This window comes from Neltuma alba, unplaced genomic scaffold (genome assembly GCF_004799145.2).
Source record: "Neltuma alba isolate B1F8T4 unplaced genomic scaffold, ASM479914v2 tig00011648_pilon, whole genome shotgun sequence".
In the NCBI taxonomy this organism is placed as follows: domain Eukaryota; kingdom Viridiplantae; phylum Streptophyta; class Magnoliopsida; order Fabales; family Fabaceae; genus Neltuma; species Neltuma alba.
The window spans coordinates 371,873-441,595 of NW_021636296.1; the positions used below are offsets into that span (position 1 = coordinate 371,873).

At 36.1% G+C, this 69,723-nt stretch overlaps 8 protein-coding genes and 1 non-coding gene across 18 annotated transcripts; 4 read left to right on the plus strand and 5 right to left on the minus strand.

Annotated features, from left to right (window-relative positions):
- The first annotated feature begins 2,738 nt into the window (after window positions 1-2,738).
- LOC114716239 (probable NOT transcription complex subunit VIP2) lies at window positions 2,739-10,204 on the plus strand. 5 transcript variants are annotated; one of them, XM_028901219.1, is made up of 15 exons: window positions 2,739-2,917; window positions 3,865-4,002; window positions 4,801-4,909; window positions 4,983-5,161; window positions 5,299-5,347; window positions 5,462-5,680; window positions 6,562-6,771; window positions 6,848-6,949; window positions 7,433-7,521; window positions 7,632-7,817; window positions 8,023-8,448; window positions 8,537-8,589; window positions 8,681-8,722; window positions 9,670-9,814; window positions 9,910-10,204. In XM_028901219.1, exons 2-15 carry the CDS (start codon window positions 3,985-3,987, stop codon window positions 9,967-9,969), a joined length of 1,887 nt encoding a protein of 628 aa, XP_028757052.1. In that variant the 5' UTR covers window positions 2,739-2,917; window positions 3,865-3,984; the 3' UTR covers window positions 9,970-10,204. The 5 variants fall into 5 exon arrangements, with proteins under 5 accessions (XP_028757052.1, XP_028757048.1, XP_028757050.1 ...); XM_028901215.1 differs by having other exon boundaries at window positions 5,299-5,680; XM_028901217.1 differs by having other exon boundaries at window positions 4,801-4,879; window positions 5,299-5,680.
- On the minus strand, window positions 4,829-4,909 carry LOC114716278 (small nucleolar RNA snoR35). The gene has a single exon (XR_003737614.1). It is a non-coding gene; the product is annotated as a small nucleolar RNA snoR35 (small nucleolar RNA).
- An 893-nt stretch (window positions 10,205-11,097) lies between the features above and the next one.
- On the minus strand, window positions 11,098-14,595 carry LOC114716257 (ankyrin repeat-containing protein At5g02620). 3 transcript variants are annotated; one of them, XM_028901238.1, is made up of 5 exons: window positions 14,253-14,595; window positions 13,989-14,019; window positions 13,428-13,901; window positions 12,928-13,337; window positions 11,098-12,123 (listed from the first exon to the last, which is right to left on the minus strand). In XM_028901238.1, the coding sequence occupies exons 3-5, from the start codon at window positions 13,774-13,776 to the stop codon at window positions 11,242-11,244; spliced, it is 1,641 nt and encodes a 546-aa protein (XP_028757071.1). In that variant the 5' UTR covers window positions 13,777-13,901; window positions 13,989-14,019; window positions 14,253-14,595; the 3' UTR covers window positions 11,098-11,241. The 3 variants fall into 3 exon arrangements, with proteins under 3 accessions (XP_028757071.1, XP_028757073.1, XP_028757070.1); XM_028901240.1 differs by having other exon boundaries at window positions 11,098-12,126; window positions 12,931-13,337; window positions 13,428-14,019; XM_028901237.1 differs by having other exon boundaries at window positions 13,428-14,019.
- Window positions 14,596-17,969: 3,374 nt separating this feature from the next.
- LOC114716265 (exocyst complex component EXO70H1-like) lies at window positions 17,970-38,135 on the minus strand. The gene is made up of 2 exons (XM_028901247.1): window positions 35,949-38,135; window positions 17,970-17,980 (listed from the first exon to the last, which is right to left on the minus strand). Exon 1 carries the CDS (start codon window positions 38,026-38,028, stop codon window positions 36,118-36,120), a length of 1,911 nt encoding a protein of 636 aa, XP_028757080.1. The 5' UTR covers window positions 38,029-38,135; the 3' UTR covers window positions 17,970-17,980; window positions 35,949-36,117.
- LOC114716266 (3-ketoacyl-CoA synthase 12-like) lies at window positions 26,298-28,152 on the minus strand. Its single transcript, XM_028901248.1, has one exon. The coding sequence runs from the start codon at window positions 28,031-28,033 to the stop codon at window positions 26,627-26,629; it is 1,407 nt and encodes a 468-aa protein (XP_028757081.1). The 5' UTR covers window positions 28,034-28,152; the 3' UTR covers window positions 26,298-26,626.
- Window positions 38,136-48,359: 10,224 nt separating the features above from the next.
- On the plus strand, window positions 48,360-50,198 carry LOC114716191 (protein SODIUM POTASSIUM ROOT DEFECTIVE 3-like). Its single transcript, XM_028901147.1, has 3 exons — window positions 48,360-48,984; window positions 49,100-49,175; window positions 49,264-50,198. Exons 1-3 carry the CDS (start codon window positions 48,613-48,615, stop codon window positions 49,416-49,418), a joined length of 603 nt encoding a protein of 200 aa, XP_028756980.1. The 5' UTR covers window positions 48,360-48,612; the 3' UTR covers window positions 49,419-50,198.
- A 2,588-nt stretch (window positions 50,199-52,786) lies between these two features.
- On the plus strand, window positions 52,787-65,034 carry LOC114716189 (nodulin homeobox). Of its 4 annotated transcripts, none has more exons than XM_028901145.1 (19): window positions 52,787-52,926; window positions 56,609-56,669; window positions 56,898-56,973; window positions 57,072-57,197; window positions 57,276-57,431; window positions 57,927-58,010; window positions 58,089-58,217; window positions 58,601-58,819; window positions 59,438-59,563; window positions 59,660-59,755; window positions 60,495-60,650; window positions 60,851-61,142; window positions 61,257-61,382; window positions 61,465-61,534; window positions 62,707-62,770; window positions 62,914-62,970; window positions 63,505-64,041; window positions 64,129-64,163; window positions 64,299-65,034. In XM_028901145.1, exons 3-19 carry the CDS (start codon window positions 56,932-56,934, stop codon window positions 64,816-64,818), a joined length of 2,835 nt encoding a protein of 944 aa, XP_028756978.1. In that variant the 5' UTR covers window positions 52,787-52,926; window positions 56,609-56,669; window positions 56,898-56,931; the 3' UTR covers window positions 64,819-65,034. The 4 variants fall into 4 exon arrangements, with proteins under 4 accessions (XP_028756978.1, XP_028756979.1, XP_028756976.1 ...); XM_028901146.1 differs by having other exon boundaries at window positions 56,609-56,655; XM_028901143.1 differs by lacking the exon at window positions 56,609-56,669.
- A 1,479-nt stretch (window positions 65,035-66,513) lies between these two features.
- On the plus strand, window positions 66,514-68,557 carry LOC114716192 (60S ribosomal protein L23A). The gene is made up of 4 exons (XM_028901148.1): window positions 66,514-66,639; window positions 66,726-66,783; window positions 67,568-67,931; window positions 68,264-68,557. Exons 2-4 carry the CDS (start codon window positions 66,771-66,773, stop codon window positions 68,346-68,348), a joined length of 462 nt encoding a protein of 153 aa, XP_028756981.1. The 5' UTR covers window positions 66,514-66,639; window positions 66,726-66,770; the 3' UTR covers window positions 68,349-68,557.
- Window positions 68,558-68,947: 390 nt separating this feature from the next.
- LOC114716199 (putative RING-H2 finger protein ATL53) lies at window positions 68,948-69,469 on the minus strand. Its single transcript, XM_028901156.1, has one exon. The coding sequence runs from the start codon at window positions 69,467-69,469 to the stop codon at window positions 68,948-68,950; it is 522 nt and encodes a 173-aa protein (XP_028756989.1).
- Between the last annotated feature and the right edge of the window lie 254 nt (window positions 69,470-69,723).

The following is a 69,723-nucleotide window of genomic DNA, read 5'->3' on the forward strand; positions in this document are numbered from 1 at the left end:
TGCATTTATCAATATCATTAAAGTTGTGGCAATTCCCACCAATCTTTAATACAAAAAAGATGGTGACTCATCATTAATGCCAGTTGATGACTTTCAACTTTTATTTCCATATATGTTTTTCATATAGTGTTGTTCGATTGTCGAGAATATTGTCTTCTTTTTGTTTACTTGTATTTGGGAATCGATAATCTCCTCATTTGATTCAGAGTTGCTGGTTACTGTCAAAACACCTCTGGTTTTTTGTTATTTGATTTACTATTGTTGTAATTTTATTTAGTAGTGTTGTAACTGCAAATTGGTTAGTTTGGTCACAGTAACATGATATGACAATATGAAAATGTTGTATTTTGTTTATGGGCAGAACAAATGTTAACATTTAGTATTTATAGTTGTAAATGGTATCAATGTAGATCCATTTAATGTTCTAAAATTCATGACAAGGTCCTCATAGACTTATAATTTTACTTATCACAATTGTCATTTAGCTTTCCACTCTTGTCAATTAATTTTCATAATTTGTTATTCGCCTTACTCAACTTATCATAAATTACATATCAGAACTTGTCATTTGCAAAATAAATATGAAAATTCTATCATTTGAAAATAGAAAATTAAATTTGTATGAATTGTTTATTAGGAGCTGTCATTTACCTTACTAAACTTGTTATTCATCTCATTCAACCTATCATTCGTCAAGCAATTCATATTCAATTTGTACAATTCCTTAACGAATGACTATTTTAGTAAAGCAAATGACAACTTCTGATAAGCATTTCATACTAATTTAATTTTTTCTTTTCAAATGACAATTTCTAGATTTATTTAGTAGATAAAGAGTTCTGATAAACAATTTACGATAAGTTTAGTTAGGCAAATAACAATTTTAGTAAGGCAAATGACAACTTCTGATAAGCATTTCATACGAATTTAATTTTCTTTGTTCAAATGACAAAATTTTCAGATTTTTGTAGTAGGTGACAAGTTCAGTAAGGCAAATGATAGAATTTTTGTGTTTCTATCGCTGCATTTCTGTCACCACATTTCTAATTAAGTGGACAACGTTAAATAACTCTATATTGTTACAATATAAAACTGATTAACAAAAAATGTTAACATTCCTCTGCACAATATAAAAAGATCATAATTATCAGATTGTCATGCGTTACTATCACTGCATTGTTGTCATAATAGTTAAAAGTCTGCATTAACAGCACTAGCAAGCAAAATTACAATAATGGTGATTGTTACATTTCCTCCCATATATTTAACTTCCCATTCATCACTTGCTTCAAAATATCCACCAACGTGGACGTAACGTAACAAATTCTGTGTTTCTGTCACTGCATTTCTTTCATCATAAGATAATTGTTTTTTACTTTAGAAAATCACAACTTAAGTATAATGTATGACAAGTTAAGTATATCCAATTATAACTTTGTTTATTTACAGATTTTTTTGGTGAATGACAAGTTTAGTAAAGCGAATAACAATTTCTGATAAGCAATTCATAAAAATTTAACTTTCCCTTTTCAAATGATAGAATTTTCATATTTCTTTAGTAGATGACAAATTCTGATATGTAATTTATGACAAGTTGAGTAAGGTGAATAACAAGTTATGAAAATCAACTGACAAGAGTGGAAAGCTAAATAACAATTGTGATAAGTGAAATTATAAATTTGTGAGGAGGTTTGTCATGAATTTCAGAACATTAAATAAAGCTACATTGATACCATTTACAACTATAAATACTAAATTTTAACATTACTCTGCCCACAAACAAAATACCAATATTTTCAAATTGTCATGCCATGTTGTTGTGACCAAACTAACTAATCTGCAGTTACAACGCTATTAAATAAAATTACAACAATAATAAGTCAAATAACAAAAAACCAGAGGTGTTCGACAGCAACCAGCAACTTTGAATCAAATGAGGAGATTATCGATTCCTAAATACAAGTAAACAAAAAAAGACAGTATTCTCGACAATCGAACAATACTATATCAAAAACATATCTAGAAATGAAAGTCGAAAGTCATCAACTAGCATTAATGATGGGTCACCGTATTTTTTGTAATAAAGATCGGTAGAAATGACCATAACCTTAATCATATTGATAAATGCATAGGCGAGAAATGAATGCTTTTGAGAGGGAGAGGAATAGAAGGAAGAAGAGAGGGAGGGAGATGAAGAGGGAGAAAAGGACAAAGACGAAGAGAAAGAAAAGAAGGAAAGAGAAAGAGATGGGATGATGGAAGAAAAAGAATAAGGGCATTTTTGTCTTTCTAGCCTGATTTTATAATTACAATTTGAAATCGTGTCTTTCTTGGCAATTTGACTTATTCAGGTGACCTCCTCGTAATTTCGATAATTTAGGGTTTTTTTTTGTTATTTTCCCTCATTTTTATAAAAACATTTTAGAAATTTAATTTACTGTCTTTCAAATATACTATTTTAATTTGAAAAAATGATTAAAAAAATAAAAATTACTAAATTTTAAATTAGGTTTGATAACAACCTTTTATTTGATATGGACAATATTAAATTAAATTTATAAATAGAAATAAATTTTATTGATATTTTTTGTTTGATATTTAGTAATTTAAAAAAAAATTTTTGTCATTTTTTCTTTTAATTTTACTTTTTAATTTTCTACTTCCTGTGATCTTCAGACCCCGGCCTAAAACAAAAAAGTCTCGTCGTCCCAAAAAGTTTGCAGCAGATTAACCCTATCGATTTCTCTTCATCCAGTGCCATCTTAACCCGGTTTAGGGCACTCGAACTCGCTCTTTGACTCAGGCTCTTGGTTCTTCCTACATCGCTGATCTGTTCTTCAATTACTCATTCCTCCCTTTGTCGTTCTTCTATCTAATCGAGACCGACTTGATCCCGCCCCTTCCCAAGTTCGATCTAGTATGCTTCCGACTTCATTATTGTCTTCTTTTAGATCCTCGTTTTTTATCACTAGTTAGTTTTTATGGTTTCTCAGAGGGACTCTATTAAGAGATTCTATTTTTTAGAGGTGAAACTTCAGGGCCTAAAGGAAGAATGTGTGCATATGATGTATGGGCTCTTAAGCTCTGATGACCAAGCACGCAAATTTAAGTATCATGTATATTTGGTGCTTAGTATTCGCTGAAGTGAAACTTCTCTATACCAACAGTATTGTGTCTTTGTTTTATCCTTGAAAATTCTGAAAGAAATACCCGATTGGATGATCATATCTCTGCAGATGTTAAGTAATAAAAGACAGTAAAGAAATAGTTTAGTATCAGATCAAAAATATATCCTTTCGGATGTTGAATTTCTATCGACAGTCTGTCTCCACTACATGTTATGCTTTAGAAATGAGCTTCTTTTTCTAATTATCTTGTCGGGCTTGTGAAAAAATGACCTATAATTGCTAGTTAGATTACAGTATCGTTTGAATTTTGCGTATCCGTCTTCCAGCTTCGAGGTGTCCATAATACGTTCGAATTTGACACCAAGAAGAAGTGTTCAGAATGCAAGATTATATGATATTGTGATGCCGCAAATGCGCAGACTTGTATCTCTGTCACCTGCTTGTCTTGAACCTCTGCGTTTTTTCTCACTCAATTTACACAGGCAAATGCTTTTTCCTTACTGAGTTATATGCTTTGGTTTCAAAGGATTGAGTAAGATAACCTTCGTGGATCTCAGCTTCCTAGTATCGTCAACATTATGAAATTCTTTTTAGGGGAATTTTTCTACTTAAAACTTCACTTTATGTCCATATTTCTGCTGCTCGCTACATTTTGGTTTGCTTTGCTTTGCTTTAGAGGGATGCTTGGCTTACAAGTGTATCATATGGTGTCTGGTGTTGTCTCACAATTTGTCAGGCTCGGGTAGTTGCGAGGAAAGGATCTTCCGTTTGGTCTTCCATCAGTTGATATTTACTATAAGAAGAGTTGTGTTCAGCAAGGGGATGACTTCTTGCATGACATTTTGAAATTTATGCAATGTCAGGCCTATTAAATGTATTCCCTTATGTCCTTCTAAACTTTTTAGTCTTGTTTTTTTTTTCCTTGTTTTAATTTCTGCATTTAGGGACTGTTTGCATGGTGCATTAGATGGCCTATATTGGGATACTGTTTAGTCCTCAATAATAAGTTTTAGAGTTCATTATATTTTTGTTCCCCCCCCCCGGGGAAATTTCTGTTTATAGATCTGTTTGGTATATAAATAATGTGCCTTTTTATGGGATTCTTGGGGTTCATATATGAGGGCGCAATTATTGGATGCTTCCTAAACGTTGTGGTAACATATTTTGGGTATCTGTTTTATATGTGGGAAACTATCTAATAAGAAGGCAGCACCAATGCACATAGTGTTTGTCCAGATGGAGTTAAATTGTTCACTTGGGAAGAGAGGAAGTAACGATTGCCTACACTTGATATACTTTATTTTTGTGTTATCCATGGGATCTCAATTCTTGTTCATTTTAAAGGTGTTTTCATTCTGAGTTCTTAGATTCTTTGGTACTCATTTTTGTCTCTTCTTAATAAATAAATAAATATCTTTGATTGTCATTTTATAGATGCCTGTGTTTGCTATTTCCATAAACCCTGTTAAAATGTAATTTTACTCTGTTGGTGAAGATTTCTTACACCTGCATGTTTTGTACATTACATAGAATGGGTGTAAGTCTTTGTAACCTCATTTATCAGTTTTAAATCATATAAGATTTCGGTTTTCTCCTCTACTGGTTGTCAATCTTTCTAGCGAATCTTGAGTCTCAACCATCAATGTAAAATGTAACAGACTTCTGTTTGCAGTCTTCCTTGAACGGATCTGCTTCAAATCTTCCTGATGGTGCTGGTAGGTCGTTTGCTACATCATTCTCTGGTCAGTCTGGTGCGGCTTCCCCTGTTTTTCATCACACTGGTGGGCATATTTTGCTGGATTTAGTGAGTCCCCAGCCCCATTTAGTTGTATAATCGCTAGCTTCTCTCTGCAGGTCCTATTCAGGGGTTGCACAATATTCATGGGAGCTTTAATGTTCCCAACATGACAGGCACACTTGCGTCAAGAAACTCGACAATAAATAGTGTTCCATCTGGTGGGGTTCAACAACCTGCAGGAAACCTTTCTAGTGGAAGATTTGGGTCCAATAATCTTCCTGTGGCCCTATCTCAGGTATTTCTGCTCATGCATTTATGTTGTAACAAGACTACGCAAGATTACTCTTTTAAACTCTAATGTGTTCTCTCTTTCATTTATCTCCCTTGTTACATCATGTGCAATTTTTTCATAGTTCTTAATCATTTTTGCAGCTATCTCATGGCAGCTCCCATGGACATTCAGGAGTCACCAATAGAGGAGGTATAAGTGTTGTAGGAAATCCTGGATTTAGTAGTAGCACAAATGGAGTTGGAGGTTCTATTCCTGGGATTCTTTCAACATCTGCTCCAATTGGTAACCGAAATGCTGTTCCAGGATTGGGAGTATCCCCAATTTTGGGAAATGCAGGTGCTCGAATTACAAGTTCAATGGGAAACATGGTTGGTGGGGGGAACATTGGCAGGAGTATAAGCTCTGCTGGGGGGCTGTCTGTACCTGGACTTGCTTCTCGACTAAATTTAAGTGTGAACAGTGGATCTGGGGGTTTAAATGTGCAAGGACAGAACAGATTGATGAGCGGTGTTCTTCCTCAAGGTATTCATTTTGTCTCTTTAACGACTGAATCGAAGTGTCTTGAATGTATATTTTCTTTATAGGATGATTCTTATTCTTTTAGGTTATCTTCCACATTTTGAGTCAAATCCTTTGAATATCAAAATGATATAAAAAGTTAGTTGCAATCCTGGCAGAGTGTAAGTCTAAGCAAGATTGGTTACTAGTTACAATTCTGGAAAACAGAAGAGAAAATACACCAGCACATCAGCACGCGGGCTCCTTGCAAATTCAAGAGGTGCTAGGCTTACCACACATACTATTTTTTAAACCCATCGCTTGAACCACTACCTCACATGATTTCCCCACCATCAGCCTTCTATATCTCATGCACACCTCACGCTAATCATGTGACTAAGCTTCGGCCCATTAGATAGGGGTCCATCATTTGTTAAGGGATATTGAATATCGTGGGACTGATTTACTCCTCAGTAAGCCTTCAATATTCTTTTTTGGCCCCAGTATAAGGATCGTGAAATTTTTTATGTAATGGAAGCAGTGAACTACTGTCGTCAACTCAAGATGAACATCTGCAATTACTTGGACCATTTTACACTTGATCAGTGTATTCCTCTCCTATGATATAGTCTTAGATTGTGTGTAAGCATGCCGTTTGTATTTAGTTATTGCTTCTCTCTGTGCTCCCAACTTACTGTCTTGTAGTTACCACGACATCATTTTGTTTTCAAATGACCCAAAAAATTTCCCGTTGCTGTGAGTGAATGTCGTGTTACAATGGGTGGTTAAATGTACCTGAAGTGCCAGATAAAAACCTACTTGTTTGAGACTTAGATGTTATAGTTATCATGAACTCAATAATATTGGGCAAGACAGCCTTGTGTTTACAAGAATTCTTTATTCAGGATCGCCTCAGGTAATATCAATGCTAGGAAATTCTTATCCCAGTGGTGGAGGTCCACTTTCTCAGAGCCATGTTCAAGCAGTAAATAATTTGAACTCGCTAGGGATGTTGAATGATGTAAATTCCAATGACGGGTCCCCTTTTGACATCAATGACTTCCCTCAATTGACTAGCCGTCCAAGTTCTGCTGGAGGGCCTCAAGGACAATTGGGTATGTTTATTGAAATGTTCTTTCACTTACTATGTCCAAATTCTGCAATAAAAATGATGTGAAGCAAAAATTTCAGGTTCCTTACGAAAGCAGGGTCTTGGTGTTAGTCCTATTGTCCAACAAAACCAAGAATTCAGCATTCAAAATGAAGATTTTCCAGCTTTGCCTGGATTCAAAGGTGTCGTACCTTATTTGTCTCCGATATATGATTGAATTGTTTTAGGTTTTAGCTGCTTTATTCTAGTGTAGAATGCATGGTACCTGTTCTCAAGGTTGGTGTGTTTTGGCTTCGTGCTTGTAGATGTTAAGCACTTATCAAAGCTATATACTCTTTCAGAAGGGCTTTTGGGAGTTCATTTCTGTTTATTTTCTTGATTTGGATTCGTTGCCTTTTGTGCTTTTATTCAATTTAATATCATATGCGTCATTTTTCTGCCCCCATAGATGGCTTTGATCGGTTATGATAGGTGAGATGGCTACAGGTTTCTGTATCATCTTCTATTCATATGCCCTGGTATGTGCTTATTAATGATGCTTTATTGACTCTTAAAACTGCAGAGTCATCCTGTCTTCGGTTTGCTCAAGAAATTCCGCTTGTGCTGTGTAGAGAAATTGTTTAGTTGCTTCAGAATTTACTTTTGATCATGTTGGGTTTGTTCAGGTGGTAATGCAGATTATGGTATGGATATGCACCAGAAAGAACAACTTCATGACAATTCTGTGTCAATGATGCAATCTCAGCATTTCTCCGTGAGTCAAATACTCAAATGATATTATAGACAAAAAACTCTTGCGTGTGCACGCACACATGTTCATGGATAGAATTATGTAATCATTGTTCTGTGCCTTTCAATATGCAGATGGGAAGGTCTGCTGGTTTCAGCTTGGGTGGATCATATTCTTCACATCGCCCGCAGCAGCAGCAGCAGCATGCTCCTTCGGTCAGTAGCGGAGGTGCCTCCTTCTCATCTGTAAACAATCAGGACCTTCTCCATCTACATGGGTCAGATATATTTCCACCAGCACATTCAACCTATCATTCACAGGTCTGCAAATTTTAATGCTGGTTGCTTTTCTTACTCGAGTAACTGGGGGCACTTTTTTTAACTAGGCCATTTTCTCTTGGCTTGATTATAGCTCGTCTTGCTGTAATAGGTGACTATTCAAGCTGTATTTTTGGGTTTTTCTGTATTCATATGAATCTGTCAAAGTAAATGTCGTTGACATGATCACTTTTGAATGTGGGTTTAGACCAGCGGACCTCCTGGCATTGGCTTAAGGCCTTTAAATTCTCCAAATTCAGTTTCTGGTATGGGATCATATGACCAGCTTGTCCAGCAGTATCAACAGCATCAGAACCAGTCTCAGTTCCGCCTTCAACAAATGACAGCAGTAAATCAGTCCTTTAGGGATCAGGGGATGAAGTCCATGCAGGCTTCACAATCTACTCTAGATCCGTTTGGTTTGCTTGGCTTGTTAAGTGTCATAAGGATGAGTGATCCTGATCTAACATCTCTTGCACTAGGAATTGATCTTACAACCCTAGGTTTAAATTTGAATTCATCCGAAAATCTTCACAAGACTTTTGGATCTCCGTGGTCTGATGAACCAGCTAAGGGTGATCCAGAGTTCTCTGTGCCACAATGTTACTACGCTAAACAGCCACCTGCCCTACATGTGAGAAGCTCTTCGTTACATTTTAAAATTTTCATTATGGCTATACCTTTCCCTGTTTCATGCTAAAACTTTTTTTTGGATGGTGCAGCAAGGTTATTTTTCTAAGTTTACAGTGGAAACATTGTTCTACATATTTTACAGGTTTTTTTTATAGCATTATTCTCTGTTCACTTCTGCATTGATTTGCTTTCTATTATAATTTATAATTAGTATTATCATTATTGCTTCGCAGCATGCCCAAAGATGAGGCTCAACTATATGCCGCAAATGAGCTGTATGCACATTCCTTCCTTCTGATCTTTTAATCTTATATACTGAGCAGGATTTAAACTCTTACATCATTTTGGGACCATTGATTTTATTTCCATCTAATGGCTAAAAATCACCTAATTATGTAATGGATTGCAACTAGGAAAAGGTTTCTCAATCAGTCAATGCCAATCTCGAGTCTTTCTCTCGGTTAAATTGTTCTCTATTCCCTTCTTGCATGATAATCCTCCTTGTGATCCTTGGCTTTCTCGACTCTCTTTTTCACATTTCCTTTTTTTTGTCATCCTAGCATAAATTTCACAGCTCATGCTCGCTATGTGGGTGGCAGTGACTAATGAGCCAGACTACTATACCACACCAAAACGTATTGTCTTTAATCATTGTCTACTGCTGATGTTTCTAAGGCTGATAAACCTGTGTATCCTTTTTTTTTTTTTTTTTTCCCCCTGGATGAAAGAATGTCTTGTTTCACCCCACACAGTCTGGGTTAACGGACATGAGATGTGACTCCTATGCACCTAAATTATAGTAGTTCCTGTGACATGACATAATGGTTTCATTTTTGAATTGCATCCAATTCTTATGAGCTTACTTTTCTCATAAGTAAATGCTTGTAACTTTCGCTTCTGAACCCCGTGGCTCTCTCATGATTTCCACCTCGAGAATGAGGGGTCCAATTTTTCACCTGAGATGAAAGGAACTGGCTGGCATAAGAGGAGATAAAGAAGCAATTTTTCACCTGAGACTACATGGTTGGCATTAACTGAGATTCTTTCCTGCTTCCTAGCAAGATTCCATTGCAGGATTGCTTGTGCTTTAGCCAATATTGAGAGAAATAAAATCATTGAGTACAAGAGCTATAGACGACGGGTCATCCCTTGTATGTTGGACTTATGAATTGGTTTATTTATTTTGCAATAAATTCTAACAAGGTCGGTTTCGTGTTATCAGTTACAATAGAGGCTGGTTTTATCACAAAGAGCTTCGTTTGTGGTTTATAAGAGTTCCTAATATGGAGCCTCTGGTCAAAACAAACACGTACGAGAGAGGATCATATCACTGTTTTGATCCGAACACATTTGAAACACTCCGGAAGGTTAGATTTTGTAGATTTATGCTTTTTAATTTTTATAACTTCCCTTAATTAGATTTCCTTAATAATTTTTACCTTAACGGACAACCTATCTGCAGGATAATTTTGTTCTTCATTATGAAATGTTGGAGAAGAGACCGCCGCTGCCCCAACATTGATGAGGAAAGAAACTTTAAATGTAAATTCAATTTAAGGGTTTATTTAATTCATTAGGGCTTAAGTCTTATTGCAGCATTTAGTGTTCTGTCAATTTGGCATTTTGCTGTAGATCGTGTTCTATTCAATGGTCGGTTAGTATCTTACCCTTCTCTCTTTGTATTGTTGTTAGTGTCTGTGTTGTTGTTTACCTTCGATTAATCTGAAAAAACAGTTCTTAGGTTAACTTGCTGACTACGCTTATCCACTAATCTCAAATGCGTACAAAAATATGTTGAACCGTGTGGCGGGGGTCTTTTCTTGGCTGCGTTCTTCCCTCAAACGAAAGACATGGGCATACTATTAATGCGATGCCTGAAGTATGTGCGATATAGTTTCACATAACAAAATGATCTTATATGCTAGCCTGTGTGTATTATGCTCGGAGGGGACATTGACCTTAATTAAACTTGGCTGTTCAAATCCTTTGTTAGAACCAGAGTTTGGCATGGGATGTGACATTTCAGGGATACTAATATACCCTTTCATTGAAATAAGAAAGCTCTAATGGTTTCCTGTGGAAACTGAAATGTAAAGTGAGATGGTGGAAAGTCTTCAAAAGGTTTGACTGAGATGCCGCTCTAGACGCGCCGGTGAGATGTTAGGGAAAATTAAATTTTGGAGGCATTGAGTGATATTGAATTATTGTTTTATTTCAGCATATGTATAAGCATTTTACGAGTTATACTAATTCATAAATTCGGGTCTCATTTGGTAAAAAGGGAGAGGGGGTGATAATAACGGAGGCGGTGGTCCCCTTCATGTCATATCAACGTTGCACGAGAAGATGAATTGAAGGGGCGAGCTACTCTCGGCTCGGCCCCCCCCCGGGCCCCCAAAAAAAACAAAACAAAAAAAAACGAGGGGGAGGGGGGAGTGGAAAGAAAGGGGTAACGGACGGATAGAGCAATATTGTGAAAAAGACTAAATTCAAAGTTACCTGACTTCTATTTTTAATTTCTTGGTTGTGATTAGTCTCTGTTGTCAATGAAAGAAAAATATTCCTAACATTTTTAAAAAAAGAAAAAATGTTTCGTTTGTTTATAAGAACTTGTTCATGGCTAATTAACTGTACAGCGTACGAATTGCAGTGAAATGAACGGTCGCAAATTTCCACATCCCAGATGCGACAACAGGCACTTCGGAACAGCTTTTTTTTTTTTTTTTTTGTGATCCGGTGGATATACAAATAATCCAGCAGCATATGAACATTGTGAGTTATGTATAGAATCCTTCTAAATGGCATACATTTTCTTGAACTCATTATTTAGTAGCTCAGAATCCGACATGACCGACACTGAAAAAGACCTGGACCTGCTTCCCATAGAAGATTTCCTAATACTCCTCAAATTTGAGGCCTCAATCCGATGCCTAATGACCCAGTACGACATTGTCCCCAAGGTTGTCGCCATTATAGTGGTCCCTATTATGGTCACTCCTATCGCCAGCCACCTCTCATGCTTTCCCACCACTACAAAAGACAACGCCAAGAACGCCACCGTTATGAGCACACAGGCCAGCCACATGAGCTTGTTAATAATGGCCATCATCTGCTTCTTTGCCTTGCTCTCTATCACCACCACCGACGTTTGCACCACCACGACGGCCAGAGAAATGAAGAGGGCTATGGAATCAAACACGAAGAAAATGATGAACGGAACTTGTGGGGCTATGTTTGCTTCGCCCAAGGTCTCTCCCACAGGTATATGTTTGGGGTCATCAACGTACTGGCCAGGAACTGTGAATATAGCAGCAAAGGCAACAGTGGCGATTAGTACTGCCACCACAGTTGTGGAGTTTATAGCGTTGTTAAGCCCTTCTGCATGCATTTTGTTTAGACGTTTGGCTATGCCTTGGACTCGTTTTCTGGTTTGGCGTGTGTGCTCCAATTGGTAATGCACCTCGTGCTTTATGTCGCTCACTGTTTGTTTCAGCTCACGCGCTGTGTTTGTGGCAGACTGAGGCTTTATGTTCTTGGCACTCTGCACGCCATGTTCGTCAAGAATGGCTTTAATTTCAAAGTTCCCAGTTTTCTCTGCAGTGTCAATTGCTGTCTCACCACTTCTGTTAACCGCCGTTTTGTCTGTTTCCCTCCGTCCAAGAAGCATCTTGACAATCTGCACAAACACAAACTAGGATTGTTAGCACTGCTGTGAAACATGTACTGTGTAAATTTTCTTTCACCAACTGAAATCGTTTTATTCGATGACATTATTTTATACTAGCAGAGCAGTTCAATTAAGTTGAACGAGGGTGTAGATTATTTGGGATTGGACCCATTGCATTATAGTAGGATGGCTGAAGTCTATTTGTGATCCTAACGCAACACTGCTACTTCATTGTTGTTACTGGTGATTTATCTATTCAGGCAATCTAGGCGTCTGAATAAGATCGTATTCCCCAGAAGAAAAGTTCCTTTCCTGAATTCCTTCTACTGAAACTTGTTTGAGATTGTCCCAATAAATTAAACATCCCTTAGAATATTAGGCTTTCAAAAGGTCCACGTAGTTCCAGACACAACAACAATACCATCAGGCATGGTAATCAGCTAATCAATCTGTTGACCCAAAACTAATAGTGAATCATTTAGGGAAGTGTTGGAGACAACTGCCTCGGGTAGTCCTACCAGTCAGTTTCTTTGGACATCCTTATCAACACATGAACAAGTATAAAATCATCAAAACTACCTAAGATGACAATCTCCGGAAGAAAAAATCATATATCTTGATGCATTTACTCTGCTGACACTTCTCATCAACAAAACGCATGGATGGGATAACATCAACGATCTGGAAGAAATTATTCAAGCTGGACGCAATCACCAATTACTAAAATCAACGCATTTTTTCCAACCAAAAAAAAAAAAAATCAACGCATTTTTTGGAATTAAGCAGGGCGAAGGAAAGCATAATCTAATTTACCGCAGTCCTTCCTTTCCTCGTAGCTATATGCAATGCTGTGTTTCCCTTGTTATCAACCATGTTGACTGATAAGGGATCTGCTTTTATCAGCTCCTCCACTACCTCAATGTTTTGTCCCTTCACAGCCATGTGAAGTGCCGTCTGGCCCTTCTTATCAGTCCGTGTTGCAACCGCAGGCTCCTTCTCCAGAAGCGCTTTAACAACCTCCAAATGCCCGTTTCTTGCAGCAGAATGTAGGGCTGTTTTCCCATTGCTTCTGGCAATGGTTGCTATGCTACTTCCTGCTTCCAATAGAAAATTCACCACCTCTGTATGCCCCTGGGTTGCTGCCATGTGCAAAGCTGTGGTGTTTGATGGATCTACCGTCATAGATAATTCAGGATGAGCCTCCATAAGGATCTTCAGTACATCTGCAAAAGGCCAAACAGAAGTAAGTTCTCCCTCTGTATTGCATATCGCAGTCCACAAAGAACAGGCGTACTAACTTCAATGATATATACCTATATCGCCTTGTTTGGCAGCAATAAGGAATACGTCAAAACCATTTCTAGCTTTAATTCCAGCATTGGCAAGATCGTAATATTTAATCATCTCCCTAACTAATTCAACATAACCATATTCAGCAGCAACATAAAGAGCTGTTTCTCCAGCCTGATTTTGCTTAGCCAACAATACATTGAGTTCAGATTCTTCAGTGCCCGTAAGGATCTCCTTCACAACAGCCATATTTCCTGATCTTGCTACTGTGTGTAGAGGGGTATCATCCCGCTTTCCTGTCAACTGTTTCGTCATTTTCTTCCTAGGGGTGCTTGCTTGCGCAGCTGGAAGCTGCACCGCGGACGCTGCCATTGAATTCAACTACGTAAGACCCCTCTATTTGCTAATCTTTGTTACTGTATCAGAACCTCTTTTCTTCCTTCCAGCAAAAACCCAGATCAAAACTAACATCTTTCATCCCAAATAATTATTATTGCCTCCTTGAAGCAACTCGAGGGGATGCATCAATCGAACCATTGTGGAATACCGAAAATCGCAAAAATATTTGAGGCTGTTTCTGATACCTTTGTTCTGCGTACCTCCGTGATCAGTGCCCTGGTCACCCAACGAAAAATCCGGGTTAAAACCATTCAACCAGATTGCGTTGTTCACAAAAGGAAAAAGAGAGAAAGAAGAGAAGGTAGAATTTATGAATACGCAGTTCACAGGAAAAAAAATTATGAATACGCAGATAAATAAATAGTTATAGCGTGACTCAAGCATTCCTGAGATCATTCTACGGAAGCGAAAAAGCAGAGAGAAAAATGGGATGGCTGGACCAAATTGACCTGAGTTTGAAAGAGAAACTTCCTTTTGCTGCCCTCCGTCTACAGCCATGAAAGCCTGAGATTTGAGAGCAGCTCTCAGGGAACCATATACGGTCTCGTCAGGACACCCTGTATCGAACATTCCGGAAAAGAACAAGAGGCCAGAGTAGTATCAGAGAGAGGCCCAATCAAAATATATATCACCGAGGGAAAACACTCGAAGAAGAGAGGAGGAGGAATCTAAATCTGAGGGAGGATAGAAATGATAGCACCAATCTGATCAACAAAAGAGCAACATTTCGGAAAGGGGTCGACGACGACGATGATGATGATGCGGTGAGACCCAGGAAAAAAAAATGACGAGAATCAGAAATAGGGTGGAAAGGAATAGCCCCAGAGAGAGTTATGTAAACCAGTAGTGGTGGCCAATAAAGGTGCCAAAAGAAAAAATATTACAAAGATTAAAATGGGTGACGATGAGAATAACAGAACCACGCGCGAGGCAATATCTTTAGGCGCGAGTTGGCGCCGTCGCTTAACGAAACAGTCTTGCTCTTGCAGTCTTTTTTTTTTTTACCTGAATTGCTCTTGCTGGTTGACTCCTTCGTTTATATAATTCAGTAAACTGTAGAAGGCAACATTGGATCATTTGTGAAAACTAATTATTTCCCAAAAGATTACTACTACAAGTTAACTAATTTAGTAAATTAGAAAAAAATTTTAAGTTAGTTATCAGTAAAAAAATTAATATTATTTTTTAAAATATCTTTTCTAATAATGTGTACTTCTCCGGTCCTTAATATAAAACACATTTAACTAATTTGATTAGATTAATAAAGTTAGGTAAGTTAGTTAATTATAAAAAAAGTGACACATTTTTGCTAAAACACCATAATTTTCTTTCTTTTTTTGCCTGCGCACCCGGTGTCCTGGCCAACCCCGCAGGGACGGACTACCCCTAGGGTGAATCCAATTACAAACCAGACTAATCCGGACCGAGGCATGATAGGAACCATTAAGGTTGGCGCCCCTGGCCCCTAAGATGCTGCGTTCCCAGGGCTCGAACGTGGGACCTCTGGTTAAGTTATAACGACTCCTGCCAGTCGATCTAATCATCGGGGTTCCATAATCTTCTTTCTTAATACCCCTTCTCCCTCTTCCACTTGATTATGGTTGATGGAGTATCTATAGGGGTAATTTAGAGAAAATTGATAAATATCATAAATAGGTCTTATATTTAAGATCAAAACTAACTCAAGAATTGGGTCCTATATTAAGGACCGAAAGACTATTAGCTAGAACTACCATTTCATAGAGCATTTAATATGTGTAATTATTATAAAAATTAAATTTAAAAATAGATAAATATGAAAAACAAAATAAACAGAAATTTTATATTTAGACTTAAATTAAAAGTCAAACTAACTCTAACATTAAGGACTAAAAGTAATATTACCATATAAATAATATTTTATATTTTTTATGTCTTGAATTTTTCAATTAGTTAAGGTATCATGTCGCAATCAATTAATTTTTCTTTTCAAAATTATTCGGGGTAAGAAATTGGCCAGGTCATTTACTTTCCCTCTCTCTGTGTCCTTATTAAACGTGGACCATTCTGCGTACAAACGGGAATCATTTTTTGTCCTTGGTCGCGTCGGCAAATGCTGTCGGATACCATACCATGTTCCTTTCGAGGAACTGATAAATACTATGAAAATAGAAATAAAATAAGTATATGATTTAAATTGTTAATTAACATCTTTTTATTTTGAAAGTATATTTTTGGCCACTAAAAATAAAAATATCTAAATTTTAATCACTTGATATTCTCCTAAAGTCATTTTAAATAGCTAAAGTGAGATAACTGATGGGAACAAGACTGACGTGGAACTCGCAAACAAGCTGAAATTTGCAGGGGCCAAATTGTCAATAAACAAACATGAGAAAGAAAACAAAACATCCCACTGAAGTGCATTACTTTTTGTCCGCAGATCACAGCATGTAACGTGTGAATGAGTTCCATAAAACAACGATACTCGACCGCCTCAGCTAGTAGGACATCTAATCTAATTTTAACCTAGGCGCGTTAAAATTACTCTCTTCCTTAATTTCTTGGTTAAATATAAGAGCTAATCATCTAAATTAAAATTTGTTTTCTCATATTTTTATTTTTTAAATAATTTACCCACCTTAAAAATTAATCAAGATTTAACCCAAAAAAATTGATGAAGATTGACCTATAATACACTAATAGATCATCCGCATGTAATATGGGGACGTGCGTGGCAAATACTAGTAGCTATATACAAACTGGAAAGAATAGTAAGAGTTATTTATGACCAGTAACAGGTTTATCCATCCAACATGCAAAACCACGTGTAAATTTGTCGCTTCAACAAGTTAGTGGGAGTTTTTGCCCAAAAAATAAAAAAGTTAGTGGGAGTGTGCAAGGAGGGCCCACGTCAGTGGACCGAAAATGGTCGTTTTCGGACGAACGTCGCAAGTTGCAGCGCCAACGGCGAGACGGCCCCACAAAAGTTAATTTAATTTTGTTTTTCTTAATTCCGTCAATAATGCGCACAGCGTCATATGATTCCCTCGGTCTCTCCCCAAAATTTAAACCCCCCGGTCTTCATTACGGAGCAGCGGGAGCGTGAAACGCACGCGGACAAAAGAGCACATGGATGGGATGGGTGATCCGACCCGACAAATTCTGAGAAACCCACATGATCTTATCTCAATCAAGAGAAGAGCAGGGTGAGGTTCCTATTATATACAACAGCCAAAAACTAAATGGTCTCCGTCTGATTTGCTTAGAGAGATTACACGTGTTCGATTTCACATAACATAGCCTCAATTTCCGGCATGAATCCCTGCCCGACATAATTGGTCTCCGATCCGGTGCCCGTCGATGCTAATAGCACTGTTACAATTACAACTAAAATCCCTGTCATGGTTTTGTCATTAAACATTACCTCTGTTCACATCAACGGTGGAAACTTTGTTTCTTTAAATAAAATAAGAAGCAAGAAGTTTGATTATACACACACACACAAATAAAACAAAGTGTTAGAAAATGGGATATGTATTTTTTTTTCTTGAGAGATTAGCCTCATGAACAGTGTTTAGAGACGAATGTTTGGGATTGAAATGAAAGTGAGAAAGGAGACATAAAAGAATAGAAAATGGAGGGGGGAGTCAAAAGTAAACGATGGGAAATATATGATAGGGCGCGTTGAATGAGGGGGTGAGGACAAATAGATGAGTAGTGATGGTGATGATGATTGAGCAGTGAATGTGAGACAGCCACTCAAATTTCAAAGGCAGATGGACGTATCAATCCCCAATTTATACACATTCGCGCCTCATTGACATTGTCCCTTCTATCCTTTTCACCTTTTTTAAAGTTAACTCCCACTCCTCTTCCTCCCAGAAAAAATTTCATTTCATTTTCCACGAAGCTTTTCCGTCCACACATGGTATAAATACTAATTCCGATTTTAATTATAAAAATTAGTTTACTAATTTGAAAAAATTAAAAAAAAAATTAATTATTTAGAATAAATTAATATTGTCTTTTCTAAAATATTTTTATTAATCAAATATATTGGCTAAAATACTCTTGTTAGAAGGATTACCTTGAGAAAAAAATATATAAATATGAAAATAAAATGGGTTGAGATCTTATATTTATGACCAAAATAAAAATCAAACAAAATTTTATATTAAGTCGGAGGAGGTAGTACCTTATTCCCAAAATTAATATACTGCTGCCTAAAATAATATACCGGTCTTTAGGCACTTTGCCTGCATATGATGTGGACCTAATAATAACTTGTTTTAGAAAACTCATAAATCACGAAGTGATCAGTTAGAGTCACCCTGTTCTCTCTCTCTCTCTCTATATATATATATAGTTTTTTTCATAGAATATAAGTTTGACGGTTTTAATACAAGTTTGCTAAAATGTAAGTTTGATGCTTTTGAGAAATACAAATTTATTTACTTTACATGATTATGTTTTTATTTTGTCACTTGATGAGGATGATTAAAATATGAATTATCAAATTTTAGAATATAAAATTACTCGCAAATGTTTTTCTGAAAATTTTGTTAATTTTCTCATGATTTAAAAATAAAGCAACAGAGGGCGACGCATGAAGTTTGTAGAACCAACTGGTGGGGGAAGTCACATTTCATTAAGTTAGTTCCACCTAATTAGTAGTAGTCGCCAAGAAAAGGAGAAGGTAGCAGCGCTCCACAAAGCAGGGCAGCGAGGTCATAAATTACTATAATTGGGAGCATAGTGACATGAAAGGTCATGAGCTTAACGATACCATCTCAAACTATCTTCCTATTTAAAATGATTTATGAATAATTTTTTAATTATAATTTAAGAAGCAAGTATGTGAGAAGATTTTTATTTCAATGTACCTGAAACATATTTATAAACGATTTCAAACGTAATACTAAATAGGACCTCAACTAATTGCACGTATAAAAATAGTTTTCGTTATTATGGAAAAATAATCCAAAGAGTATATTGGAAAAATCATTGTTCCCTCCGTCCCCTTTTTATAAAAAATAAGTATCACTTTTATTTTGTCCATAATTATAAGAAACATTTGTAAGATATTTCAAATGTTCTTAGCTAATTTTCTATATTTTGTCCTTGTTAATTAGTTATTCTAATACTTAATATATTGATTATCTCATTTGTCAAAGCACCATTCACTCATCTCTCCATCACAAGTTTTTTCTATCGCATAATTATATTTATTTTAATAATTTTTTTGTTCTCTTTCTTTCTCATAAATATTTATATTTTCAAAAAAAGTTACAACTTTTACATGTTTACTGTTTTCAAACAATGTTAACTAACTTTTTAATCTGTGTGACTTTTTCACATGTTTCTTGTAAAAAAAAAAAAAACTAGGGAGTATCATTTTATGCAAATAACTAACTTGTTAACTATTTTTTCCCTTTTAATGTTTGTAGATTAATTATTTGACTTTTATATACTCCTTTGATCTTATTTATAAGGCAGTAAAGGGTACTGAGAGAAATTTTTATATGGATGTATAATTTTACTCTTAAGTTATTATTGTATTTGTTTTGTTTACATGAGGTATAATGTCTATTAAATAGTAATGAAATTAAAAAATTATTAAATTTTAAATCAGAATTAAAAAAAACTTAAAATTTTTCTTAATCCACGTGAATCATGTTAAAAGCTATTTATAAATAAAACTAGAAAAAGTATATAAAAAGCCGGAAGGGAACCATGTAGACGTGGTGATTTGGAGTTTGAAAAATAGTGAAATCTGGGGGTTGAGGCTGATGGGAACGGTACCCTATGGAAGGATCTAAAGTAATAAAGAGAAACGCGGAAGGCGAGGCTCTGCCAAATGCGTGTACCTGCCATGCCTTTGTTTGGCTCCCAACTGGTCATATTCATAAATCATGCATCCTAATGATGAGCATCTCATCTGCGTTGAGCACTTCAATCCATGCACCACTCTCTACTTATGACCTCACCCCCACTTTTTGCTTGATGATTTTAAGAAATACAAATTTATTTACTTTACATGATTATGTTTTATTTTGTCACTCGATGAGGATGGTTAAAATATGAATTATCAAATTTTAGAATATTTATATTGGGCCGTATTTTTATTTATACTTTATAAAAATACAATTTAAACTTTAGATGTTATTTAATAACTTATCCCCTCAGGATTAAAATATCTCGTCTCTGCATGATGATAAGGATGAAAAAATTATTGTTAGACTTTTAATTTCCATTATCACAGTGAAGAACTTTCTTATTTGGTTGGATCGTACAAGTTTGACTCTAAACTTGAAAGCATTTATATTTGATCATGTGAGTTTATATATATCATGTACGCTGGACTTTGCATGTGATAATGTGAATCACGGAATATCATTTTTTGGGCCGCGGGGGGGGGGGGGGGGTTAATAAAACATATAGGCTTACGTGCTCTAAGCTCAAACAATTAGGATTGGGGCTAATAAAATGAAGGAAATAAGGTTTTGAACCTGAGCCCTGATGGACCAATCAGGCTATTTCCCAGCTCTAACTATGTATTAGTTGTTATTTTTAAAATAAACTGGTTCATTTACTTGATAAAAATATAATTATGAAAACAGAATAAAATCGGCCAGCGCTGATAAGAATTCTGCCATGATAGTACTTCTTTTGGTTCAAAATATAAGTTAAACTTTTTTAAAGAAGTTTGTTTTTTTTTTATAAGATAACATTCATTTTTATCCAAGCATTTAATGAATTTTTTTCTTTCAATTTTATCTTCATATATTCTCTTTCATCTTCAATTCATTTATTACATCTTTTCCTTATTTTCTTTATTAATAAAGGTTTATTAGGAAAAACAAATATATGTCTGACACATTTATTGTTTTGAATTGATTTTAATTAGTTTCTTAATAAATATAATAGATAAAATCTAGCTAATATTTTGAAGCGGAGGGAATAATATTCCAGGGAAAGGCGACTAATTGTGGGTTTGGCATGCGGGGAAAAACTGAAAGCGAGAGATAACAATGACAATTAATGAATGATGAAATATGAACAAGTTATAGGTGGGGCCCCCAACGAGCATAAATAATTGGGGGCTGGGCATCCAAAATGATGCTATGGTCAGCCGCATGTGTCATCGGCGTATGCATACACATTCTGCATCGCAGGACAGTAAAATAATGGGAATGGATGAGGATGCATCAGTATAACCGGGTGGGTCATCCGGATAAACACGTCTGACCCGATGGCAGGGGCGAGGCACCAAATTGAAGGCTTGGCGCTCAAAGTGTCACTTACAGTACAGCTATTAGATTGCGGGCCACCCACTGCGTCCATCAGTCCTATTCAGCTATTTAATGCCATTCATTGAATCCCAATCTCCATTCCACGCAATTAGCCGAAATATTCAACCACCGTATTATGAGCATCTGGAATATCATTTGCACATGCAACAGCAAGCCAAAATTTGAGAGATTAGATGTGAGAGAATTCTTCCTGGAAAAAAAATATATCCGCTTTAACACTATCTCCGTTTTTTAATATAAAAATTAAATAACTAATTTAATAATATTACAAAAATTAATTAGATTAGTTGTTTCACTAATACCTCTTTAATCATATACATGTATTGGAACTAGTCCTCTAGTCTTATTTATTAAGCACCTTCAATATTTTCCTACGGATTAAAAAAACTTTAAACTATATTGACTCTCTATTATAATATAACAACTTTTTAATTTCATCTCTATTTAATATATACGTATTTCAAAAAAAACTATTGACACTGTAATAAATGAAGGACAAAATAATACATTCATACTAAAATTTCAATAGAGTGTCTTATAAATAAGATCAGAGAAAGAGGAGTACACCCTAATAGCAAGAACTTCTTATAATCCTTAAGGATATTTTAGAGGGGAAAACTTATAGATCTGAGAGATAAAATAAATTGAGGTCTTATATTTAGGAATAAACGCGACTGTTCGCTAACTCTTGTATTAAGCCGATGAGAAGGTAGTGTATATAGATTATTACTGCATCAAATTCAAGCATATAATATGGGCTAACATATCACACACCTTTTTGCTCTCAGTTTAATTTGTCTCGGCCCTTCAAAACTAAAAGGGAAAAAGACACATGGCTCTCTCTCTCTGTGTCTCTCTGTAGGGGATACTTCGTAATGAAGAAATGAGGGAGAGGCGATTGCAATCTAATTAACAAGAGAGGAAAAGGAACTTACAAATAATGTATATATGGTTGGGATTGTGAGGAAGTGGCATGCTGTAAATAAGGGAGGGTTTGGATCTGGCGATGCAGAAAGTACTGGAATAACACAGGCCAACAAAGGTGAGGGGAGGAAAAGACGAAACGAAGAAAGAGAGGCGCTGGCCTGGGTATTGACAGAGAGATTCGTAAAGGTGAATGCTTAAACAAATGAGGCAGCCACATTAAAAAGTAGAAACCGAGCATGAGGCCCACATGGAGTCCAGGGGAATCGTCCAAACAAGACCGCCGAATTGCCTCTTTGTTTTTCTTTTTATCATCTTAATACTCTATATCAACATATGTGTATTACAGTCTCTTCTCTCACAACCTGCACCACCAACTGCTACTTTCTTTAATCTTTTTCATGTTACGCCCACTTACACTTCAAATGCTCTCTCGTCTTTTTCCTACTAATTAAACTCGTTACTTAGTTTATATGCTAGATTCTTCGCATATAGTATCTTTAATAATAGAATGTTAATTAAGAGGTTGGTAGAACGAGAGCATACTCATTAAAGAGGTCTATGATTAATTATGCACCTGCAAAATCTGACATACCTTTGTAATCTTCCATAAAACTTCCCCAGATCTTAAATGCATAACTTGATTTAATTACTTGCATAATTCTCGGCCCAGAATTTATGGGAACTGATGAAAACATCACACACACTCGTGAGAGGAGCTAACAAAGGATAAGGAAATCAATCGGTGCACGTGCGCCAGAACCACCCCTCTCTCTCTTTCTAGTTTATATATACAAATATATATACGTATCGATTGCTCCCTGTCGGATGCTGTTGTTCCTTCACATTGTACTACCTCTGGTCTTTAATATAAGATCTCATTTCACTTTTATGTTGGTCCTAAATATAAGACTCTAATCCATTTTGTGTCTCATATTTACTTCATTTTTTCTAAAATAATCTTTCTAATAATTATAGTTTAGCCAACATACTTGATTAGTAAAGATGTTTTAAGAAAGACAACACCTATTTATTACAAATAACTAACTTAACTTCTTTTCTTAATTTTCTCAAATTAGTCAACTGACTATTATAATTAGGACCGGAAGTAGTATATACTATCACCCATATGCCAAATTTAGATTTTGGTTTTGACCGTTACATACAAATTGACCAGTTTCATCACCTATATTTCCTACATATCCCTTTATTCCTCTTCATTATTATTGTTTTGTTAGCCATTCTTCAAATCAGTGGTATACTGATATGCTTTACTTGTTCTTCAAGCCCAGTTAGCAAAGTTCAACCAGGAATTTATTATTCTGTTTACGAATGTTGAAACATTTCAGTGAGATATGTGTGCGCGCGCGCAGGCAATTGGAAAGCTAAAGCTTTCCACAGTTAAACATGTGAACCCAGGAACATGGTGCGTGCATGTACAGTTTTCATATTCTGTAGACCCACCGCTTCAGAAGCCTGTTGGCGCAAAATGCATGGCTGCATAACCGCACACAGATCAAAAACAGAAAAAACGTAAGATGGTGAAGGGGAGGGATATATATGTCGTGTCGGATTAGTTAATGATTCAAGTGGAGGGGAGCTATCTATCTACATATAGCTGCGTTTTTCTCAACGGTCAGCCACGAATATATTAAACTGATAATTCTGACCTACAAGCGTTTGGAACCTTCTAGGTTAGGTGGAATGGGCATGGAAAACGATCCGTCGTTGACAGTTTATGTATATTTAATAAATACTGCTTGACGTGTCAGGGGACCAATAATAACTGGTGTGCTAGTCACAGGCTCACAGACTAATTAAGCATCCCCCAATTAAATATATGTAAGCTGTTAATTACATCGCTTTTCATGTTATTGTCTCCATTCACCCATACTTCATCAACGGAAATATTTATTCTCTTCATTTTTATTTAAAATAATTGTCACTCAGAGTTTTCATTTTGTTTCAAAATAATTTTTTAAGAGATTGATTTCTCCTGTAGAATATAAACTGCAAAACAGAACAGTTCATCTCAGGAAACCCCCCCCCCAAACAAAAAAAGAAAAATAAAAAAAGAAATGACTGTGACTTGCTCTGCTTTTATTTTCTTTTAAGAAAGTTGTCTGGGAAAAGTATTTAAAAATACTCCAGTACAAAATAAAATATCCAAAATGAACTCCTCAACAACCAGGAGAACGTAACCTTCGCACAATTAATATATTAGCGTGTAAGAATTGTCTAACCTCCCTCAAAGCAAAAGTAGCATCATTATTATAAATCTGGGCGGTCTTGGCGCCTTGATGGTGCAAGAACTTTCATTTTCGTTATCAATATCAATACTTATTTGCAAATAATTCTAATTTAAAATGATGTTCCTGAACGACATTGCCATTTTAATTGTGTGGGGATTCTTTTTTTAAGACCACCTACTTTGTGAATAATTATAATCATACAGCACATAATAGTATCAAATTTCGATACTGTTTCGCATAACAGGTAACGGCCACGTGTATTTGGCTATTTGCTACAAAGTCATACTATTTGTCTTCTTTAAGCAAACAGCACGTTTTTTGTCTATTTGCATATATAATAGTCTCATAAGTCATAACAAAACAATATATATGCATATATAAATCAACCACGGGAACCGTTGAATAGAAGGTATGGTTTATGAACAGAACAAAATAGATTCACTCTCACGGAAACCGATTGTTCATGTATTCATATAAGCTGCACGTTGCATATTATATAATAATCGCATGATCTTACAGGATTAGGATTTTAAGTTTGATTTTTACAACTAAAAAAAATCAAATTATTCTTCAATTTTAAATTTAAATAAAAAATATCATTATAATATCAAACGTTAAAAAAAAAAAAGGTGAAAGACAGAGGTTTATTAAAAGATAGCGATTTTCTCCTAGGCTTAATGACAAATTAGTAACTTTTCTATAGTTGTTGCGCCGTGGATCCACAAGACTTTTTGACATTCTTTTATAATAGAATTGATGGGCCTATTTGGGCTTGTAAGGCCTTAGAGACGTCTCTTTTTGAAATTCCCGTAGAATCCTGTTAAGATACCAGAGAAAAGGATGTGCGTGTTACGGCCAACCCAAAGGCTCCCATATGGTTGGGACTTCAGAGAAGTCAATGGAGTTTGAAAATGGAAAAAATGACCCATAAATCCGAGGCAGTTCAATTTTCTACTAATATGACTTGTAAATGATATAACTCAGCCTTGTACGTATTAAAATTTGATTTTTATACATAAATTATTAAATTTAGCTTATAAATGATACAATCCACCAAGCAAATGTACAAGCTTCAGCCTTCAGTTGCAAATAGAAAATTTTCGAAACCTCTATTTGATTTTCACAAGGCTCGGAATGTATGCTGCATTACGAATTATTTGTTTTTTTTTTAATAAACAACTTTTGGGCTGTATGCCAAAAATCCTGATATCTTCTTTAGCGGCGTTGATTCGTTGTGGCTATTCAAATGCCAGATCGTGTACTGTGTTTGACTTGGGCACCATCTGTCCTGAAAAGGCCATGGCCCGCAACCAATCAGAAAGCGTGGGAAGTTCTTACTTCCTCAGCCCCTATCACAGACAAGAAATTGCAGCAGCATGTGCTTAAATACTAACAGAGCTTCAAGTCGTGACTCAATAACTATTTGCTGTTGGAAATTTGAATGCGCAGTTGCAGCCGAACTGTCCTCAAGGTGGCCGTAGGGTCCATCACTCGGTTTTCCCCATATGTGAATGTGTCGTCGCCCATAATTTATTGCGTTTATGAGTAAACATGGCAGTTCTCCAAAACTGTGCGCTCTTCTCTCTCCTTTACGACCTATCGTCGCTTTCTTATCCTCTTTAATTCTGTTTCTCTGAGACAAATGAGGTATCCTATACTTTTATTATGCCACGCGAATATACTGTTCTTAGTAACTTGCGGGCGACAGGTTCCAACCATGGGAGAAAGTGAAGATTAATTTCCGCTCATCTATTCGAAAATACCAGTCTCACGTCCAAAAGTAAGAAGGAAGACGAAAGAGTCGTACTTGTGGCAATTTTAAGTAATTTTGGTGATATAGATAAGTCAAGTACAACTCAACTGAGAAATTTACATGCATTGGTGTCATTTCAGGAATAAGAGGCATGTAAAAGACAGAAATTAACTAAGTGGCTAGAAACTTGAAATCGAGATCGACAACGTTGGGCAGGATATATGGAGAATTTAAAAGTATTCTAATGGAACTAAATAACATGTATTCATATCTCTAAAAGCACAGTAGAGTGAAAGGTTATTTTCACAATATCTATCTTTTCGTTGATCACTATCACCATAACCCTTTAAACAGTGCGGAATTCAACAATAACATATAGTGTACAACACAGCAAATATGCAAAACAAATTCAGAGTGTGGGTGATATAAGAACCGCGGTGCATCAGGATGTTGTGGAGATACTGATGGTGAGAAATACTTTATTGTCATGTACAAATCTCCACTCACACCCAACAACTATAGCACTATACGTATACTCCCCTTACGCGTGCCCCTTTTTCTTTTTATTATCTCTTTAAAACCAGAGATGATGAGAGAGCTCAGCTCAGAAAATCAGGTACTTGGACGTTGGTGAGGTCCTCAAGTGTGTGGATCCAACCAAACTTCTCCAAGAAAGGATTGGCCAAGCACTGTGGTGGGTACTCATCAATGCAATCTTCCCACACGTTAGCGTCCTCAAGATCCCTCGTTACCTCCCACAGACAGCTATTGCATTTAAAGCCTGCACCGAAGCTTATCATCAGTATTCTCTCTCCTTTCTTCAGCCTCTTCTTCGCTTCCATGTAACCCAACACATACCAGAGGCTACTCGCCGACGTGTTCCCAAAACGGTGCAGTGTCATCCTCGCTGGCTCCAGATCATACTCGTTCAGATCCAAGCTCTTCCCAACCCCGTCAATCACAGCCTTCCCTCCTGTGTGTAAACAAAAATGATCAACCCCTGCCTTGAAATTCAATGGCGATTTGGCCATTCCTCCGCTTGAGGTCTTTGCAGAACTCTTTGTGTTGAGCTTCTTCGCAAGGGACATCAGCATGAACCTCATTAACTCTCCTACGGGTAAAATCTTTGGGGATATTACTCTTAAATTATCGACAAAAGCCCTCGTAGCTGCTTTTGGGAGAGATTTCCCGAGGTAGAAACCCAGCCGTCCTTCCTCGTCTTCTTGTTGCATGCAGCATCCGTATGACTCATCTCTGGCCCCATGATGAGTTCTCACTAGGCACTTGAGTCTCAGCATGCTTTTGTGCTTCAGACTCCTCTTGTTTGTGAGAAGAATGGCACATCCACCAGCTCGGAACAAACAGTTCGCGAGAATCATCGACTTGTCCTTTCCAGAATACCAATTTGGACTCAAAGACTCGGAAGTCACCAGAAGAGCAAGCTTGTTCTTCTGGGACTGGAAAATATTCTTGATTATGTCCACAGAAATGAGGCTGGCGCTGCAACCCATCCCGGTGAGATTGTAAGCCTTGATGTCCTCCCTCATTTTGTAATGGTTAATGATACGGGACGACAAGGACGGAACGGCGGCGGACATGGAGACGTTGACGACAAGAACATCGATGTCGGAGGGAGAAAATCCTGATCTGGACAAGAGCTTGGCGATGGCGTCGTGGAAGAACTCGTCCATCTCTAAGCGGGCATCCTCCAAGGTGGGCTGGGCCTCGCGTCCCAAGAAGACGTTTCTTGGGGCGTAAGTTTGCTCGCCAATGCCGGAGCTCACAATAGCTTTGAGCAGGAATTTGTACTCGTCGAGGCCCAAGTAAGGATTCCTGGCGATGATCTTGCCACAAAATTCAGTGCCAAGCTTTCTCTCATCTGGTGGCTTGTAGCACTGGTAATCTAAAATGAAGCACTCTCGGTCTTTTCTCTCATCGAGCAGCTTCCACATCATGAAGCACAAATACAGCATTGGAAAAATACAGAGTACGGTGAGGAACTCCATATATGAGAGAGGGAAAGAGATGTCAGAGAACACATGCAGCAATAGGTTGTAAAAGATGCAGAACTTGAAAGAGATGGAGTGGCGTATTTATAATGAGGAGGGAAAATAGTGACAAGGGATGTGAATAATGATGATGAGTTTGAGATGTGTGTGTCAATATAGCTCAACCCCCAACAAACTGATCTCTTCTGCAACTTTCGTGTGAAACTTTATTGCAAGATGAAAATCAGAACAAGTCCACTTTAATTAACTTCTAGTCATGCCTTGCGCATGTGAAACAAAGAGTTTCTTGCTTCCCCGGGTCTGTAAAATCGAAACACCACGATGTGTCAGCCTGGCATTGCCAACGTGCGAACGCGTTTATATTATAGCACATACATATAAGTGGAGTTCACGGTTAGTAGTTTACCGAACGTGGTCATCTACATTTAAGGAAGGTGAGCTGTGGGAGCTACATATAGGGGGAAGAATCTAATTCATCTTGCTATAAAATAAGGTCGTAGATACGCAGTGGATTGATTGTGTAAATTAATTATAACGCTCTGATTAATTAATTTTATATTCGCGCATATATACATGCGCCCCAAAAAAAAAAAAGCGAAGCTGATAAAAACGGTCGCGCTGGGTGTTCCTAATGCATTAAAAGTGTCGGCTGGTATTTTACGTAGTAGAATGAAAATGTTTGCCAAGGTTCTTGTCATTACGTACGGGACAAAAGCCGAATATTTACCGTGTGGAGTTGATCACTGGAAGGAGAAGCCTTAAGTGGTTGGTTGAGAGTATTTATGCCCTGAAGGTTGACATAATAATATCCACTTCAATCAGCGCAGCCTTTGTTGGTTGGCGAAGTTTCTTACTCCTCCTTTGGGCGAAGCTTCTTAGTTTATTCTCTCTCTCCCCGTCATATCAGCATTATCTCATTTCATAGTCAACCTTGATTAACTCCCAACTAATTTGTTTTAATCTTGTTCCTGTGCATGCATGATCGGATGGCCCGAGTAGCAACTTGTTCGAATTATTAAACTAATTGTATCAACTGCTATGGTGGATAAGCATGTTGACAAGTCACACCCGTCATTAAAAAGTTACTCTGCTCATAGTAATATTACTAACATTTTTCCTAGCTCCGATCCAAGTCTTAAATAGGATTTGGTTAAAATTATTGACTAAAGGAATAGTCCGTGATCTCCTCATATATAATGAAACCCAAATTACCTGTTTTTATTGACTGGGTCGAACAACTTGTTACTTTTTGATCGTCAAGTCTAGCAATCGTACTTCCTGCATGAGAAATTAAAGATTCTCCCTTCCTTTCCATTACGGGAGTATATATGTCAACACTTCGTTTTCAAAGTCAACCTTATCTTCCCAACTAACCATCGTTTTAATTTTAATTTGTCGCCATTGCATCTTATCTTCCTCTCCGACCTCCGCTATATATCTCATGAACCCTTCGTTTCAAGGTCAAACTTTTGATATATTTAAATGAACTCTCTTATAAGCTAATTCTATACACACACTACCTCCCACCCTCAATATAAAAGCTAATTCTATACACACACTACCTCAGTCTATTTTGTCTATCATTTTTTTCAAAATAATCTTTGTAGTAGCTGCACATATTAAATGTTTCATTAAATATTAAAACTAATATATCTGATTAATATTTAGGAAGGATAATGCATATTTATTACAAATAACTAACTTAATAAATTTTCTTGACCTATTTAAGTTAATCAAACAGTTCTTATATTAAGGAGTAAAAGTTGTGTGTGTATTAACAGATAAGCAAGTTAACAAGACACGTTTATTCTTCTAGTAATAATTAAATCCATATATAGTTACTCTTGTTGATTTCTCTCTCTCGAATAGCATAAATGATATGAAATTTATTTCAGTTCGCGCTATTTATAACAGTACAATTCTTTCCTGAAAGTTCAGGAAACACACACTGAAGGCATACCATGTCTGAATAATAACGGTATTGTGCAGATTATTGAGTGTTGCTTTTCTTTTTGGGCCAATGAGTGTTTGTAAGTCTAAACTCATCATTTTGATCGAAAATTCTAAATGACCTGAGTTGTTTAATGTACATGGTAGCTACAGTTGTTTACGTATTTTTATTCAAGTATATACTCCTTTCGCTTCAAAATATAAGGTAAACTTTATCTATTTATATTTATCAAAAAATTAGTTAAAACCAGTTTAAAACATTAAATATGTAATGGATGTATTTTTTCTCAAATATACCCTTATTACTGAAAAGAATAAGTAAAAGATACGATAAATAAATTAAAAAAGAAAGAGAATATATGGGGAGCAAAATTGAAAAAAAAACTCATTAAATACTTAGACAAAAGTGATCAATATTATCTTATAAAAAAAATCTAACCCTTCTAATAAAGGTGTTGATTTTTCCAATCGAAGTAAATTACAAGTGTATACATATCACGTTACTTATATGGGAGAATTGCAATTAGATGGAATTAAATACAAAAAGGTCCCTTAAAATTATGAAATTATTCTGAAGTCCCAAGAGACTTTTTTGTAATAAATTTTATTTGTTTAATTACCAAATTATCTTTCTTTTCTTTTCTTTTTTTAAGTTTACATTGACAACTGAAAGAGCAGTGATTGAAAACTTATGGTACAGTGATTGACAACTATTTTAGCTGGTTTGACAACTCATGCGTTACATTTTGTAATATGCTGAGAAAACGTGTTGTCAAACCAGCCGTGATAATTGTCAATCCTTGCACCCTAAGTTGTCAACCATTACTCTTTCAGTTGTCAATGTAAACTTAAAAAAAGAAACAAAGAAGAAGGGTAATTTGATAATTAAACAAATAAAATTTATTACAAAAGGGTCCCTTAGAACTTCAGAATAATTTTATGATTTTAAAAGACTTTTTTTATTTAATACCTTTAGGTGGGACCTAATTGCAATTCTCCCTAATTATATACCGCTCTCGGGTCAATAGTCTCCCCAGTTCCTTTCCAAATTATTGGATTCGCCTAATATCGCATCTCGTGCGGTAAATTGAAGAGACTTTAAGAATTTCAATTCTTTTTCCTAGGCACAAATATTTTCCCATTACACCATCAAACCATTGAAGAGATTTTAAAAGAATTATTAGTCTTCTCTCTGTGCTTTCATAACACTTGGCCTCGCTTTTTTTTCCTTATCTGGTGTATCGAAACTTGGTCTCACTTTCAAATCCTTTCATCCCCTGTGAAAAACAAGGCGGTTACTTTCATGTTTTCCCATCATATATTAAGTAAGTTCTTTGTAAATTATATTTAATTTAAGTTAAAATTTGATTAAATATAGTTAATTATTTATTTATCTTTTGTTTTTAGCAAAAAAAATATTTATCTTTTGGTCTTCTTCCATATTTAAACTACGCCCACTTCTCGCGTGTCATGTACAAGAATATAATCAAAGAAGGATGTTACATAAAATAAAAATTAAAAAAAAAAAAAGGAAGGAGAAGAAGAAGGAGAATGATGAGAAGAAAGGGGAGAGGGGAAAAGACGCAAGGTAAACAAAAAAATATTATATGACCCACTTTGAATCGCTCAGACATAAAGTGATGCCCAAAATAAGATTATTAGCTATAAGTGGTTATTAATTGCAATTCGAGTCGAGTTGGACTGGCTGAACATGTCAAAGTGAATATACAGCCAGGAATGAAGATATACAACTTTCTGAAGTCTCATTTAATTAATAAATACTACCTCCAATTCTTAATATAAGAACTCATTTGATTTTTATTTTGATTCTAAATATAAGACTCCAATCCACTTTATCTTTCATATTTATCTATTTTTTTCTAATGTAATCTTTTTAGTAATAATAGTTCTAGTCAATACACTTTATTAGTAAGGATATTTTAGGAAACAAATCAACTATTTATAATAAATAACTAACTTAATTTATTTTTTTAATCTACTTAAATTAGTTAATTAGCTCTTATATTTAGGACGGAAGGTAGTATATCACAGTGCACAGATTTTTTTGGGACCAGAATTGCAGCACACAGATTTGAATACACACTCATCCGTGGAGATAATGAAATTGAAACATGAATTATTGATCCCGATCCCTTTTCTTATCTTTTTATCCTCATCCCATCTCCACTAGTACTATTGGATAGATCAAAAAAATAAAAAATAAACAGTTAAGATTTAAAGATTAATTAAAATATTAAAATTTGATGTTAACAATTTACTATTATATTGTAGACTATATCTAAAAATAGAAAAAAAAAATAATGGTTTTATATAAAATATTAAACCTCAACCATTTATTTGTTGATGCAACAGTAGGGACGGGTTGCGCAAAAGATTAGAAGAGAAAAATCAAATTCAAATTTTATTGCATGATTGTAATGTAATTTACCGCACGCTAAACAGTTTCAAGAACAGAGATTCTACCCCAATGCATAGGCAAATGGTGAACACAATGTGATTTATAGGAGAAACAAAATGAAATATCAAATTTTTACATTGATTATATGCATTAACCAATGTAAAAAAAAAAATGATTTCACAGGTCAGTGAGTGGTGCAGAGAGTTCATTTTCTACAACAATTTTGATATTAATGACTGTAAAAAGTTAATCAAAAGTCTTTGAAAAAGAAATACCACACCTTCCATACCGCTCATTAATTAGAACCACTGTAAGAAAAAATCTATAAGGATTGTAAAACTGGTGTAGAATGTCCAAAACTGTTTATACTGGTAAATTCAACCATAGTTTCGAGGCTGTTTTTAAGAAACTTTTTTAACCGTCTTAAAAGTTTTTTTTTTTGGCACTTACCTCGTAAACCATTTCCACAGGTGGAAAATTATTATTGAAAAAAAACTAATACTCACGGTCAATATCCATCATAAGAATCCCTCGCACCCTGCTTTAGCAATCAAATGACTAGAAAGTTAAAGGACAATGAGAATCTAGGGGGGAGCCATCACGCATAACAAGAAATTCTTTATGACTATGCATCGGTAGGAGAAAATGGTTCGTGTAGGATCGGATCATAACAAAAAAAAAAGTGCTAAAATCAAATTATAATGTAGTCCATTTCCTGATATCGCTGTTTTTATACAAGTTTGAACATGCATTTTATACGTATTTATATTATTATTAGAGTATTAAATACGTACTTCTATATACAAAAAACTCCATTCATCCTTGGAAAATTTCCTACAGATCGAACAATAATTCAAGCAGAAGTAAATAACAAAGTTAGGCGCATGTACGATGCATAAATATAAAATGAATTATCTTGAAAATTAAATTAGAAGATGAGCCATATGTCGTAGTTGTGGGCTACCCTCAGTTAACGGGTGAGTGGCTTCTTTTACTCTTCCCTTCCATCTCTATTCACTTGTCCTTTTCTTCCACGGATATGGACCGCTTATTAATTAATCCTCCACGAACTTCTACTTTCATCTTCTCTTCAATCTGCACGATCGCCTCTAGAGTTTCAGTTATTCGGATCTCTCCATTTCTTCATTATACCTTGAGATATATATATATATATATAAACAACCTTCGTTTCTAATTATACATCTTATAATTAGGACCGGAGGTAGTATATCTGTTACTTAAGCTGCATTAATTATATAATCATAAAACAAGATACATAACAAACCCTTAGATTTTCATCCAAATCTCCAGACAATAATGCATGAAATGATAGAGGGTTCATATATATATATATATATATATATATATTCTACTGTACCTTATAAAGTTGATACCTACGAAAAAGAGTTCATGTTGCGCCAGAACTAAAAGCGTGTTGACGTTTTAAAGAGCGTACAAAGTTGCCAGTTTGGGAAATTAACTAACGCATGGGGAGAGGAAAAAACCTGTGGTGGAAATATAAAGGGCTAGCAATAAGGAGTTGACAATTACTAGTTCCACCACCTAAAAGTTGAGACCATTTAAACCGTCCAATCCGATTTCGGGTATTTGTTCCGATCAAAGTTTGCCGTGGAACCTTCACCTATACGGTTTTTTTGTTTCCTTTTTATTATGTGAATCAATCTTTAATGCTCACAACTAACTTCTCTAGGGCCGCCATGAATTCCATGGGGGTTAATTCGTTAGCTTCAGGTGTATACAGCATGGCACAGCAAAGCAAGATGATCACGAAAGTCTGGATGGATCTTTGTAATTAATGCCATCTAGGAATATAGATGGACCAAGTTAATTTTGTGCAAGTTTAGTTTTATTCGTCATCTTGCCTTGGTTCTATGCTCATTCCTAGAATTATTTGTAATTTCCAATGGTTAAGGTGTATCAGCAATGTGTTCTTTATATGCTTGTTCATTATTCTGACATGAAGAGAGGCAGAGAAAAAAACCACAGTACACTGTCGCGCTCTTCCCCCTCTCCTATCCTGTTTTATCTCTCTTGTGAATTTACATGGTGCCCAAGGCCACGCATACAGATCCTCTGGACTGATCAGGAACTAGAAGAAAGGGACGCATGATCCATCTACACTGGACTTGCCCATTCCCTCAACAATCAATAACATTCATCTATTTTTTAAGTTGGAAGAAAAGAAAACATCAATATATCAACATATGCAGTGAAATTCATAACCAATGTCACTATTCACAAGTAAAATTATAGATAATAAAGATGTGTAGTTCCTCTTCAAATCCCGTCTAACTTTCTTTTGTTTGGTGGAAAATGTGGTAGTTAGGGATGGCCCTACTATTAGCTCATTTGGAATTTTTTTCTTCTTCTAAGGCATAGATATTCTTCTATTAGAAACAATTCTATTCGAGACACTATCGGGCACTAAATGTGGGCACTTCTCCCAACAGGGATTCAAACCCTAGTTCGCTATATTGTAAGAAACTAATCCTTTCTGTTAGACTCAATCCCGTTGCTAATTCATTTAGATATGATTCAAGACAAAATTCTCTTTATTTGCTTCTGGAAATCATGGTTGAAAAACAAGCCCAATATCACAACAGTGAACAGAGATCCATCATGTGACCTTCTTCTCCGCTGACAGACCTAATTCATTAACGTTTTGGGCCATATTTAAGAGCTCACATGATTCACCATCCAAAGAAAAATGGACCCAGTCTGAGTCCAAAGTTGGGGTTTCTTAACCCGTTGATGACGCCAATCTATATGGGTCAGACATTAAACTAAATTATCGTCTTCCGGCCCTTTAGCGGGTCTTTTTGTAGCCAACCTTAGCCTTCGTTTCTTTTTTCTTCGAAGGGAAAAAATGTCGTCGTGTGCTGCAATGAGATGAGAGGCAAAGCAACTCGAAAACAGGTTGATTTTTATCTTTGGTATTTAAAGCTGGTGAGAAATGAAAATATGAAGTCACCGAAAACAGAAAAGAAAAGGGTTGCTGATTTTTTTACACCCTGAAGAAGACCCTCGTCGCCTGCGTAGAAAGAAGACAGTAAGGTGCTTAGACGGAAGGTTTTGGCAAAGGGGAATTGATGAAGCGTCAAATTTCAGTGAGGACGTTGATAATTAAAAAATTCGCACTGATAAAAAGAGAAGCAACCATTTGTCGTCAAATGCGCCTCTGATTAAGAAGATCGGTCCGTATCAAGGTAAAGGTTATGCTTCTACAGCTTGAACACTGAATCTTTAACTGTTATGAGCCCATGCAATTCATACAAAGGAAGAAAAGGGGGGCGGGGAAGCTATGTGTGATTTTTCTAGAAGATTAGGTCCGCGTCGCAATATGCTTTAATCTAAATAGTAGAGTGGCGGCAGGGGAAAGCTTCATATCTATTTTGAATTTGGCATGAAACGAACCAACAAGTTGTTTAATTGCTGAAGCCGCTCTTGTAACGCTCGCTCCTTTGGCAGCATTAGAAACCGGAATTCGCACGAAATGAAGAATCAAACTCGTATATGAAATACTGATTTCCTTGGTCTGTTATTTACCAGTGTACAATATGGCCCCCCAACTTTCAATCTACCATTCGCACCATCGCGGGGGAAGACGATCCTATTCATCACTGCCTCTGCCCTAAAATCCTATACAGTATAAATTTATCATCCATATATATATTGTTGCTATCATATTTTTTTACGGCCGTTTTCTTTGGCCGGCGATTGCTCCGACTTCAAGAGCGATTGGAGCGATGAGAAGACGAAACGACACACTGCATGAGTCTCCTGTCCCACACAAAATGTCTGATAGGTATCCAGCTAAATCCTCGGGTGAAAATCTCATAACCGAGTCCAACCCTAATACTCTTCTCGACCCGACGCGATGCTTCTCATAGAATTCTCCGTATCTCGGTAAAAGCTTCGACGATATCGACGCTTTGATCTCCTCTCGCAGTTTGGCGTCCGATACGATCCACGACGATTGTTTCATGCATGTCTCACTGAATTCGGCGTTGAAATTCCCGAAGCACGCTTTCACCTGCTCCGCTGCCATCTCTGCCGTTGGTTTTTCTGGCAGTGACGTTAACACCTTGTTCCAGCCCATACGCTCGTACTTGGATACATACTCCTTCACCTTTGATTCGTGCATTGTCAACCAATCCTCGCCGAGAAGGGAGCTCAGATTAGATGCTCGCACCTTACTGACGACGTACTGGAGGTTATTGGCGAGGAAGAGGTAGGAAAGTGCGATGTCCTTGTATAGCTCCGCTTTCCCATCGAGTTTACAGAGGACAACGAGTATCAGCCATGCCAACCGCACCGATATTTCCGACGACGGGTCGTTATCGTCGCCTGAACTTGGGAAGTAAGACTCTGGCAACCGAGACTGTAACGTTAGTGGCCAATCGGCGACTATGTCGGCGAGGATACCGTTGTAATCGACGAGGAATGAGAGGTAGTTCATGACGTAGCGCGTGAGCGGGTGGACTCCTCCACCTGGCACCGGCGTCTTAGAGTTGTCCTTCTGAATCGCGGATTCGAAGTCAGAAAGCATTGTACGAACTGCTTCACCGAGCTTGACCATGGAATTGACAGCCTGTAATCGGATGGAGGAGGTTGATTCGAATGAGAAGATGGACTCAATTTGTGGCCAGTTATCGGAGATTGCTTCGTACACGTCAAGAATCCTAAACATTTTCTCCGGCGTTTTCTTGCATTTTGCCACGAGTTCAGGGAATCCAAACAAAGACATAGCAGCCTCTTTGCAAATCTCAGCGAAACAGGACTGGACGATTCTCTCCGAAGAGGCGAAAACGTGATCGCAGAGAATTCTCTCTCCATAAAACAGAGTTGTGACAGCGACTTTGATGGCTTTCAACCAGTACTTAATCTTCAACTCGATCACCTCCCAATCCATTTTCTGGACCTGAGAGAAGGTCAGCCTCTCCACTCCGAGATGGTACATAGCCTCGTCGACGATCGATTTTCTCATGAGGGTGTAAATCTTGACGCACTCTTTTCCATAACCAGCTGAAATCATGCATTCCGCAATGGCTTTCAAATCCTCCATGGCAACCATAGAAACTCTCTCCGTCTCGGAAATGGAATTATCAGTGACAGAACGGCACTCATCCTCTGAGAAATCATCGTCGCAATCGGAAACACTGGTTCTCTGATCGGTGGAGGAGCGACTGGAAACGGACTCGGGATCCAAATGATCTCTGTTGGAGGACAATATCTGATAGAACTCCTTCTTGAGCCTCTTGGACGCAGCTTGCATCAAGAGTTGAGCCTGAACGAGGCTGGGGGAGTTGGAATCCAGCGTGACGAAATAGCGCATGGCGGATTGCAAGCCCTTGACGGCGGTCAGGTAGTGTTTGGCTTCTTGGCGGTCGCCGGAGAAAAGAGGGGTGATTTCGGCATAGGGAGATTGGTTGGAGTCCCATTTGGTGATGAGGGAACGAGCGATCTCAATGTTCTCTTCCATCAAAGAGAGTGAGAATGCCGGAAGAGGGGAGGAAGGCGGGATGGATATTGACGATAGAGGTGAAGAGGGAGAAGGAGATGAAGATTTGGAGAAGATATTTCTCATTCCTTTGATGGGCATGTGAGAGAATTAGTCTCAAAGCGATTTCTTAGTTTGCCTCTTGGGGTTTGTTGAGATTGGGGGCTAAATCTCACGTGGGAGTATGATTGAGAGAGGGAATCATACAAGAGAAGGAAAGAAGAGGACTTCGTTTGAGAGAGGAAAGGGTGGGGAAGAGAAGGGGTATTTATAAAGAAGGAGAGGGAGAATATAGCTTCTGGGTGTCAGGGTCCAAGAAAGTGCGTTAGAATCAGCGTAAAGGGGGACCGGACAGTGAAGACCATACGCGTATTAGTAATTTGTTTGCTAGTAGTACTATTTTTCCCCGTCACTTTTGACGCCTACGCCACCCTTGCAACGTTCCCACCTATCATTTCTACTCGGGAGTGATCATCTGAGAGGGCCAAATAGTTTTATTTTTTTTACTTTCCTTTTTTTATCTCTTTTTTATATTATGATCTTATAAATACAATTCATTTATTTATGGCTACGAAAGAAAGTTTGAGGTCAAGAGAATATGGCCCAGCTCTTTTTCTTTTGGTCTCTTCCCTGCCGCCAAAACTAAAGGTCGAAATTGCACAGCAAGTCAGTTTTTCAATTTTAATTGTCTTTGTTGAATTTAATTCTGGAAGCCGTTCCAGCGAATTAGATATACAACATATAATATCCATCATTAATTAACAATACCGGTGAATATTATCAAATATTCGTGCTTTCGAACAACGTAAAAGTATAAAGAAATATGATTGCATGCGGGTACCTTAAATTTCATAATTACATTGTTATTTTTAAGTTTTTACTTCATCAATCTATTTATGAAAAATAAATAATGGATTGGAATCATAATTTCGAAGTAATCAAGCTAATTATTCATCGGCTTGAAAATCTGATAAAATATTTTTATACAGGAAATTAAAGTCCTTCAAATTCAATTTATCCATCAATCACGATTAGTTCTTGTCATATAATCTCAGGAGTACGGTTATTTCGCGTTGATTAATCATGTGAGAGAACAGTCTTTAATTTCGAATAGCGTTGGGCTGATTTAAACCAGCCGGCCGGCACTCAAAGTAAGCAAACACAAATTAAGGTCGCTGACCTTTGGCGTCATATATATATATATATATATATATATATATATATTTATAGCGTTTTGAACTGAAAAATGTTTTTCTGACTATCCGTATGATCAAAACATCTATAAACAAACATTTTAATTCAAAATAAGGTTTTTGTTTGAACTTCATTTCTGCCTTTTTCTCTGTTGGGAAGTTTCTTATTTGCACTGAATAGCTTCCTATTTCTTCGTCGTCGTCTTCTTCTAGTGGTGTGGTTTCTTCTCTCTCATAGAAGAGGATGCTTCTTTCTCCTGTATGAGAGTTTTCTTCCCTTTTACGTGGGTCTTCTTTCATTATAATTAATAGTTTATTTGTAGGTGAAGAGCATCCTCTTTCTTAGGAAGAACGCGCACACACTTGATAAAAATGTCTGTGAGAAGTTGTCAATACAGCTTTATGATCGGTTAATCTTTTTTTCCCCAACCTCTGAATGCCCGGTCTAATTTGGTGTTTGTCAGTTTTTTATGGAGGTGGATTACTGTTATTTTTGCTATAACTATTGTGGGCGTTTTGTGATTCTATGTTATGACGAATGCATGTAATTTAGCGGCAAATATATTTACATGGCGTTTATTTGAGGAAACTGTCTCTGTACTATTGAAACTTCCTGTATTTAAATTAGCAAACTTAATAACATCGGCGGCATTAATATTATAATTGCTCAAGGCGTATGATGAATATGACTTGGTCTTTTCATCATACTCTTTCGTATACGTACTTTATAAGCCCGCCTTAAAGTATAGGCACGTAGACTCGCATTATAGGTAAAAAGCTCCTACATATGAAGACTCAGTCTCCTCATAAATTAATGGGGCATGCTGCTTATGCTTTCTGATATAGCTCATCATGATATATCCCTTATATATTATTCATTTGCTTTTTCACTCTAGGATTCTCATGAACGAATAATAGCTGAGTTTAATCATTTTATGCAGAAGTTTTAAATTTTATACACATGTAATTAAAATGATGACATGTTCAAGCAAAATAACCATTAACTGTGCCTTTTTTTTTTTTCTGGGATCGAAACACAGCTTGGTGTAATGAAAATTTGCGCGAATAATAATAAGTCCGCGTTCAAATTTTTCATTACCCATTGTCATGGAGATGCACTTAATAATAGTGGTTTATCAGACGTTAATGTTGCAGACAATATACGAAGGTACGAAAAAAAAGCTTCGGTTTTATCTAAGCAGAAGTCTGGTCATATATAGGTAACTAATAACTGTAGTATAATGACAAGGTCTACGTACAAGTTTCACTAGTCAATGACGTTAGAGTATACTACTATATAGGATAGCCATTACATTAGCCAAGTCAACTAATTATCAGCAAAAGGAGGGGTCAGGATCCGTTTTAAGTTACCGCTAAACGGATTGCCGTTTTCGAATTTCTAATTAATATTTGAATCTATATGGTTTAATTAATTGTTAATTAACTTATATATGCCATCGTCATTTGAGTTGGCTCCTTTGTTCGCTTTCCTTCCACACGTTATTAATAATTTATAACGCCAAATTATTACCGGCAAAATATGGGGTTTAATTTATCATTTGTTAATTGATAACTGGACCGGTTCTTTCCCTTTGGGATTTCGTTTCGGACAACCGCCATTATTGTAGTTGTTTATCACATTTTTGCTTATTTTGGCCTGCATATGCTCACTGTCTAGCTATCATCCATATCCAATATTCCAATTAAATAAACAAGCATCAGTATGAAGTCATCATCATTTTCTTTAAATTATACTCCTCCGGTCCTTATTATAAGACCCCATTTGACTTTTTATTTGGTCCTAATTATAAGACCCCAATCTATTTTGTCTCTTATATTTATGTATTTTTTTTCAAGATAATCCTTCTAATAATAATAGTTTTAGTCAATATACTTAATTAGCAAGGATATTTTAGGAATGACAACACTTATTTATTATAAATAACCAATTTAACTTACTTCCTTAATCTCCTCAAATAAATCAATTGGGTCTTATAATTAGGATCGGAGGAGTATTATGTTCAGATACCGTGTCTTGTCTCAGCTCAAAAAAAAAAAAAAAGATACCGTGTCTTGTCAGGGACTTGATTGCGTGGCAAATTTTTGATCCAGTCATAGCTAGCAACGCTCGATAATCTTCTTTTAAAAAAATATGCCTTTTTTTTTGTGTGTAATCCTCCGATCCGGCAGGCACATCATAGCATTATCCTGGGAATATAATGACCGTGTGCTTTGCGTATAAATTAGAATACATGAAATTCAAGGCTGAACCGGAGGAATGAATACGTGGCAGTTGCGGGATGGCCCGTCTGCTGACTGAAAAATGGGGGGCAGGGATGGTTGGGGTTGGGTTTTGACTTTGGAGGAGAGAATTCAGGTGGCAAGACCAAGACGTGAGAACAGCTGTTATGCTATTCTTCTCAGCGCTTTGACTTCTTCCTCCTCCGGGTATCATAACAGCCGTCCTTTGTGGCCGGCAGTACTATTAACGTTGTGTCAGCTCAGTCACTGCTCATTCTTGCCTCGCAAAAATTACTCATTCTGCCTCTACTTACGCCACCACACAAATAATTAATGTATCCTTCCATTATATTCCTATGAGCACAAACGCACACCTCACGATAATTAATCCGACTACATCAATTTTGTCCATAATTTATATCACTTGTTTTTCTAAAATTACCCTAAGAGAGACGTGCGTGCTCATTAAAGTAAAATCAACCCAACAGGGGGTTGGTTCAAGTGGTAAGCGGTTTGGTACCACTTAAGCAAGGTCTCGAGTTCGAGCCTCAGCATATGCAGAAATTCCTGTTGGGAGACTCATCCACCACAGCTAAATGTGCGACACGAGTTGGATCCAGATGTAGAAGAAGCAAAGTTTCGGTGAACTGGGTGAGCAACTAAAAAAAAAAAAGGTAAAATCATGGCTAGACCTAAAATATGCATTAAAGTTGAACCAAAATACATTGGTCAAGATGAACACTAAGGTCCTGTTTGGTACAAAACATTGAAAACGAGAGATTATGATTGAGATTGCAATTGAAAAAATCATTAAAATAGTATTTAGCATGAGTAATTGCTTGTTATATGGGATTAGACAAACCCATAGAGATGGGATTGGAAAATACCACTTTTCTCCATGGTATTCTCCAATCCCATGTATATGGGTTTGGCTAATCCCATATAACAAACAATTTCTTATACTAAATACTTTTTTAATAGATTTTCTCAATTGCAATCCCAATTTTAATCTCTTATTTTTAATGCTTCCTACCAAACGTAACCTACATTCCTATGAACTTCTTATATTTTAGAACTCGTTATTACATACTATATTATTTTTTTTTAGTAATTATATTTTTTTGAATTTTATATAGCAATTTTTGTAACTTTGAAAAAAGTTTATTATGAGATCCCAAATAAATAATAATAATAATAAAATATTAATACTAAATGAGAAGTTGTACGCTCAGACTTATTTTTATAAGTTATTCTATTATTGTTGAGATTTTTTACTTAATATATATTCTTGGGACTTGAGCAATTCTCCTCCTTATATATATATATATATATATATATATATATTTATATATTAATCGAATACTGTTACAGTGGCCGAGAAGGAAAGAAAACGGGGGACGCGCAGCATAGAGGTCTTCTGCTTGTGCTTTGCGTGACAGTTAATCTGAATGCTCAGTTCCTCCGCGTTTACTACTGACAGCGACAAATTTACACAACCTCTCCTGCTGCTTCTCCTTCCTGTCCCCATCAGCCTCCCTCTCTCCCTTCCCTTTTATTCCAGTCATTCCCTTCAATGCATTCCCATTCTATCTTGAGCCTCTAGCCAGCATGCTTTTTCACACGTGATTCTCCATGATTTTTAATGACTCGCAAAATTTTAATTCTTCCATAAATTATATATTCATTATAGATCTTTTATAATAACAGAATAAATCACGCAGGCATGCATGTTCTGAAATAAAGAGTTATATTTTAATTTTAAATTACCGTTCATGAGAATATTTTTATTAATCTAAACATCTTTTTTTGGAAAATAGTTAGATTCCCTAATTTTTTTTAAAAATTAAGTTACTTATCAGTGTTTATTCAAAAAAAAATTAAAGTTGAACTAAAATATGCATTTTCAAATAAAAATCTAGAATATATTTTAGGGAAAATTCCAAAAAAAGTCATTGGAATATGGGAAATGTCAGATTGGGTCCTTAAATTTCGAAAATGACAGAATGGGTCATTGACCCAGTCTGTCATTTGTGAAATTCAAGCGAATTGATAATTTTGCCCTCATTTATTCATTCACTACAATGATTCAAGGAATCACTATAAGAGTTTAGGTGTTACCTAAATTCGTATAGCGAATAACTATTCACTTTTTCATAGTCAGGTGTCTTGTTATTAACTACAACTAATGCTGTAATCATTAGAACAATGTAAGCATTACCTAGATTTGTATAGAGAATAACTACTCATTTTTTCATAGTCAGGTATCTTATTATTGTCAGGTACCTTATTATTAACTACAATGAATCTTGTAATCACTAGAACAGTGTAAGCGTTACCTAGATTTGTTTAGAGAATAACTACTCACTTTTACTCAGGGGTAAAAATGTCAATTCGCCTGAATTTTACAAATGACAGATTGAGTCAATGACTCATTCTATCATTTTTGAAATTTAAGGGCCTAATCTGGGATTTGGTATATTCCAAAGGCTTTTTCTGGAATGTTCCCTATATTTTAAGAATTGGATTTTAGTAAATTGTCAGACCTGAAATTTAAAAGAAAAGAATCAATGTCCCGTGAGGAACCAATCAGCGAATACGTTTCCGCGATCCCTGTCACGTCATTTCATCTTTTTGACCTTGGACTGTCACGTCATTTCATAAAACATTAAACATCAGTTTTTTTAAATATATTTTCTGGCCACACGCTGTTTAGTTTTAATTGGACCATGTTATTTCGATATATTCTATGGATGAAATTTCTAAGATCATAGACAAATATCAAAATCAATACATGTTTAATTTACAAATTATGAAAGAATAGGATCGGTTGTATTTTGAGTGCTCGTTTAGATTAACAGTAAGCAACTGTGATTTTAGATAATCATGAATTTTATAAGTAATACTGGTTAATCGTTATGTCTGTTTGGGTTTTTTTTTTAATAAATGATTTTAAGAATTGTGATTATATTTGGTTTTTATTTATTAAAATCACCTATCGATGTATAATTACTAAAAAAAATGAAATGAAATTAATATTTGAGGAGAGAATTTTAGAATAGAAAAGTGTGGGATAATAGATTGAAGAAAATTAATCAAGATTTTTCAAACGCATAAGCTACTCCTTATTGCTTATTCTAAAAACGCAGTAGAATGATAAAATCATGATTTATAGGGATTTTATAAAATTTACCCAAACAAGACAAACATGCTTTATTATTACTTATTTGAATTTAAACAGGCTTATTTGAAATCCTACCACCTAACCAAACAGGCTCTGCATGAATTATGTACATTAAGCTCGTCTCCAACATTTATGCTTCACATAAAGTTTAACACAAGCCTGAGCAACATCACTGATGTTAATATGTATTATTATTTTTTATTTTTAATATAAAAGTTAGTTGATTAATCTAAGTAGATTAAATAAATTAGTTAAATTAGTTATTTGTAATAAATGAGTATTATTTTCACTAAAATACCTTTACCAATAATATGTATTAGATAAAATACGACTTGATAAAACATTTAACATATGAATCGTTACAAGTTTCAAATAGTATCTTAAAAAAAAGATAAATATGAAAAAGAAAATCTTATATTTAAGATTAAATCAAATATTAAATTAGTTTTTATATTAGTTACTGGTGATAATAATAAATAATGTGATTTTACATAAGAGTTATTTGACTGATTTGAGTATGACTAATTAAATTAATTAATTATAATAAATAAGTGCTATTTTTCTTAAAATATCCTTGCTAATAAAATATATTCACGAGAACTATAATTATTATAACGACCATCTTAGAAAATAATAGATAAATAGGAGAGAAAAAGTAGATTAGAGATCTTATATTTATGACCAAAATAAAAATCAAACAAGTTCTTATATTAAGGATTGGAAATAGTATTTTGAATTATGTATGTTAGGCCCATCTTCAACGTTGCTTCACATGAAGTTTAACACAAGCCTGAGCGACATTATTGATAGATTTGTACTGCTATTTTTTATTCTTAATATAAAAGTTATTTGAATAATCTAAATAAACGAAATAAACTAGTTAAATTACTTATTTATAATAAATAAGTATTCTTAATAAAATATGTATTAACTAAAATATCATTTGATAAAATTTAACACATAAACCATTACAAATACTACTTTAAAAGTAAATGGATAAATCTAAAAGATAAAATATATTAAAATATTATATTGGAATTAAATCTAGCGTTAAATTAGTTTTTATATTAATCATTGATGATAATAATAAATAATGTGAGTTTACACGCAAGGTCAGAGACGTTAGGAGAGATGAAGGGGAAAGTGTTTTTAAACGCGTACTCCCGAGTGTGGACGGAGCGAATTGTCGTCAATTAGCGTCAAACGAAATGCACTACGCAGCAGCAATTCATTCCCGAGGCGTGTCAAAAGTGAAAACCCAAACCTTTCTCCGGTTCAGATGCAAAAAGTATCCTTACCCCGAGGCGTCTTCAACGCTCCCTGCGTGCATTTGTCGCGATCACGTTCGGGATCTTTTTTGCCCCCGTGACCGCATTATTTCTTTCATACCAAAAATCAAATATCACAACTCAACATTTTAACTTTTTCCCAACCAACGAACCTGGCCCTCTTTTTTTTTCCCCCAAAAAATATACAAACACTTGCACTCATAATTTGAGGTTTATAGCCGAATCAAACCTGCGACATCATGTTGAAATCCTCATGCCCTTTAAGCCCTTCTTTGGTTGGCTTTCCTCCCCAGCTTCACTTTATCAAGGTTTTCAACACATTACGTGTGCGGCTTGTAAGCTCACTTTATCGTCTCAATAAAGTTGTGCAGAGACCTCTTTTAATAGCTCAAAAGCTATCGACATTGTGGGTCATCGATATGAATTGGTGATCTGTATCTGTAGTGTCGGATTAATCAATGTCGTCTCTTATATTTTGACACTTTAAGTAGTGTTGGATTTGGTAGCATTGCGGTTGATTCGAGATATGACTCAAGCTTCAGCTAGTTTTCGAAATGCTAACTGTTATGCTTTTTTTTTTTTTAATTTTCATCAATATTATGTTGTTTCCTTGTTTTAATAATGGGCCAGCCTTCTCTTCTAGTTTGTTTGGGCTTTACTCAAATTAACCTTGACTAAAAAAAGGCCTTCGAGTTTTTGGGGCAAACTGCGTAGATGAAGCTTGTTTGGAAATCCTGAACTTATATTTACCATTTGAAACAACTTCCTTGATACTTAAAAAAAAAAAAAAAAAAGAATCGACACTCAGCAAACCTTTTTATTTTTAAAAGGAACAAAATAAAAAAGTTTCGGAAGGTACGCCGTCAGTTCAATTTAACTGTAGCCTGCTTGGTCGGCTGCTCGGCGGTTTGAGCAATTGAGGCTGTGGGTAGACAGAGAAAAGGCCGGAAGAAGCAGGAGGTGGATATGGGCCTCATTTACCTGGCACGTTTGAGGCCTGGTCTTTAAGGCCTTTTTGCAAGGCATGTCAAAAATTGCAAAATTAAAAGTGCTTTTTTGTGCATATCTTGGGCCAAGAGAAGCTATCTGCACCCAAACTCAGTTGATGATGGCGTGGGATCTCTATATATGAGGACGGATATTGATTGATATAATAAATAGTCTCACCCTTGTATAGAAAATAACACAGATTCAAACCCTAAAAAGGTGCCTGTTGAGAGGTTTTTATAACCCCAACGTTCTTCACCCTTAGAGAGTAGTCTTAAATTTAAAATAATTTAGGCGTGCTTTGAATTCACACAAAACCAAAAAAGAAAAAGTTATGAGGGAGGCTTACTCCATAAAGGCACGAAGGTTATGGTTCATTTGTAAGCCAGGTTGGTTGTTGAAATCCACCACTGGCATTCAAGTGAGGGAGTTTATGACGAAACAAAAAGAAAATATATCAAATTCGCTTAGGAGGCATTTGGGAAGTACCTAAAACACTTTAAAAAAACAGTTGTTTAGTTTATCATATATTTATTTCAAATTCCGTAAAATCACTTTTAAAACTGTTGTTTAGTTTATCCAAATACTCTTTAAATGAGATGATCAATTAACATCGTGGTTCAATACTTGTCTTTTGTTCTACTCAAACATAAACAACGGATCAATTACTTTATATGAACACCATTTTTAGTTAAATTATTGCTCCAATGGCTGGTGCCTGAGCAAGTTGCAACTTTATTTAGGCATGCATGGTGCGTTGATATATTAATCATCACCTGGCCCAAAATTATAATAATTATGCCTTCAATTAATTATTCCCCACATCATCAAATTCATCGATTGCGCTTTTATCATCTTCCTCGTCTTTTGAATTTATCTTGAACTTTTCGACCATTGTTATAAGTTTTTTCTTATCTTGTATAGTTATCCCTGGGTTTTTGGCTACACTCGCTTTTCAATTAGGGCGTCAATATCTGGGTCCCATTCACTACATACTATTCAACGTAATTGAAAGCTGCACTGTTTTTAGAACTTTATGCCCTTACCAGAAGGGAAGTAGAATAATTGAACATAGATTCACGACTAATGTTTACTCTAAAGTTATTTATAATTTCAATTTTTATAACGAAATATTAAAAAAAAAAACAGAGCAATGGGCATATCGTACAAGATTCGTCAATGTATATAGTCTATTATTGTTATACTTCAGTAGTTGATATTGCAATGGGAGAGCCCAAGTATTTAAATGAGCCCGGGGTCGATCCAAAGCCCAATATATATACATATATTTATATATTGGTTTCAGAGGAAGCTGCAAAATACACCATCCAAAGTGCTGTTACTGCCATGTTAATGGTGAGAGTCATCTACATCCCCCGGCGCCGAAAATACCTGACCTTTTAATTTTGATTGTACCCAGCAAATTAAGACAAGTGGTATTCTAGCTAATAATATGGTACTCTATATATATATGTGTGTGTGTGAAATTGAAGGAGCCCACCCAACTGGGCAACAGACTCCAATGTAAAACAATTATGCTTCAATAATAGAAGGTTGTTGGTCTCCCTGAAAAGCTTTGTTTTCCAAGTCACGAAAAGCGTTAGCACGGCTGCTTCAGTTCAGCCCCACCATTGTAAATAGTTTAAAAATAACAATACAATTTTGAGAATCCACATTAATCACACAACTTCGAAGGCATCATAACCCAAACTTCCCAATGGGGCCTCCTGCCTCTGTTGAACAACTGCATATAATTAAACAGCCATAACCTTCACCTTAGCCCGCTCACCAAACCATGAAAGGAATGGACTTGTTCTGTTCTTCCCCTGCTTCCACTGCTGTAATCTCCAGTATGCACGTCCAGCGTTCTACGGTACGCCGTAGCCGCAAAAGCTACGGCCTCCTCGCTCCTGTGCCTTGTTCGTGTTCTTCCCTTTCCCCCATTAACCCAAGGCCTTCTCACGAGAAGCACGGAAAGAGTTCTGAAGATAAGCAAAACCATGACCGGATCCGCCGCAAAAGCCACGTTCAGCTTAACGACCTGTATACTCACTGTAGCTCTGCTTCTTCCACAACACACCTCCTCGCTGACTCTGACTCCTCTTTCATCCACACTGGTCACTCTCCTGCACTGCGCTCTTCTTCTTCGCCTCGCTCTCGGAACCAGGTGAGGCATGTCAATGAATCAAGTATATGTTCTTGGATCAGACATATGCCTACCCCGTCATCTGTTGTTATGACTATGGGATGACGGCGGCTCTCTTGTGTTTGTAAATTTGCAGGTTGTGGTTCTGAGGGTGTCATTGCACTGCAAGGGCTGTGCAGCGAAAGTTGGAAAACACGTTTCAAAAATGCAAGGTCAGATTTTGCCGAGGAACTGTGGGTTTTGTTTTTGATATTGAATGCATCAGAATTTTACGTGTTCTAGTGATTATTAATAACGCAGGAGTGACATCTTTTAGCATAGATATGGAGGCAAAGAAAGTAACAATTGTGGGGAACGTGACGCCACTAGGTGTCCTGGCTAGTGTCTCCAAGGTGAAGAATGCACAGCTCTGGCCATCTTCGGCATCCTCATCTATGGCCGTGGCCGGCGTATGAGCTATACTGGCTCTATCATAATTGCTTTTTTCGTTCCCTGTCATCATTTTACATGTGGATTATAGATTTATGGTCTGAAACGCCTTCCCAGGATCTGGATGCTTGTATAATTACTAGTTTGATGCCTCGTCGGGCTTCATGTTTGTCTTGTAATGTCGAAGCTCTAGGATGTTTTTCTTTATTCGCGAGCACAAGGACTCGTCTTCCTTTCTTTCTTTGGTTTCACTTTTAAAGATCATGATTGTGGCGCTCCCTTCCATGGTAGCTGCCAGTAAGTGCGTATGGAACAGAAAAGGGAAAAAACTGAGAAGTGGTCAGAGTGATCGATCATGCTAAACACTTCTTCTGCCCCTACCCCCATAAGCTGTAGATTATCGTCTGTGTTCAATAGACATTCAGTAGTGGAAGATTCTCCGGACACAATAACCGAACATCCACATTATTGCTTTGTTATGGAGTCCAATGGCTTAATTCTCCCCCGAAAGCCACATTTCTCGTCTCTAGCTGCTAACTCTAACCGTGTTTAACTAGTCTTACTATGCAATTTATTTATTTTTTGACTTGACGCACGTCGAAGCTTCGTTGTCAAGAATTATCACAATATGTCATGTCGGGAGAGCGATGGATTGATAATGGCGTCGGATAAAGTGAGCGGTGAAAGTCAGTGCTTTTTCGTGCGAACGTACATTCCCTGGAGTTGAGGAAGACGATGACCCAAGAGCATACTTTGTAGTTGCAGAGTCAAACATGCCGGCGGCTCGCACTTCCATTTTATGAATCCTAAATTCGGGTAAAACCATCGAAGTGGGGCTGCTTGATCTTCTTTCTTCAAAGGCAAGGGGGCAGCTTTAATTTCTTTGACGACGGAAAGAAGGGAGAGAAATCTGGAGGTTGAGTCGGTGATAGAATCGCTTTTTTGGGGAGGGAAGAAAATGCATGGAAGGCTGTTAGTCTAAGGAGCGCATTAACGAATTATTAATCAGAAAATGAGAAGAATAATGTGTGAACCAGAAAAAGACTAGCAGAAAGTACAAAAGGCGGGACCGCACGACTCGGAGAAAATGGAGGGGGGGCTATAATATGATATGTGCGTGATTTGATATGGATGAATGAAGAGAAAAGTGAGGTTGAAAAATGAATGGGAAGAGAGAAGGGTGATCATTATGATTCATATGTTGATGTGAAGAGCGGAGGCTTTTTTGTTGGGTTCTGCTGCTTTAAGAGACAAGTAGACCTATTTTATGAATTAAATTGCACATGAAGGCGACGTTAACGGATCTTACCATTCTTCCTTTCCCACATTCCAACCATTTCATCCCAAATTCCACAGCTTTCAGCTCCAACCAATTAGTTCCTTATGTTCACTTGCGATTTCTTTGCTTTTTTTCTTTTTAATATAACTAGATGGTGCTTCCTCTGCATTGCACGAGGGCGATTAATTTGCGTATGAAAAATTGAATCACATAAATGAACTGCTTAGTCTGTATACAACTACAAGTTCAAGATAGACTGCGATGGCGTATGTAATAATGACAAATGTACGGTAAAAAAAGAGAGTACAGTGTTTGTTGATATTGCTTATAACACCTCGTTTTATTTTTATTTTAATCTTAAATATAAAATTTTAATTTATTTTATCTTTTATATTTATCTACTTCTCCGGTCCTTAATATAGGACCCAATTGTTGAGTTAGTTTTGGTCCTAAATATAAGACCCATTTATCATATTTTTCAATTTTCTCTAAATTACCCCTATGGATACTCCCTCAATCATAATCAAGTAGAAGAGGAAGATGAGATATTAAGAAAGATGATTATGGTATTTTAGGAAAAACGTGTCACATTTCTTATAATTAACTAACTTATCTAACTTCCTTAATCTAATCAAATTAGTTAAATGGGTCTTATATTAAGGATTGAAGGAGTATTTTTTCTAGATAGTCATTATAATAATGATAGTTTTAATTAATATACTTGATTAGTAAGGATATTTTACGAAACATAACACCTGTTTATTACAAATAACTAATTTAACTTATTTCTTTTATTTATTCAAACCAGTCAACTATCTCTTATATTTAAGATCGAAGGTAGTATTAGCCACTTCATGAATTACCTCCACGTTTTAATACAATAGTATCTCATATACTTAATATGAGAACTAATTGACTGATTTAAATAAATTAATAAAATTAGTTAAATTGGTTATCTGTGACAAATAAGTGTTGTATTTCATAAAATACTTTTATTAGTAACTTGTATTAGTTAAAACTATCATTTGATGAAACATTTAGATACAATGATTACTTTGAAAAAATAGATAAATACTACATTTGGCTCTTAATATAAGAGCTCATTTGATTTTTATTTTGGTCGTAAATATAAGACACTGGTCCACTTCATCTCTCATATTTATTTATTTATTTTTAAAATAATTCTCATAATAATGTTAATTCTAATCAATATACTTGATCAACAAAAACATTTTAAGAAAGATAACACTTGCAAATAACTAACTTAACAAATTTTTTAATCTATTTAAATTAGTTAACTGTCTCTTATATCAAAAACCAGAAGTAGGATGAGAGATAAAATAAATTAAAGTTTTATATTTATAACCAAGTTAAAGGCGAAACTAACCTTCAACATTGTATAATGCTAAGCCACAAACACACACGTATATATAATTACGCACACGTAGCTACTTGCCCATGAAATTCAAAACCCAGAGATATTTGTACCAAAAAAAGTAAAAAAAAATCGGCCTAGGATCCACGGGCCATCCAATAGTAGAAAAAACTAAAAAGCGCCCACAAACTTATTAAATAACCAACTCTGGCATAAAAAGCGTATTATTATTATTATTATTAAATAAAACTTGATATTTGTTTGTATTTAATTTTTATCTTAAATTTATGAGTATTTTTCTAAAATAATTTTTACAATTAGATAATATATGTATAAATTTTAAGCTAAACATCATTACTGCTAATGTTATTATCACTTAGAATTTCATCTGATTCAAAATATAAAATAACATATTATTAATAATTTATGAATAGTGAGACTGTTGTTCTTCATGTTATTCTTATAAATGCGCTGATGATGATGATGATTAATATGGATGGATACTTTTAAAGAAATTATTTTTACATATTTATTTCATATAAAATAGAATTACTTAAAATAAATTAAATTTAAAGTATAAACGATGCACTTTAATTTAACACAATTATGAGTTACAAATAAAACAATAAAAAACAGAGCACATTTGATATTCGATAATACAAAACTACTTGTTTAACCCGTCAAACTTTGCGTTTTGCTAGTTTGATCCCGTCGCCAGCTTATTGCTTCTTTCCCCGCCGTCGGCTGCTGTCGCTGCTCCACTCCCAGAATAATATTTTGAGCCCTCCCTTCCGTGGAGTTCCGAGCTCTTCACTCCGTTACTGTCACTCACCGCTGCCGTCTCCGTCGACCTGGCTCTTTAACTTCCGGTCTCCAGCAGGTTCTTTCTCTCTCATTAGACCTTCCCCCTTCTAGTCCTTTCTTCCGTGCATATAAACTGGCACATTATTTTCTCCTCTTTTTCATGGTTAATTTCAGTACTTCTGGGAGTTTCATTTTTCCCTTTGTTGTCTGGGCAGCCAGTAACATAACAGGCTGTACGGGTGGTATTCAATTTTAAGTCGGAAGCTAAAAGTAGTGTAGTTGAAAGAATCATGATTTTAATGGCAACATGAACTGTGTTATATGAAGGGGAATGTATATTGGAATCATAATAGATCGAGAAGAAGATAAACTGTGCAGGAAGCGAACATGTGAGCAATTGGGGTGACAAAAGCAAGGATAATTGTATAGGAGGATCAAGCAAATACGGGCATTTCAAGAATGGATGAATTTCGACATGCAGGGATATATATATATATATATATATATATATGCATACATACTCACATTCATACACGGGGGGGAGTTTATAGGAATAGTAACTTGGGAACTTAGCTGTAATGCAAACATGTGGACAATGTAATGTTTTCCCCGAAGTGAATAATTGCCGTAATGTTCAAATCATATTATTATTTTTTGGAACAAAGATATTTAACGGGGTTAGGTCCGTTGCTAGTAGGATTTGAAGGGTATTGTTGAACTAACCTTTGTTTGTTTTATTGTCATGTTATTCCAGCTGATGCTTATATCCGGTTGAATTCATTGGAAGATAAATGTGATCATCAATCATTATGCCTGTTGAGATAAGCCAATTAAAGTAGCCCAGGGCTGTGGCAGTCATTTACACAGTCTCAACATTGAATATTTTGCGAAACTTGTTAACCATTTTTTCAGATTTTTTTGGGGGCCATTTTCCGTCCTTTGCCAAAGAGCCTCGTAAATATTTGAAATGATTAATATTACGTAACTCCTATTTCTTTTGAAAAAAAACTGAAATTAAAAAAAAATTGAGGTACTTACTGCTGCTCACTTCAATTTTTTTTTGTTTTGTTTTTTTTGGAAGAACCAGTTCAAGATTAAATTTTGGAAAAAAAATCACAGATGAAATATTTGAGGAAATAAAGAATGGATTTTTGCTCATTCTTCTAAGAAAAATAATAGTGTTTAGCTCATTTTGTTATGTGGTTCTACATCAGAGGATTAGGACTTTATCTCATTTGTGTTTAAATCATATGGATAGTTCATTTCTGAAATTGATTAAAAAAAATTGGGTACTTACTGCTGCTCACTTCAATTTTTTTTTTTGTTTTGTTTTTTTTGGAAGAACCAGTTCAAGATTAAATTTTGGAAAAAAAATCACAGATGAATATTTGAGGAAATAAAGAATGGATTTTTGCTCATTCTTCTAAGAAAATAATAGTGTTTAGCTCATTTTGTTATGTGGTTCTACATCAGAGGATTAGGACTTTATCTCATTTGTGTTTAAATCATATGGATAGTTCATTTCATCTGCTAGGATATTGATTATATATTGGGAGACTTACAGTGAGGTCTCAAAGAAGGAAAATAATTACAAAATAAGTCCCAGAAGTAGTCATTTCTTACTTTAAAACTTGTTATTACAGGCTATTTAAATTGTTACCGAGACTTTTTAGTAATTTTTTTTTTTTGGAGCCTCATTGTAATTCTCTCTTATATATTTGATATTATAAAGCGACTTCTCTTAGTCTGGTTATAGTTTTTGGTTTGTTTATTTTTTTTCAAGAAATAAATGTAAGAAGTAGAGTTGTTAACATCATGTTACATTATGTTCCATGATTATAGATAGATGTAAAGGTACATGCGTCCAATACTTTCGGCATAATTAGCATTATAGTGGTGCTTGACTAACTCGGAATGGTAATGGTGGTCTGAGAATCTCTAAAGACACTGAGCAAAGTGTCTGTTATGTGCATACTGAGGAACTCAGGTGAAAAATGATAAAATTATACTTAATTGAAAAAAAAAAGGTAAAAAAGGATAGTGAGTTTGACTTATTAGGTTCTAAAAGATAGATCTTTGAACTGGTGGAACAAAATGAGATAGATCTTTTTCTCTGGATAATTTATCACGAGCAAGCAAAAAGAAAGTTGGTAACATAATGGAAAGAGTTTTTATCGAATCTTATCATTTTAGTTTTTTTTTCTTGTTTCCTTTTTGCTGTTGGATAGATTTGGAAGTGCATAAAGTTTCATTGTAAGAATTTTTTATTGCTTTGCTTTCCATCCATTTTGAAGGGTAAAATATAACAAAGGAAAAATGTGTTCTTAGGGAACACCTCTTTGCTTGGCTTTCTTTTTACCTCTATCAAAATCTACCCAAACAAAGGATCAAATTTTTCAAGCATCTGCAAGATCGGTATGTCAAATTCTAGCATTCGAGAATGTTCTTGTAATGAATCTTTGTCAACATTGGGTAATGGCTGGCAAAGGTAATTGAGTGTTGAATATCTAGATAAAGCCGTTTCATCTGCTGAGCCCAATCTAACTCTTCTCATCTTCATTCTCCTTGTGGATAATCCTTGTGTGTCGAGTCGCGGATGAAACAAGTCCGGTAGCTTCTTTGCATAAATAGGATAGCTGTGGTACCCTGGTCTATATTCTTACCTTTGTTGATCTTCAGGTTGCCAATGTTACAAATCCCTAGGGTTAATATTTTTGCAGTCTAAGTTGTGAATATCTTGTGATGGGCTTGTTTGATCTGGATTGTGGTTTTCTTGGGGGTATGGAATTGGGAAGTGCAGCGACAAGCAACCTTATCCCTTTCTATAGTATCCTTTTCCTGCGCCAAGCAAATGAATAATATTTTGTAAAAGTCTAATCTGGTAGTAAATTCTAAATAGGAGATTGACCTGTGCTAGATATGGGTTAGCGAGATTAGGTGTTTTACTGCCCAGGTCATTTCACCAAAAGCAAAGTAAAAAGACTTCAGGTTCTGCATAGGGTGAATTTGAAATCATTCGATTTAGTTTATGTGTGTGCATCATGATACATCAAATGATGGAGGATATCACAATAGGACCCAGCTGATAAAATTGATGGCAAATCACAAGAACTTCCTCACTATCGGAAAAGTTGAATTGCTTGTCATACTAAAAATAATATTCTCGGTGACTTTCTCAAATTACAGTGATATTAAATATATATGGCTACAAATTCACTTGAATAGATGCCAAATATCTGGAGAATGTATATATGATTGCATACTTTTCCCTGTTGGAGCTGTGATTACTACACATAAATATGTCTTTATAGCATTATGTTGTTAATTCTAATTGATTCATGCACGTCTTTATTGCTGATATCAAGTAAGTTGGATATTTTTTATTGTGTTTTTTGGTCAAGTTAATATTTTAAAACCTATGGGGTATGTGCCTTTTGGGTGAACAATGGAGGATCTTGAACTGAAAAGTGGCATTCCAGCTTTATGATTATGGGCTTTATCATAAGCAGACCTATTGATCTATTCAAGTTAATATTTTAAAACCTCCTCCTCCGTGGGGCTAGGTTGCTGGGCAGTGGCAGACTTGATTTTCCAATTAATGAGGAAATACTTTATTTCAGAGAATTAGTTAGAACTTTGGAGGTGAAAAGTGGATATGGTTGGTTTAAAGCGTTTTTTTTTTATGCTCTTTGGTTCTGAATGAGTAATATTTCATGCTTCTCAACTCTATAAAACTGAAGTGGAATTTCTCGTGCAAGGATTTTAGGCAGTGTATATGTGCATCATATGCCTTCAAGAAAGGAAGGTAAAGGAGTTCAGGTGCTAATGCTTTATGTAATACATTTGCCCTTTCAAATATTAGCTTGTTCCTTACTTCTTGGTGCAATTTTCTGCCATCAATCTAATGCCTGCCATAGTTGCTTTGTAATAAACAAGTCATTTCTCACCTCATTGTGTAAAATATCAGTTGTCCTATGCTTAAAAGTCATGCATACTGACTAATTCTGCTAGATATGTGTCTCACACGTTTCTTATGCCTCTTGCTAGTGTATTCTTGTGATTTTCACGCTAATCTTCAAGAATGAGACCCTCTAAGGAAGATCCATCAAGTAGTGATGCACAGGCAAGCACGCATGACTTAAATATATCCTGGATTTTTGACAATCCCTCCCTTCTCTCATGTCAGAAATATGAATGAGTTATATTTATTTGCTTGAACAGGCAGTTGACCTGATATCAACAGTGAAGGAGTTACATGGGCTTACTTCTCAGGAACTTAATAGATTATTGAGGGACTCTGAAAATTTTACTATTCACTACCAAACCAGAAAAGGATCAACGAGCAAGGTTGCCTTGGTCTCATGTTCAAAATTATCATGTTCTTGTTTTTATCAATTTGTTTTATCTAATTATGTTTGTGTGCAGATTGATATGGAAAAGCTTGCAGGATCTCTTCCATTGCATCTTATTTCAGTGCTAATCTCATCTGATCGGGATGAATCAATGATGAGATACATGTTATGTGGTGTACGCCTCTTGCAGTCCTTGTGTGATTTATCTCGTCACTCTAAACTTGAACAGGTTAGTATCAGTAATGCTGATTAACATATGTATTGCTCTTCTTTACTTGTGTGCGGATGTATTGATATTGCTTGTTTTCTGTATGGAAAAGACTTGATATGAAGCATTTATTGTGTGCTAAAATCAATGATTTTCAAGTCAGTGACTGATGGCTTGAGTTGCTGGGGACCCTATCTTAAAGATAAAGAAGAGCATGAGTTCAGTGCTTAGTTGGTTACTTTATCCATGTTATATGGAGTGGGTGATGTCCCGTGGAGTCATTATTTCTTATTCCATTCAGTTTCTTATATTAACACACTAAGTCATAGTTTTACAAAGATATGCGCACGGGAACATGATAAATTTTATGGAACTTGTATTCATTCTTTGATGCACCTTGTTGGTCACAGAAAAATGGCCTATTATTGTGAATATAGTTATTTATTTTCCAAATTCGAAGATTGTAGTAACATCTTGATGGTAAATCTGATTTCTGTGTTTGAAAAATGATCGCAGATTTTTCTAGATGATGTTAAAGTGCTGGAACAGTTGATTGACTTGGTTTTTTATGTGATGATAGTTCTTGGTGGTTACAGACAGGTATTCTTTAGCTCTTGCTTTTGTAGTTCAAACTTCTATAATTTTAATCTGCACTTAATTTTTCCACTCATGTTGCAGGAAGGCCATACTCTTAGTCTTAAGCACCTTTTGCATTCAGCTCTTGTGGCATGCAGTTTACATCTATTAACTGGGTTCATAACAACACAATGGCAAGATATAGTACATGTATTGCTTGCGCACCCCAAGGTAAAGTTCTCCATTAGTCAATTCATAGTTGTTGGAATAGAAGAAAATAGTCTTTTAGAGTCCATATATATACACATAAGGATTTATGATGTCAAAACTTAAATCCATGTCTTGACTTGCATATGCTATGGGATAGGGCTGTGGTTATTTCCTTAATTTGGTGCTTGGTGCAAGTTTGTTTCAAGGAAGTCTTGATTTCTGATTTGTAGAGAGATTGGTTGACTTATTTCTGTGGATTTTTATTTCTATTCCTCTGTTTATTTTTGATGAGTTGTTCTGAGATTACGTTTTCATACCCCTTTGGTGCATTTCTATGTTTTAGATTGTCCCAACAATTTATAACACGTATATTCTCTGGCTAATTATGAAGCTTTCTGTCACAGGTTGACATATTTATGGATGTGGCTTTTGGATCAGTTCGCATGGTTGTTAAGTTTCTTGAGATTGCCCTGTCAGTTTACCATGAAGAAGACTTCGTGGAGCCAAATCTAACAGCTGAACGAGTAGTTTATTTTCTCACCCAGCAGTGTGAGGCTTCTTTACAGTTTCTTCTGTCATTGTGCCAGCAAAAGTTGTTCAAGGAGCGCCTACTCAAGAATAAGGTTTTCCAAACTAGACTTTCTTTATAAATTTGGAGAAACATGCTCAAGAAGTCTTTGTAAGAGCGAATTTCTTTTGCCTGTTATAAATTTACGAGCCAAGGACTACATAGTTCTGTAGACAGTCAACTCTTTCTGTTTCTCTCTCTCTCTACACACACATTCTTGTTTTCATCTTTGAGAAGGGTCCACAGACCCTTCTTTGATGCCCATGATTATGGGAAAAGATTAAACCATATATTCCTCTCCAATCTGGATACTGTGAATTGTGAGAACGTATCGCAATCATAGTAATTTGTTACATTTCTCTAGACTACCACTTTCCATAAAGTGTATTGCATCTATACAACTCTTCTTTATATTAATTTTTATTCCATGTTTCAAAGCTATTCAGTCTCTTGAGCGCAAGCCAATGTGGCATACCTTTAAGGATGGATAGTTAGGGTGAGAAGTGGGCCTTTAAGCGACCATGGATTTTGTTTAACAAAATGGCTACTTGCAATGTGGTCGTCATGGGAGATCATTAATGCCATTTCATTGATTTGTTCAATTTATGCGATGAAATGTGCTTTTCCTTTAAATATGAACCGCATTTGAAAAAAAAAAAACTAACAATTTCAGGAACTATGTGGAAAGGGCAGTATCCTTTTTCTGATTAGGTCCATTCTGAAGTTAGACATTCAACCATATTTTCCAACCAGGATTATGGCTGCCTTGTCCAGGCTAAAATCTAAGATGCTATCCCTTGTGAGTCTTAATCTGCTATAAATCATTGCTTCTAAGTTAGATTTATTTGATTAATTGTGCATTTCAATGATTATTCTTCCATCACTCTGTCATCAGCTGCTGAGTTTGTGTGAAGCAGAAAACACTTCTTATCTTGATGAAGTTGCTAGCTCATCACAAAGTTTGGATTTGGCTAAGTCTGTTGCTTTAGAGGTTAGTTTCAACCAATAGCTTACTATTAAATGGTCTAGTATAAGTGGTTTCACTGCTTCAGCGTGCTTTTACTGATAATTGGCTGAATGGAAATCATTCCCTTAAAATGATTTAACTACAGCATTGTTAACTTTTCTAATGCTCAATTTTAATTGGTGTGATATGCTGCTCAAATAACATGGATTACATGTATATGTATGTATGTGTATATATGTGCATATATATATTTTTAAGTTTAGCGTTTGAAATCTTTTATATTGCTCTTGAACATAGTTTCATGCATTAACCATGCATATGGCTTGGCTGTTTGTGGCTTAACAGATGTGGTATTTTTCATGAGCTTTGGCTGTGTCTTGTAGATCTGCAAGATTTTTCAGATATTAAGCTCACTGTTAGGCTTTTTGGTAGTGCGCTGTCTTGGTTGGTTGTGGGGTATTTTGTTGGGAAAGAATGAGTGTTTGATCAGAAATTTTTGCCCTTACAACTGAACTGAGGAGAATTACCTTTTTTGGCCTCAGGTTTCAAATTTTTTTTTAGGGGGGGGGGTGTTTTGTGGACCATCGGACAATTCTATGAACCATTGAGCCTGTATTTTTTCCTTTTCGTTTTTTTTGCTTATTTGTTTTGGAGGATTTGTCATCCTTGGTTTTTTGCATTGCTCTTCTCCCAATGAATTAATTTTTCTGCTTAACAAAAGCATGCGTAAGTATTTTTCACCATTCGTTTGCTCTTCCCTCAGGTTTTTGATGTGTTGAAGACTGCTTTTGGAAATGATCCTCAGAATCTCAAAAGTGACAAAAACTATCCAATGGGGTTTTTACAGCTCAATGCAATGCGTCTTGCTGACATATTCTCTGATGATTCAAATTTTCGATCTTACATGACAATTTGTTTTGTAAGTTATCATTATAATAATACAAACAGTTAGCATGCTTATAGTTATTGGCCTCACTCCTGTCATGCCCCCGCTGTAGTTTTTGGCTCTAGCATTTTTTTAAATGACAGTCACAATTTAATAATTGAAAATGGTCAAATCTTCATCTTATTTGGCTCTTTTTTTCCTCAAAATTTTTAATACTTTTCATGTGACTCCAGACTAAAGTTCTGGCAGCAATATTTATGCTCTCCCATCGGGATTTTTTGAACTGTTGGTGCTCGTCTAACCTTCCGGAGAAGGAGGAGGATGCAACTCTTGAATATGATATATTTGCTGCAGTTGGATGGATCTTGGAGAACACTTCATTGGAGGATCTATTAAATACGGCAAATTTGGAGTTTAACCTTGTCCGTAACAGCATGCCTCAGGCTTCTTATGCACATCATAGGACTTCATTATTTGTTAAAGTCATAGCAAATCTTCATTGTTTTGTTCCCAACATATGTGAAGGTCAATTTTTTCCCTATGTTTTGATATTTTTTGCGTAAAACTTTATTGCTTTACGGCAATATATATATTCATAATTTCCTCACGCCATTTATCAGTTATTATTTTAATCCCCAGAGCAGGAGAGGAACCTTTTTGTTCTTAAGGTTTTGGAGTGCTTGCAAATGGATTTAAGTAACTCGCTTCCTGGTTTTTCTTTTGCTTCTGATGCTCCAAATGCAACCAGCATCTGCAAGAACCTACGTAATGACTTCTCTCAACTTATTCTTGTTGCTGAACTATCATTAAGATATAGTTAATTCTATCGAGTATCCTTCTTATGCAGGCTCATTGTTAAGTCATGCAGAATCCTTGATTCCAAACTTTTTAAATGTGGAGGATGTGCATCTTTTAAGGTTACTTTTGCTCTCTTAGTTCTCATTTAAATGTTGAATTGAACATGCTCTATTCTAAATTATTTAAGTGTAATATAGTAGACAAATATGCTATTTTCTATAAAGAAAATTATATTGAACCATGCTTTCCTTCATGCATGAGCTGCTTATAAACCCAATGTCAAGAAATAGTTGCCCCTTTTTTTTTCCTCCAAAGTTACTTCAAAACTGTAATAGGCATGAATTCTTTTATGGAGAATCAAGCCATATGAAATGGCAGCTAGTCTGTCCATTTGGTAGGACATGCTCTTCCAGAGTTTATATGCACCAGTATTGAAGTTCGCATCACCAAAGCTGAAAATGGCAGGAAAGTTGAAGTGAATGGGTTTGTCAGAATTTAATCTACGAATAATTTAGATAAATTTAATACCTTTTATCAGTGTTATCAAAATTACTTAGCTTATCTCTTATCCATTGTGATTCAGTTTATAAACGAACGTAGGATTTGACTTTTATGTTGATGTGGCAAATATTTGATGATATAAAAGCTTATTCAGTAGTCTATTAATAAACTGCCGTGTGCTTACAAAAAGGAGAGCTCACTGTGGGCACGAGAGGGAGTCTTATTAATAATCGTATGCTTATTTGATCCCAAGGAAGTATTAGCTAAACTGTTCACTTTTTCTGATAAAGGTTTTTGTGGTCTGCTGTTTGCTTAATCTTTATGTGTAATCGTTAATTTCAATCTCTAAGAGTCAAATTGAAAATGTATTCTTGAAATTGTTAATTCCATTTGCGTTTTGTGTACTTTTTTTTTATTTTAACGCTTTTAAGGGACATATAAAGTTTGTACCTCTACCGCCAAAGCATAAATGCAAATTTAGCACCCTCCAGCAGACCAGCTTGGTGCATTACTTTCAGGATTTTGTGCTGGAAGAGCATTTTGTTGAGCAAGAGGATATCCTAGCTCACCGTGTAGTTAAAGAATGTTTGTCTCTTTGTGATTATACCATCAAAGCTAAAGATTTTATGGCTAAATGTTATTTAGGTTGAGCTCTGCACTTGTTGTACTCTGAATCTTTTGTACATAAATAAAATATCCTCTTTCACTCAAAAATGCAAATTTAGTTGTGAAGATCCATTTTCTACTTGCGTATCTAAACAGATAACTTGTACATCTAAATTATTTGCAGGGTGTTTTCTGACAAATTAGAGTCATTAATTACTTCTGCTGGATTTAGAGCAAATCGTGTTCAAGTAAACCTTTGTCCTTTTTCCTTAAGCATTTGTACTATTTCTTTCAGATTGAATTCTACTGATTTTTTTAGTTTTTATTACTTTTCATAACTGATATTCCTTTTAAATGCTTTAAAATATTGCGTTCTGCTGGAGAAATTCAGGATAGCAAGGATTTATCTTGTGACAAGTTTTCCAAACTTAACATCAATGAATATCAGGTGCGTGCCAGAAGTTTTCTCAAATCCATAGTGAGCATAAAGTAATTTGCAGTAGACATGCACTCGAGTCTTCACTTTAATACAAGGAACAAAATATTACTTTAACAGCAAATAATCTTTTGATAAGTTTTCCAAACTTAAACATCATCGAATATCAGGTGTGTCAGAAGTTTCATTTTTTCTCAGCTCCAGATTAAGTGTGCATAAGTATTTCACACAGGAGACATGCACTTCTGTCTGGACATAAATACCTTGAGAAAAATATCACTTGATTTTTCAGACTTTTTTAGATGCTTCCTGAACATGTTTCATCCATACTGGGAATATTTCAGGGGTACATTAAAATGCTCTGATAAGGCTTCTGTATTATATAACTTTAATGCATGCCTGCCATGTTTTGTGGCTGTACTTTAGAAAAAGTTGTGTGTTTTAGCATCTGTGTTGCATCGTTTTCCATGTCCATTGAGGATGAGAAGTTGACCACGTAACTTGTTCTCAACAAAGTGAATTGAGAAGTATTTTGATTCCCTGTAGGAGGCTCAGAGTCCAGGCAGAAGCTTATCACCTTTACCTGTGAAAGAACTTGCTGATCTTACGAAGAAGGGTGGTAATTTAAAGGAAGGGATGTCCGAAAATTCTGCATTCTTGGACATAAACCATTTTGATGCCAGAGCTGAAGACATTAATCAAGGTGCTGGCCTAAATCCACAAGACAAGATGGAAGATAAAATTATTTCTGGTAAGACTGCATCAGAAGGTGCAAGAGATGCAGACAAGGATGCCCAAAATGTTGAAACAAGTGGTTCTGATACCAGTTCTGCGAAAGGTAAGAGTGTTGTTGATCATATTGACAGTGTTGAACTTTCAAAATCAGCCGAGCGTGGCAAGAAGGCTGGGGTTGGAGAAAATCCAGAAGATGAGAAGGTTGAAACAAAACAGAGGAAAAAGCGAAAGCGGACTATAATGAATGATGAACAGGTGATGTTAATTGAGAGGGCACTGTTGGATGAGCCTGAGATGCAGCGAAATGCAGCTTCACTACTGTCCTGGGCTGAAAAATTAAGTCATCATGTATGCTGCTTGTTACACAACTCATGTATATTAATTATGCTTAATGATATGTTTTCTTCTGAATCTTTCCTGCACTGTGTTGTCCAGGGTTCTGAAGTTACTCCTGCACAGCTTAAAAATTGGTAAGGATTCCTTTTTACAGCTTGCCTTTCTAATAGTTTGAAGTTGTTTCTTTTCATTGTAAATCTTCCTTGCAATTTGTCCTTTTCTTACCCGACAGTTTATGGAAATTCAGAATTATCTGTTAATCATATCAGGCTGAACAATCGAAAAGCTAGGCTAGCCCGGACTGCCAGGGATGTTCGAGCAGCAGCAGATGCTGATGCTTCAGTCCCCGACAAGCAAAAGGGGCCGGTGCTGGGCTCTTGTGACTCCCCTGATAGCCCAAGTGATGCGTCAAATGCAAGAAAAGAACATCCAAGTCACTCAAATATTACTTCTGGTCATAAGCCTGATATTTTGATGGCGGAGTTTGTTGATCTTGGGCCTCCAGAAGCTGGGTGCAAGACCAGTCAGTATGTTGTGCTCGTAGATAAGCGAGGAGAGGAAATTGGCAAAGGGAAGGTGTTTCAGGTTAGTGGCAAGTGGTGCGGGAAGAGTTTGGAGGAATTAGAGACTTGTGTTGTGGATATTTACGAGCTTAAAGCTGACAAAGGTTCGCGGTTACCTTACCCATCGGAAGCCACCGGCTCCTCATTTGCAGATGCTGAAACCAAGCTTGGTGTCATGAGAGTGTTATGGGATTCAAACAGAATTTTCGTGTTGAGGTCCGAATGAGTTTATGTGAATGTTTTAATAGCTTCACTACTCTTCTGTTGCCTGTTGGCAAGCTCATGTCCTTGCCTACCGATTCTCTGTATGAGTACTTGAGCTTGCATTTGGCTGCTATATTGTGCTTACTCTTTCTTTCATACAAACATGATGCATTGGATACCCAACTGGATCGCTCATAAGTGCAAAGACTCGTATGAAAGAGCTAAACGAGTGACGTCATGCAGCGTAAATGGTTGGGATTTGCATTGTTTTACATAACATGTTTTACAGAAGCCTCCATTGATATGACAATTAACAATTTATATTATGATGCAACTTTAAGGAATCTCCCGATTAAAATACTATTTAGGAAATGTTTGGATATAAATCAAATTATAATTTTAAAAGTAATTTTACAAAGTTTAAGACAAGTATATGAAATATGTTTTGTGTAGATTTGCAAAAAACTGTTTTTGAAAAATATTTTTAGATAAACCAAATGCCCATAACTCCTGTGAGTCCAATTCATTTCAGATTAACAATGACAACGATTCCAGGTTTTTAAAAAAGGAAAGCAAGAAAAAAACGCCCGTTAGAAACTGGCGCATGGAAAACAGCTTTTACTTTCCTGTATCCGCCGACCTCCCTCTACCGCACTCTTGGACTGTTTGACTGACTTTTTAATCCTCCTGTTTTGCAATACTTTTATCACAAAATATATATGAAAAACATTTATTTGGCCTGGGTTGGAGTATTTTACACGACCTCTAAACTCATCATTTTTAAGTTTTTTTTTTTTGGTCAAAATCATTTTTAAGTTAACCTTGAACATTTCCTCATGCTCAGAACACCTCCATTCTCAGACGTGAGGCGCTACGAACACCGAACAACCAAGCATCGACCGGGAGGCTTAAATGATCCTACCTTCGGGTCATTTTATAAAAACGCAAGTGATTCCAATTACTCCTCCGGTCCTAATTATAAGATCCAATTGATTTATTTGAGGAGATTAAGGAAGTAAGTTAAGGTGGTTATTTATAATAAATAAGTGTTGTTATTCCTAAAATATCCTTGCTAATTAAGTATATTGGCTAAAACTATCATTATTAGAAGGATTATCTTGGAAAAAAATGCATAAATATAAGAGAGAAAATGGATTGGGTCTTATAATTAGGACCAAATAAAAAGTCAAATTGGGTCTTATAATAAAGACCGGAGGAGTATCATTTATCTTTTATCTCCTAGGACCCCCTTTTTTTTGTGGGCATAAATATTCTTCTAGTGGAGGCAAATTTTCTTATAGCCCTCCGCTCTTACACCAATGATAACAATGGGTGCTTTTTATGGCCGAAAAAGTGGGGGAAAAAATATCTGAATTCTGGACACTACGTGCATATTCTAGTTAGCAGTTAGCCCTATAATAATCCTGCGTTTGTACATTTTTTCCTTTTATTTTTTTAATAATAATATAAAAAAATTTCAGCTCAAAACTTTTTTTTGAGACAGAATTATAGGGTTTTTGATTTTTTTTCCCCAAAAAACAGAGTGCCTGCTATTCCGAATCCGATCCAATCGTATTGGGACTAAAAGCCCAGAAACTTTTTTTGTACAGAAAAGCCCATATTTATGAAATGCCGGTATTAATGAGCCTGTCACTCTCTCTCTATTTGTTTTTAGCCAACGAGCCCGTCACTCTCTTGAACTAGTGGGCTGGGTGGGGCAGTTGCAGAAGCAAGCAATGCGATCCTATTTCCTGGTTTACCTTGCAGGGCGGATATATAAGCCGCTCTTTCTCCCTTACTGAAAACCCTAGAGTCGGCCGGTACCTCTGCTTCTCAGGCGCAGGTATCTTCCCTGTCATTTATTGTTGTTGGTGCCCTTGTCTTACAGAACTTCGGCAGGTTAATGTTTTCTATATGTTTTGCCTTCAGGGTTTCAGGAAGATTTGACGAGCAAAGTTTCTTTTTCGGTTATCCATGGCGCCTAAAGGTAACTCTTTGGTCTTTACTTCTATGTTTTTTGTTTTTGCATTCTTTCTTGCTTTCTTTATTTTTTTTTTCAGCCCCAATTTTGACACTGAGCTTGGAGAATCTGTATGCAGTTACGACATTTTAATTTAGCCCAGGGGCGGCGCAACACCCTACTAACTCTTCAAGCTCTGAGAAATTCGTTGATGATTTCCTGGTTGTTTTTTCTGTTAATGTTATGGTTTTGCTGTGGCCTTGGCTTTTAACTTGGATGTTAATCATCAGGTCCCTGAAATGTGGTAATAAAGGAGGGGCAGTTAGTAAATCATGAGGAACCACAGCCGAAATTAATAGTGTACATCCTTACCAACCTTAGTAGAGCGATCCAATTTTCCTATGCTTTAGCCCTTGGGAAATATTTGGGATACACTTTCTAGCTGCTATTCTAAGCCTAACGTCTTTTTACGTTGTTGTCTGTGAGGAAGGAAGCCGTATTTTGGCATAAGCTGCACTACTAATTACTAAGCCCAACCTCTAGTATAATATCCTTGGCACAAGGTGCTATAATGCTTTCCTAGAACTTAAGTATTCTGGTGGACAACAAAAGCTAGTACGGATATCCTCTTTTGCTAGTATCTCATGTTACATGATTAATTTGTTAGTGATTGTTAGGGCTGTGATATTGCAGGACATTAGTTATGCATCAATTCCTCTCCGTCAATCCATTAAAGATTAAGTTTTTCAAGAAAAAATATGCTCTTTTTTTTCCTTCTCCTTTTATGTCGCTTAATGAAGCTTTTGTGCAGCTGATAGTTCAAAGAAGACTGACCCAAAGGCACAGGCCTTGAAAACTGCTAAGGCAGTAAAATCGGGCCCCACTTTCAAGAAGAAGGCCAAGAAAATTAGAACATCAGTCACATTCCATCGACCCAAGACATTGAAAAAGGATAGAAATCCTAAGTACCCTCGTATCAGTGCTACACCAAGGAATAAGCTTGACCATTATCAAATTCTGAAGTATCCTCTCACCACCGAGTCGGCAATGAAGAAGATTGAAGATAACAACACTTTGGTTTTCATTGTTGACTTGCGTGCAGACAAGAAGAAGATAAAGGATGCAGTGAAGAAAATGTATGACATTCAGGCCAAGAAAGTAAACACTTTGATCAGGCAAGTTTTCCTGACTGATGTCTCAAATATGTAGGCCGGTGACTCTTAAGATATCCTGATTTAGTAATCACAAATGTACAATTTTCGTAATTAATCCTCTGAAATGCTCTATATCCCTTATTAGATTTTCTAGAGCTTCACTGAGTGCTGCGGCGCCCCCCCCCCCCAAAAAAAATCTGTTCTTTTAATATTAACAATAACAATTATGGTTTTTCGGGCTTGATTCTGTTCAGTTATTGGGAAATAATCTGAAGCTCATTATAGAGCTTCACTTAGGTGCCCATTTGGTTTGAGCTATTATCGTACTCATTGTCCAATTCGTGCTGTTGCAGGCCGGACGGCACCAAGAAGGCCTATGTCAGATTGACCCCCGATTATGATGCCTTGGATGTCGCGAACAAGATTGGAATCATCTAAATTTTGGTGGCTTCGCCTTGTTTGTTTATTTGTGCTAGATTTTAGACTGTTTCGAGGAGCCCGTTAACAGGAGACTTTTGAGATGTGATTTTGAATTTTTATTGTGTTTTTCACTGTACTGTTTTCAAATGACATAAAAGTAGATTGCGGGTTATGAATTTTGCTGGAAAATTATTTAAATCAATTAATGGGTATATCATTTAAACAAATTTTCCGCCTTCATCCTCCGCGAAAATTTTCGCAGCGCCAATAGTAGTTTTGGTTCGAATTTTTTTTTTCTCGAGCCATAAGTAATAATATTTTCCGAGTATGCTAGAGGCGATTTGATGCATGAAACATATGCTAGCCTTTCTGAGTGAAGACTTGAGATCAATCATGAGCCGATACTGTTGTTTAAATCAGGCACGAGGAAGGGACGTTGTTTGATAAACGTAGCCTTCAATGGAAGCAATTAGTGAGTCCCGTGATGCACATACTCGTGTGTATGTAATTTTGGACTGAGAGTCCCATAACATGTGTACATATCATGTCTGAAGAAAGCAACGTTATATCAACGAAATAGGGGCAAAAGAGGCGAATTAAGTGGGACAAAAAATAGGCTATCTTATGGTCAGACCATTTAGAGCCTCAGGGGCAGGGGAGTTGGAAGATCCGGAAGATTGTAGATTAGAATTGAGGTGGAGATGGACGTGAGTTCGGCAAAGAGGACAATTTGAGCGGGACTGGAGCCAAAAGTCAATGCAGGAAACATGGAAGGCATGGGTGCAGTTTGGAAGATGTTTCAGCCATTCCCCTTCTTCAAACTCACCTAAGCATATGGCACAGTCTGCGCGGTTCGGCTTCTCTTCCCCCTCGCTTTTCTTAAACAAGGACATGCGCAGAGACTGGATTACGGATAACTCTAAACCGTGCCTTTCAAACTGTAGAGAAGGATCATCTTGATTGGATTCCTCTAGAAGTCGCCTCTGAACTTGGTTTCCAGAAGAATTTGCACAACAAATACGCTTCAATACGCTGTAGTAACTCAGTAAAAGGAAAACGATGCAGAAAATAATTATTGAAACAGTCTCTTTCGCATTCCATTCCAAAGGTTCATCAGGCTTCGTGGAATTTAAAGACATGATGAAACTTGAAATGTTGGGTTACATTGAGTTTGCAAACGATTTTGATTGACTGATTGATAGCTTATGTAAGAGAATGCTCAAGACAAGCAGAACGTTCAAACCCAAGAGTACCAAGACAAGGATGTACGGAGATAATATTAAGGAGCATGTTCCGTTGCGTACGAGGCAAGCCTTCTCTTGGATAATATCAAGGCTATAACAACTCGATTTTAGTTGCTTGTTCGCACATTGCCACCCGCATTGTCGAAGAT

Excerpts from the sequence above, each read along its gene's own strand:
- LOC114716191 (XM_028901147.1), top strand. The coding sequence starts at position 48,613 with ATGAAAGGAATGGACTTGTTCTGTTCTTCCCCTGCTTCCACTGCTGTA. Across the intron at positions 48,985-49,099 it reads CGCCTCGCTCTCGGAACCAG|GTTGTGGTTCTGAGGGTGTC; the intron begins GTGAGGCATGTC and ends GTAAATTTGCAG. Across the intron at positions 49,176-49,263 it reads ACACGTTTCAAAAATGCAAG|GAGTGACATCTTTTAGCATA; the intron begins GTCAGATTTTGC and ends TTAATAACGCAG.
- LOC114716199 (XM_028901156.1), bottom strand. The coding sequence starts at position 69,469 with ATGTCTTTAAATTCCACGAAGCCTGATGAACCTTTGGAATGGAATGCG.
- LOC114716192 (XM_028901148.1), top strand. Across the intron at positions 67,932-68,263 it reads AAAGTAAACACTTTGATCAG|GCCGGACGGCACCAAGAAGG; the intron begins GCAAGTTTTCCT and ends GTGCTGTTGCAG.
- LOC114716239 (XM_028901215.1), top strand. Across the intron at positions 5,681-6,561 it reads GAGCGGTGTTCTTCCTCAAG|GATCGCCTCAGGTAATATCA; the intron begins GTATTCATTTTG and ends TTCTTTATTCAG. Across the intron at positions 8,590-8,680 it reads TTGTTCTACATATTTTACAG|CATGCCCAAAGATGAGGCTC; the intron begins GTTTTTTTTATA and ends ATTGCTTCGCAG.
- LOC114716189 (XM_028901145.1), top strand. The coding sequence starts at position 56,932 with ATGAGACCCTCTAAGGAAGATCCATCAAGTAGTGATGCACAG. Across the intron at positions 61,535-62,706 it reads GAGGATGTGCATCTTTTAAG|GGTGTTTTCTGACAAATTAG; the intron begins GTTACTTTTGCT and ends AATTATTTGCAG. Across the intron at positions 62,971-63,504 it reads TTAACATCAATGAATATCAG|GAGGCTCAGAGTCCAGGCAG; the intron begins GTGCGTGCCAGA and ends GATTCCCTGTAG.
- LOC114716266 (XM_028901248.1), bottom strand. The coding sequence starts at position 28,033 with ATGGAGTTCCTCACCGTACTCTGTATTTTTCCAATGCTGTATTTGTGC.
- LOC114716265 (XM_028901247.1), bottom strand. The coding sequence starts at position 38,028 with ATGCCCATCAAAGGAATGAGAAATATCTTCTCCAAATCTTCATCTCCT.
- LOC114716257 (XM_028901238.1), bottom strand. The coding sequence starts at position 13,776 with ATGGCAGCGTCCGCGGTGCAGCTTCCAGCTGCGCAAGCAAGCACCCCT. Across the intron at positions 13,338-13,427 it reads TGCCAAACAAGGCGATATAG|ATGTACTGAAGATCCTTATG; the intron begins GTATATATCATT and ends GGCCTTTTGCAG. Across the intron at positions 12,124-12,927 it reads CGAGGAAAGGAAGGACTGCG|ATTGTCAAGATGCTTCTTGG; the intron begins GTAAATTAGATT and ends GTGTTTGTGCAG.